The sequence below is a fragment of the Rhinichthys klamathensis genome, unplaced genomic scaffold (assembly GCF_029890125.1).
Source record: "Rhinichthys klamathensis goyatoka isolate OS25496 unplaced genomic scaffold, OSU_Roscu_1.1 h1tg000018l_1, whole genome shotgun sequence".
NCBI lineage: Eukaryota > Metazoa > Chordata > Actinopteri > Cypriniformes > Leuciscidae > Rhinichthys > Rhinichthys klamathensis.
The window spans coordinates 4,685,416-4,757,504 of record NW_026606569.1 but is presented as its reverse complement, the minus strand read 5'-3'; the positions used below and the strand labels follow the sequence as shown (position 1 = coordinate 4,757,504).

The following is a 72,089-nucleotide window of genomic DNA, read 5'->3' as shown; positions in this document are numbered from 1 at the left end:
ATATCCGTTAGTTTAATTATTCACAGCTCCAGTACTTCGGACGCAAATTAACAAAATAGCCACACTACCCGAGGCTTAACTTAACCATGGCCGCAGTCCTTTGGACCTTAAATTTCACTACACAAAACAGTTAAAAAAAAACACGTCACAGTACGTCGGACAAAACCACACTACGTCGGGTTTTATGTTATTTTCTTAAAACAGTTTACTTATCCACAGTACTTCGGGCTTAAACAATATTTATAAAATTTAAAACACTGCCACAGTACGTCGGGCAAAACCACACTGCTTCGGGTTCTTGTTTTACATTTCATAGAGCCACAGTGTTAGATTTACTAATCTACTACACTATAAAACACAATCGTTGTGAAATAATTCTGTGACCACACTGCGTCGGGTCTATTCAATTACTTTAGAATTTCCTCAGAATTATTACAACTTTCACAATCGGTTTCAAATAGGCTGCATACACTTTTGTTTCGATTACTTTAGAAACAACTGATCTAATATAATTCTGCCACCTCACTACTTCGGGTTGATTCAATTACTTTAGGATCTTAACAGAATTTATAAGAGACCAACACAAAGTTTCAGTTACTTTAGAAACTTTACACTTAAGCACTTTGTTTCAACTACTTTAGAAACAACAATTCCAATATAACTCTGCCGCCACACTGCTTCGGGCTGATTCAGTTCCGTTAGAATCTTAAACAAAATCGTACAGAATAGGCTTAACAACTCCTCCTGCTAATACTGAATAAACCAAATTCTCTTCTGTCCTTAAATTTTCCTTTTCTAGATTTTTTTAAACGAGGGGTTTCCTGACAAAAAACAGCATAAATGAAAGAAAACAGCTTTTTCTTACCTTTCCCCACTTTTTGTTGGAAACTCCTGGAAGGGTGGCTCGCCAATGTAAAGAAAAAATGATGTAGATGTCGAAGATCTCAAAAATGAAGTTTATTACAGCATAGCAGTGGCAAGGGACACGAAGCACCTTGGGTTCACTGGCGTCAGAATGAACCCCGAACTCATCCCAGCGTAAACATTTTATACCGTCTTACATTTGTCTTTCCCCTCAGCATGTAAATGAAGCTCTCTCTTAAATGTAAATTGAGAATAACAAATTCGTCTTCTCTCTCAGCGTGGAGCTAAAACTCTATCTTAAATGTAAATTGAAGAGAACTAAAAGTGGTACCTCTGTGTCCATGTCTTTGTTCTTCTTTCAAATAAGAACGGCCAAATGTTTAAGGTGATAACATCTCTTTGAAGCTCCCTAATCAAGATGGTTCTTGAATACCCGCTGTCATTCCCACGCTATAGGTAATAAACGTGACTCTGTGATACTTTTAAGATTGTAAGGAATTAATTCTATGATAAATAAGCTCTTTTAAGTGAAGGAACATTTCAATACATCTATATTGGAGTGGAAGTTGGATCGGAGCAGACTATAATTTCTTACACATTACATTTAATCATTTAGCAGACACTTATCCAAAGCATTACATTTTTGTGCAAAATGTTATTCCAACAATATAAATGAACCTCAAATAATATATATATATATATATATTAGGGATATATATTAGGGATGCACTAGGGCTGTCACTTTTGTGAAAAACTTCTGTTCGATTTGAGAGACATAAGTGTTCATTGAATCGATTGTAAAATCGATTTTCCATGTCTAAAGACGTTTTCATTTTAAACGCCAAATATGGGCAAATCCACAGACAACTAACAGGCATTAGGACGAACGTAAAGAGGGCACTTGAGACGCGCACAAGTCAGCAATATTTCTGATAATTTATTGGCGTGAAGTTTCGTGCACAATGACAAACAGGAGTGCAACATTCTCGAAAAACAATAAGCAGAGTGGACTACCATTACATCAATTTTGCCTACGTAGGCGATTGTAGCCCGAATCTGTATCTGTATGCATGAGACTGTCTGAATACAGCAGCGTGTTGTGTATTGTTTAGGGTCCTTGCCACCACGAGACAAATCGGCATTGCAAATTGAACATGTAGCTCGATTTGAATTGCGTTCTTTTGACTGAAAGTACTGCCAAACAACACTTTTTCTTGTCACGAGTTCCATTTTCACTTTCTCACAGCCCACTGCATTCGAACAGTCCACCTGTAACGAGTGGAAATAAGGTGTGGCCCCTTTAAGAGCTGCGCACTCCCTGTTGAACTGTCTGCAGTCTGTATTGTATGTGCCGTGCGCCTCGGACACCCCATGTGTGCGAGTTATTTCTGTTTGATGCACATTTTTATCTTATTTTGTTTATTAAGTAACGCTGTGGACAGTAGAATGTGTGACAGACAGTTACACGAGTTCGATTGTGGAATAAAGTGCGAGTTGTGAGATGACAATCGCCTCCGTGAGTCTGTCTGGCCTCTGCAATAACTTACTATAAAGCTGTGAGCTATCCCTATTTTTCTTCCTGACACAATGTGTTACACTACAGGCTTGTTCGACTTGAACCGGCGCTGCACAGACCGATAGGTGAATGACATCAAAGTACCGCGAGAGCGATTCAAAAGCATAAGGAGGGTCTGCTCTCTATTCGTTCTCGCGGTACTTTGATGTCATTCACCTATCGGTCTGTGCAGCGCCGCCCGGTTCAAGTCGAACAAGCCTAACGTAATCACCTTCCCGTAATCAACGGCGGCGTGACGTCGACTTAGTGCAAGCCTAGGGTTCGGTTCGGTGAAAAAAAAAAAAAAAAATCTACGGTTCGGCAGAAACCGAAGCCGTTAAAAAAAAACAATATTCCTCCGAATCCAAATCCTGGATTCGGTGCATCCCTAATATATATTTAAAAATAAAATATAAAGCCAGTTAACAGCTGATGTTGTAGTGTTATTTTTACTTACTGGTTTAATGTCAATGAAGCTGCGCTTCATTTCAGCATAAGTTGGACGGACCATTTTCCCATCTGTGCGGTATGGCGATGATGGCAGAACAGCAGAAAGGGTTTTAAAGGCAACTTCACCACGAACATCTTGAACGACAAGTTTACAGAAAGAATGCTTAGTTTTCAAAAAACCAGTGGATCAAATCAAGTCTCACCCTACTTTTTTCTTGTTTAAATAATTACAGTATTCCTGAAGAAATTTACCTTTTTTATTCAATAACATGCCAGAAAGAGTGTGCTTACCATAGATATTTAGATACTAAAGGTAATTTTGGAAATTTCATATGAAACTATAATTTGGTCAACAGATCTGAAACTACCTGTGCAGAGACTAGAAATGGTATACTTTGTGATTTTAATAGGATGTCCTACCATTTGACAGTGTTTCCATACTTTATAGAAGGACATCAGCAGCCTTGGGTTCTTTTCTTGCAATAAGTAAAATCCGGTCAGTGAAGACAGGAGCCCAAAACTCATAAAGGCGGTCTGGATTGTCAGGGAATAAAACTCCAAAGTCCTGTGATATCTAAACAAAAACATTAAATTGCTAATTTTTTGCAAGATTACAAGTAACAATAGAATGACGCATTTTACTTTTCTAAATAATGTAGGATTTCTACTACAGGCCAAGACAACCCTTCAGTAAATTCCCTAAAATGCAAATAATTATACTCACCATTCCAGGAAAATCGTAAAGTCTGGGATATTCTCGGTTTATTTCCTCAACAGTTTTTGTACCAGAGGTTTGAATCCACGCAGCACGATGAGGTGCTGTCTATTTCATTAACTCCTCGACTTGGCTGTGAGGGCTTCTGTTGTACTTTAGCCACTCAATCATTGTGTGAAGTTCAGGCAAAGATGACTCGGACTCTACAGCAGATACAACACACTAAAATTAGGGAAAACATCTGGAAAAAACTTTGAGTGATGATTAACTACCTTAGTATTTCCCAAACCTGGTTCTGGGGTACCCCTAGCACTGCAAATGCTTTCTCTCTCTGATTAAAAACCACTGATTCAAATTATCAGCTTTTTAGGCACACCAATTAAATTAATAATTAACAACAACAAAAAACAAGTCGTCATTTACTAACCTAAAAAACAGTTCTGGCCCTTGTTTATGATTGACAGAACCATGTTGGAAGTTGTTGTAAACATATAGGCAAGTAATTTAGGAAGCTAAAATTTAGAATGTAAATGACTGAATTTGCTTATTTGAGTAATCCATTCCATTCAAGCACGTGTAGCCATAAGAGCATTGCTTCAGTTCTGAGGATTGTATTAGATAATCATCAAGTGTTCTAAAATAGAAGCAAACAAACTGAGAGACTACATGTAATATAGACCTACATTTATGTAATTTTTAAGCTCTGGTCTTTGCAGATATTTAAAGATGGCCATCTTTAAGCATGACTCTTTGAATTTATATGAAATAGTAACACTTGCGCTTGAATCAACTGTCCAGCATCATCAAGCAGTTCTTATTGTTGAGCCCTGTACTGGCTACTTGTCCAGTTGCAAGTAAAAATCTCACTCACTTGCCCCTTCAAAAATGCACTTGTTTCAGACAATCATGACACATCCTTTGTTCTAACCTGGCAGTGGAAAACTTGGTCGGGAAGAGGAATTCTGTGATGGCTTTGCTGTCTCTGACTGTGTGGGGCTCTAAGACGTTTCCTCACATAGTCTTTCTTCCAGGTAACCTGTTGCAGGGTGACAATAACGACCAGGTGTATACCATGACTCCTGCAGGAAAGAAATGTAAATAAATCACTCTTATGAAAAAAAAAAGGTGGGGACTGATACTCTTTATCAGCTCTCGATTATCTTCTAATCAGAATCAGCACAACTTACATAACCATGTCCCTCATTGTTCTTCAGGCAAGTAAACTGGGCAGTTAGTGCCAAAGCCATCTCCTTTTTGATCTCAGCTGATGGGCTTTACAAATAAACAATCATTTAAATAGGCAAGTTTATTTATTTAAATGTATTGTTCAAGTGATTTTACTTGTACTCACGTTTCCCCAAAACTTTCCATCAAGTGAGAAACCAATAACCGCACCATCTGACGTCACTCCTTAAGGCTTAGGTGCCTGTCTCGGTCTAAGGATGTTATTAATGTTGATCCTCCAGATTTTATGATTATTTCTCGTATATCCTGTGAAAAGGAGAATGTATGAACTAAAACATTCCATTCAATTCATTCTTAAAAATATATATAATAAAATAATTGCCAAAAACTCAAGTTCAGGTGAAGTTCAATTAAAAGACATGTTATTACAAAGGTTGAGTTGCTTGTTGTTCTTGTCTGCCAGCTTTCCACTATTGTTTGAGTTGGTGTTATTGGGTTTATCCTTATAGGTGACTGATTGTTAACGGCTATGGCCCAGACTCGGAGACTGTTAAAACAAATAGAGGTAAATATCAGATGGTATCAGCAATTATCCACAATTTGGCTGGGCAATATGACAGTATCCTCTGAATTTAGATCAAGCCATACCTACTGTATTTAGTGTTGTCTAGAACATATCAGTGACTTGGGCAAATGTCCGAGCAAGAGGGAACCAGTTCATTACCATTAACAAACGAAAATGTAAATTATATATTATATATAAACATTCATCACTAGGCTAAATGAAAAAGATTAACTTACCTTGAAATGTTTCTATTAAATTGCAGAGGTTCCACTGTTCTAGTTTGTTTGTCCCTAACAAATGAATCCATTTATCTAAAACATAACACGTTTAGTACAATTAATACAAATTCAAAATTGTCATAGCATATACTATAATTAGATGCTATACCATTAACTTACTCCTGTAATACATTTAAGGTTAATACAACAATGCATTACTATATTAAAATTTTAAGCAGCTGTATGTACGTTTACCTTGAAACATCAGTTTCAGACTCATTCGTATGGTAAACTGACCTAACTTACCTATACAAACATGATGGTTAACTGACCAGACCCCACACACGTCTGTTAACGTTATAGCTATGCATGTTTGAGTGGTGGGGCGTTGTTACGAAAATCCGCGGAAAGTAACGTTAGCAGCTAGCAGCTACAGGATTGCTTTACATCAGCCAAATCAGCGCTTTCGTCTGGTTTTTTAAAATACTTTTATAACAGATTTCAGTGAATCAAACGTTTCTCACCGAATCTCACAGCATTGTTGTGGTGTCTGTCCGAGGTGTGAGCTTTAGCTAACTTATAGAGCTGAACTAACTTATGTGCCGGTCCGAGCTGATAAATGGTCCGTGCAGCGTAAATACTGATTAACGTTAACGTTACCTACTTTAGTTTATTGGTAGCTGCTATACATTTTCGCTAATCTTTCGGCTAAGGTTTTAATGGCATTATTAATGCTAGCGAGAAAATAGCTAACAAAATCGATCTGATTCGGAGAATAAAAAAAATACAAAAGTGAACCATAACATAAAAAACATTTCTAAGATATATTTAACTTTTCAGTACACATTATTTCATGTTATAAAAGTTATATATACATCATATTACTTAACTTACCTTTCACAATCGGCTGTCGCTGATGTCCGTTGACTGTCTGTCACTGACTTGGTCCGTTAATATTTGAACCATAGCGCGAACGTATTTAACCCAACAGTTAGGTTATAACTAAAAATAACCCAACGGCACAACCAAATAACCCAACAAATTTTAAGATAACCCAACATAATGACCCAACATGCATACACCAACGGTTGAGTTACAAAAATAACCCAACGTTTTTTACTGTGTAGTCTCTAAACACATTTGTATATTACATATATTTCACTCAGTTTTTATTAGCTTATGACACGGATTATCATGCTAAAATACTGCCTTATGCGTAATGTATTTTGTTTGCAAATAACTGCTTAGGTTATATAATGATTTAGTGAAATATATTTCAGCCTCCGGTAAAATATGTGATACTGTCTAAATACAATATATTTTTTATATATAAATGTTCAGTTTTGGTTAGCCTATGACACTACTTATGCTATAATACTGCCTTATGTGTAATGCATTTTGTTTGCGAATAACTCCTTGGGGTCCCTAAGTTCGGTATTTATGGAAAGGTCCACCAGAGGAAAATAGGGGAGGGTCATGTCTTTTTATTCTTTGTTGAGGGGAGGGTCATTCAACTTTTTTTAGTCTAGGGGGGAGGGTCACCCAACTTTTGTATTCATGAAAACAGCTAAATTTCAAAGTGGCTTGTTTGGTGCATATTTTTCCATGTAGCTACAGCTCTCTCGGTCTCGGCCCCCCGTCGCTATCAGACTGGTCTGACCCAACAAAAATCCAGTTTGGCGCTGTCTGACAGTGCGCGCGCGCTCTAGTACGCGCTCAGAAAAAGTGCATCATGTCAGAACTGAACGCCAATGAAATGTTTACCCGGCAAAGCTTTAAAGCATGCGAGCAAATAATGAACTTTTGTGATTGCGAATAACAAGGTCAGTGTCCTGTGAGTGTAACTCTACCGCTGCATTAACATGTGATGTGAATGTACGTCGAGTTTTACAGTAATGGGACTGAGGCACCAGAACTGCAGCTGATGTGCGCTGTAGCACGATACTATTTTAGTTTCCATTCTTATTGTGTTTCCATAACAATGTTTAGTGAGTAAATCTACTGAAATTGCCACCATAACAGTGGAGTGTGATGTGTAAGACGTAGGGCTACCACATTTTTAAATTACTATTAGTATTATTTGAAGTTAACATAATAAAATACGTAGACCTAAACCAAAAAACTAGTTGAGGATAAATTATTTCAAATTGGGCAATTCCAGCGTTATGGAAGTGACATTTGCAGTCAAAACCTGAAATATAAATTATCAGAAAATGCATTTAATACTGAAACGTCTGTTTATATATCCATACTCCCTTAATAAAAGACTCAAGATATTAGACAAATATCAGTCTACACATGCGTGTTATATTTAATATGAGCGAAATACACATGTGACGTGACACAAAAAATCTTTAACTTTTAGATGGCAAAATATTTTTTAGTAATTCTACGAATTACTGCGCAAAACAAAAGTAGGCTAATACCATAGACTGTAATACTAACCGGATGAAGAAGGGTCGGCTTCCACAGAACATTAAATATTCATTTTATTTTATCTTTCGTGTTCGCATTTTAACTTTTAAACAGAACATTTAAAAACGAAAGAAAGCGGATTGCTCTCTGCTTATGTAGTTATCTGTGAAATCTGCATTTCTCTCTGGCGCGTACACTACACACGGGCTGAAAACACTTGTTTATTAATAAACAATTAAAATGTCTCCTTGCTATATTTTACATATTCATAATCATTACTTTTACCGGTTCTTTGTGGCAGCTTTTAAATACTTACAGCATGAACGCGTCACCACCGCATCAGCACCGAAAACATGATTTTTTATTTATTTTTTCAAATCTAAAATAAAAAATCGTGATACGAACCGAATTGTAGGTTTGGTTTATCGATAGTTAGCATTAGTAAGATGAGAAAGCGGGAGTTTAGTCGTTTGTCGTGGTTGTAAAAAAACAATGGCTATCTGAACATCTTTGCCAAGCGCAAACCAGTAGGCTACGTAATCAATAAATTATCGGGGAGGGTCAAGCCTTTTTTCACAATCATTTTGGAGGGTCATAGAAAGATTTATTACTGGCTAAGGGAGGGTCAAGTCTTTTTTGACTACAGATCTCAAATTTCCTCCGGTGGCCCCTTAAATAAAAATCGAACAGTCCCTTAGGTTATATAATGTGATTGAGAGAAATATATTTCAGACTCTGGTAAAATATGTGATAGGCTACTGTCTAAATACAATATATTTTTTATACATGTTCAGTTTTGGTTAGTCTATGACACTACTTATCATGAGTAAATACTGCCTTATGCACAGATGTTTGTGAATACAGCTGCAAATGTTTGAAATGTAGTGATGTGTCATTCGCGAACAATCCGTTCATTGTGTATCCCTAAATGCGTGCGGTCTATATGGGCCATAAACAGATACTCGCGGTGACGCGTTTTACAGCCCATCAATATTTCTCCGTCCCATATGGCCCATCAACAGATATATAAATGTTCAGTTTTGACACTACTTCCCAGCAAACATTTGGACGTGTAATGACCGTTGAAAAGACGTCCATCCGACACGTCCCGTCATGGTTGAAAAATAGTTCCAAAATGAAAGTTGAACCGACGTCTTTGACGTCATCTGGCCGTGAATTCCACGTCTCTTCTGGCCGTGAATTCAACGTCTCTTCAGCGCGTCCCTGGACGTCTAAATGCGTCGTCATTTGTGTGTTTAAATGTGTTGCTGCATAATTTAAGTGTATATAAGCCTGCATTTAAAATAATCACACACATATTGTGTAACATCGTGAAAGGCAATCAAGTCTTGAAGTTTAGTACACATCTTGACAAAGGTTCTAAAAAGGTCCAAAATTGGTCCAGTCAGACCTGACCGTCAATAAAACGTTTTAATCACGTGTAGGCCTACATCACAAACAAGAACACATTATTTGTGGACATAAGAAAAAAAGAAGCATGTTCTGATTTAGCACATTTTATTGATCTTGAACAGCCAAAATGTCTCTTAATATTTTTTCAATGTTTAACATTTGTTAACCAAACTAAAATACCAATCACAAAATACTGAATTATTATATAAAGAGATAGTTCACCCAAAAATGAAAATTCAATGAAGAAAGGTATACAGGTTTGAAACATGAGGTTGAGTAAATGATGACAATTTTCATTTTTGGGGAAACTATCCGTTTAAAAACACATTGTTTGGCTCAGTTTTTGTATCCACCAGCTGTTCCTGGAGCATGTTTCAGGTGTTCTGCCATTGCTGCATCAATTTCAGAGTCTGTAGCATTTGGGCTCCACCTCTTCACAGCATCTAAGGGAAGAGAATATATATATATTTAAATAAATAAAATTATTATTAAATTAAAATTTGAGGTAAATGATATGCACTTATTTTCAAAATATTTTTATGGTCTACAGCTAAATAAATAAAAACATGGAACAAGATGAATGAATCATGAATGACACATTAGAAAAAGGTAATCAACATGCATTACATTTTATTTTATTGTATAAAATATGTTCTGCTTTTATTTTTAAAGCAGTTACTGAAAACATACATGTTAAAATCCAGCTAAACATTTCATTCCATTTCAGATAATTTACTTTCTGAAAGAAACTCTCAAAAGGCTACATTAATAAGTTACAGTAATGACTGTATCATCAAACAATATACTTGGTATACCGTTGTTGTTGTATACGTTCAAAGTTACTTTTAGCCTACTGGCTAATTTTAGCCAAACTCAGTAAATTTCAGTTGACAATGTTGCCATAATTTCTTTCGGTTCATTCATGTCACACAAGTAAAACTCAAGCACGTTAATCTAATACAAAATGTACTTACCCAACAGTAGATTTTTAATAATATCGACACAACTCCCTCCTCTCCTCGTGTTTGTTCAAAGTTCCAGAATCTATGGGGAGAACGCGTTAACATCTCGCGAGATAATCCCATCGCAGGATTTTGTAATATCGCGAGATCTTTTGTTACTACATCTTGGCAGCACAGTTTATGGTTTGGGCAGAGGGTTTGGGTAATTACATCCAACTCAGACATAAATGGTGACCGGGTATATTTCTGTTTTACATGTATATACATTCCATAAAAAAATAACAACGAATACATCAGGTACAACAGGTTAAAATAATGACTAAAATGCAGTGGCTTTGCAATCACTTGACTATACTGTGCATTTTGTGATTATAATTTATAAAAACAAGATAAAGTAAATATATATTAATTTGTATATAAATCGTGTATTTTATAAAGAATTATAAATCCTGATAATTTTTTTCTGTCTTGCTAGACTAGACGTGTAAAGGACGCCAGTGGACGTATAGTATTCACAGCCTCTTAAAAACTTCATGGGCAACTACATTAATTATTGCAGTATTAACCATGCGAGGATTAAGCGCAGCTTTTGCATATTTAACAAGGATTTCATAGAAGGTCATGATGGACTATAAATGCACGTGTAAAAGACGTCGCCAGGTGACGTCCTCTCACCCGATACACTAAACATAACTACACGAGCTAAAAGTTAAAATAACAATTATACATGCAACTGTAGACATGTACAAATGTATCTGAATGCATTTTTAGGAAATGTTCTGTGTTACATTTTTTACCGATTTATGACGTCCTGGCCGCAACTATTTTTGGCCAGGGACACGACGTTGCCGTCGGACCAATGTTTGCTGGGTTATGACACTACTTATCATGCTTACTGCCTTATGCACAGATGTTTGTGAATACATGTGTAAATGTTTGTAGTGATGTGTCGTTCGCGAACGATCCGTTCATTGAGTGTATCACTAAATGCGTGCGGTCTATATGGGCCATAAACAGATACTCGCGGTGACGCGGTCTACGGCCCATCAATAGATATGTCTCCGTCCCATGGCCCATCAACAGATATATACATACATTGTGCATCCATACCCATTAATTGTCCATCAGTTTACTTTGGATAATGTATGCTAACAGTTTTTTATTTTATTTTATTTTTTCAGGAATGTGTCTGCATCACGTTCTCATTCTCCAGCACCTCGCAGAGGGACACGCAGGTGTCGTTCAGTTCTCAGTGCGATCGAGAATCATACTAAGTGCACAGACGTAATATTTACAGATGAAATGTAGCCTATTTGTGTTTACATCGTCATAATGTAAAAGTGAATTTACAAAAAGCGTCTTTTTTTTAATCCATGGCCATTAGTGATTGATAATGATAATAATAACGTTTCTTTGATTGTGTTATCAGCATGCTCACACTTTTTCTTTCTTATTTTTTATAACAGATGTGACAATGAACATGTGCAAGCAGTTCCGAAGAAAGCCAAGGCAAACAAGCAGACGAGCAACAGGCAGTCACTTTGTCATGGAAAACAGAGACCGATGTTGACATGGTTCCAGCCTTCAGAAATCATTCTGATATGATGATATATATTTTTTTTAAATCAATGTTGGAAACAGTTGTGCTGCTTAATTTTTTTTAACCTGTGATAGTTTTATCAGGATTCTGTGATGATTTAAAAAAAAAAAAAAAAAAAAAGTTTGGTCTTTTTTTTCTTGTGATGTGTTAACTGATAGTAATGACTTTATGTCTTTACATTGTTAGGACATATTTCTATTTTGAATAAATGCTGTTCTTTTTATTCATCAGTGAATCATTCTTAGTTCATCATTCTTAGTTCAGGCTGCCTTCACAGCACCTTGATGGGGCATTAGCCATTGGGGGAGTGTCTTTAGTCTCCCCTGGTGTAAATCACATTAATATTCATGGCCATTAACACTCCCACGCATACAACAGTGCTGACACAAAAACTCAGTGATGTAGTGGTGCCTGGAGAAGTGGGTATACTCTTAATTTATGCCCCCAATATTTTTTTTAAGCGTCCCAGCAAAGGATGAACGCTCTTTGTTATAAACAGTGACGTAAGACTAGTCTTGCATTAGTATTGAATATGCTAGACTATAGAATATAATGAATACAATAGAACATATATAGAATCACTAGTATTCTTACATATCAGGGCCATACGTAGGGTTTTCTAAAAACCCAGGTCCCATACATGATATTGCTAGGGGGATTGGGGGGCATGCCCCTCTGAGAAAATTTAGATTTTCCTGATCTCGACATGAGCATTTTAAGGTGTTTTGATGGCCAAAAAAATGGACAACAGTAGCTTTAAAAGTATGAAGTATTTGATCAGATTCTTAAACTTGAGAATCAGTTCCAGTTTCAGCTACTTTTTCTTTCCTAAATGAATCAATGTTTTTGGACTAATCTGTTCATTTAATTAATGGTTCAATTGCTCACTCATAAAGACAGTCACTTGTCGCCACCTTCTGGCTTAATGATGCAAGTTGCGCAAACACAGACAAGCGGAGTGATACAAACAGTGAAAAGTCGAACACTTTCGATAGTTATACAAATATATTTATACAATAATAATGACAATATATTTAATAGGGTGCTTGTGTTGTTAAATTGAGCTTATAATTGTCATGTGGATGGAAGGAGAACCCAGGCGCAGACAGCAGATGACACTCAAATGATTTATTTTGGACAAAAACAGAAAACAAAACCCATGAGGGGGTAAAACAGGACTGGAGCAGAGTATAACAAGACTAAGACACGATGATAAACAAAGACTCTGACTTGACAGGAAACGAACTCACTATACTGATTAAACAGGTCTTCAGACAATATACTCACAGGGATTAACACGCAAAGTTAGACAATGTACCGACACAGGACAGCAAACACAAGGGGATTAAATAGGGAGACACTAATGACAAAGACAGGTGAAGCTGACTAGACAAAGACAGGTGAAACTGACTAGACAATAATGACGAGACGAGGATAACAAGGGGGCGGGGTAACGTAACAAGACAACACAAGCACATGGCTCAAAACACAAAACCATGTGCTTGCACACAAAACCTGATTCTGTCATGATCCTGCCTCAAGACAAGACAAAATCAAGGACACGAGGGCAGAATCATGACAGAACCACCACCTTAAGGAGCGGCTACCAGACGCTCCTCAAGGGGACATCAAACACGGGACATGACAGACTGAGACATCGACACAAACCAACAAAACATGACAAATAACAGTAACGGCAAACACGAAAACACAATAACAGGATTCGGATAAAACAATAAAAATAACAAACAAGGTAGAGGTGGCGGGGGAAAAACAGAGTTCATGGGGGAAGGTCCAGGGTGGATGGGTGTTCTGGGGGTCTTAGGTCCACGGGGAGAAGGCTTGGGACGAGGATTCCGGGCGGACTTGGGTGGAGGCACACGAGGAGACGCCTTGGGGGAAGCAGACTGGGACAGGGTGGCACGAGGAGATGCGCTGGGGAAACTTGACTGAGACAGGGCAGGAGGCGGCACAGGACAAATGACAGGAAGAGAGGTAGACGACTGAGGAACGGAGAAGGACAACAACGGGACTGGTTGCGGAGCCACCACAAAGGGATCAATGATCACTGAAGCTGAACCAGACTCAGCGCTCTTATCCACAGACTCGGAAGATGCGCTCATATCAGACTCGGAAGATGCGCTCATATCAGACTCGGAAGAGCTGTCTGCAGCGGGCTCGGCGACTGCGCTGACTGCAGCGGGCTCGGCGACTGCGCTGACTGCCTTCTTCCTCCTCTTTCTCCTTGCCCGTGGAGCAGAGGCTATGGCCAAACCGGTGGCCGGTTGGGGAAGCGCAGCAGGGACCGTGACCGGCGAAGGAAGGACAGACTCAGGCAGCGTAGACTCCGGTAAGGACGATTCCGACGGAGACTCCCACGAGGTCCGTCTCCCTCTTTTCCCGCGAAGGTCTACCGGAGCGAATGACGCCTCGGGAGTCAAAGTGGAGTGTTCCTGGTTCCCCTGCGTGACAACGGCTAAAACACGCCCCTCCGGGAGCACTGGCAGACAGGCAGATGGTGGAGACCCCGAAGAAGAAGCCAGCGGATCCTCTCGGGAGAAATGATCCCAGAGTTGGGCGTAGTTCCTCAGGATCCACTCACCCTGGGAAGGGAAAGGAAGCTCGCCCCTCTTACTGTTGGTGGGAGCCGACAACCAGCACTGTTCTCGGATCTCCGACTGTCGCTTGAGCTGTGAGGACATACTGTCTGCTGGGTTCCTTGTAGGTCGGTACATTCTGTCATGTGGATGGAAGGAGAACCCAGGCGCAGACAGCAGATGACACTCAAATGATTTATTTTGGACAAAAACAGAAAACAAAACCCACGAGGGGGTAAAACAGGACTGGAGCAGAGTATAACAAGACTAAGACACGATGATAAACAAAGACTCTGACTTGACAGGAAACGAACTCACTATACTGATTAAACAGGTCTTCAGACAATATACTCACAGGGATTAACATGCAAAGTTAGACAATGTACCGACACAGGACAGCAAACACAAGGGGATTACATAGGGAGACACTAATGACAAAGACAGGTGTAGCTGACTAGACAAAGACAGGTGAAACTGACTAGACAATAATGACGAGACGAGGATAACAAGGGGGCGGGGTAACGTAACAAGACAACACAAGCACATGGCTCAAAACACAAGACCATGTGCTTGCATACAAAACATGATTCTGTCATGATCCTGCCTCAAGACAAGACAAAATCAAGGACACGAGGGCAGAATCATGACAATAATTTCCACTCTCTTTGAGCAAACTGATTATTTCTGTCGGTCATTTAAAAATTCTATCGAAAAACAGCCATATATTTTAGCTACTTGCATCTTATTTCGCACTATATGATCGTTAACTGAAGTGAAGCGTCGCGTTGGGATTAGCGCTTGGCTCGCGCTTCTGTGAACAAAAATCCTGCATGCTTTGATTGGTCTCAAACATTTTGACATTGACGAGCGGGTGTTTGAGTGCTGAAGCAGATCAGATGAGAAGGTCAGTTATCGTCGCGATGGAAGAATCATTGCTGCACCAAATTAGAGTTAATATTAGGGGTACGATCTTGACTGGGTGTTTTTTATTCACGAGATTGGATTAGCAACTAAATGATGCGCATCAGAGGGGATTTAGAAGTGGGTATACGCAATGCCGACTGAAAAAGAAGTGGGTATACGCCGTATACCTGCGTATACCCTGCACTACACCACTGCAAAAACTGACTTACAAATTTTAAATTGTTATATTGTTATTTGTGAAAGAGTGGTCAGAATGATTTTCACATCATTTTGTAGTAAACATTCTAGCCTACAAGAATAGTAACTCAAAAGTATTGTGGACAACTATTCAGTATGTGTTAAATGGCCTTATTGCGGTGACATTTTTTTCCCCCAAAACGTACTAACCACGCATATTTTTTTTCTCCTATAAAATGCAAACATTTACATCCATTTTGCTCACATATTATTGTAGCAGAGTTTGTGCTGAATACAGCATAATTATATGTTGGCCAATGGTATGTTGTAAGTAACTGAAATAAGCACAAATGTTAGGGCATGTCAAAACATCTCAAGGGCCCCAAAAACACCTTAGACCCCAGAGGATTAAGGGATGACGCAGCATCGGATGAGAGATACGATGTCAGTGTCTCTTTAACCCGCAGCATCACCCCATTGCTGTTCTCATTTGAGCCCAAGAGGGAGTAATATACATGTACATTCTGGCTCGAAAGTCTTGACAAGAACGGCTTATTCCAAAATCTCTACACCTCAGTGTGGAGATCAGTGAAAAAGGGAATCCTGAACGGATTTATATAGGGGTGGAGCTGGCCGCTGAATGCCGAGAAAGGGCCAAAGAGGTCTAAACATCCTCAGCCAGCTCCATTTCCGATCCCCATGATTCCCGAACCACGGCCTGCTTTATCGAACAAGGCCAGGCGGGAGTGGAGCGTCCTGAGAGGCAAAAAAAAAATCACAGTTTACACAGAGCACCCTCAAGTGCTGCCTGTGCATGCTCCACTCCCAAACACATCACACCGAGCGATTGTGTGTCACCCTCACTCATATAGCGCGAGCAAGGTAAAAATGTGACAAACACCACCAAATAAGACACACAGGATACATAGAACGCTTGCTGAAGACCAGAAGCTGACACTGTCCGGCGTCCTTTTATAGCTGTAGTCAACTCCCCATCACTATACAGTATAACCAGCACAAATACAACAAGTGTGTTTAATCTAGACTGCTTCTCAACAACATCCCGTAAAACCCTGAAACTGTAATATTCCTCTGATCTCTTAGTCATGAAGACAAAGTCAAGTAAAGTCCAAATTTATTTCTATTGCACATTTAAAAGCGACAGAGTACTGTACAAAGTGCTGTACAATAAAACATTCTGCATATAAAAAGAAAGCATAAAAAATAAATGATTTTGAAAACTTGAATTAAATCAAAGAAAATAAAGCACAACACAAATGTATGGTTGAATTAACACACACACACACACACACACACACGCACACACACAGGTTTCTATTGAGAATCATTAGATCCTTAATTTACACATTAATTGATCAACAAACTGTGATTGATTCATTGTCTTGAATATGTTTCTTAATTCTTTCGAATTTAAAGGGTTAGTTCACCCAAAAATGAAAATTCTGTCAGTATTTACTCACCCTCATGTTGTTCCAACCCCGTAAGACCTTCGTTCATCTTCGGAACACGAATTAAGATATTTTTGATGAAATCTGAGAGCTGGATCACTCCTCCATACTAGTCCATAGGCTTCTTCAGGGATTGAACTTGCCGGCCTCGAAAAGTTATTAAAGACATCGTTAAAATAGTCCAAGTGACTACAGTGGCTCAATCTTAAGTTTATCAAGCGACGAGAATACTTTTTGTGCGCAAAAACAAACAAAAATAACGACTTTATTTCAACTATTCATGTCCTTCTCTTTGGGCCTCTAGTCAGTTAATGTAGTGTGATTCCGTAGAGCTACGTCACACGTAGGCTCACTATTGGCCGACGCTGGTCATGTGCGTGATGCGTGTGACGTACAACAACAGAAGCTTACGCTGTTACACTAGTGAACTGACTCGAGGCCCAAGGAGATGGACATGAATAGTTGAAACAAAGTCGTTATTTTTGTTTGTTTTTGCGCACAAAAAGTATTCTCGTCGCTTGATAAACTTAAGATTGAGCCACTGTAGTCACTTGGACTATTTTAACGATGTCTTTAATAACTTTTCGAGGCCGGCAAGTTCAATCCCTGAAGAAGCCTATGGAGGAGTGATCCAGCTCTCAGATTTCATCAAAAATATCTTAATTCGTGTTCCGAAGATGAACGAAGGTCTTACGGGGTTGGAACAACATGAGGGTGAGTAATTACTGACAGAGTTTTCATTTTTGGGTGAACTAACCCTTTAACTTTCTGTTCCTGTATTTCTTTCATTGTTGCTTCTAACTTTAGCATCTTTGTCTTTTGATATCATCTTTCAGTTCCTGTGGTTTAGTTCCTGGTTCCTGTGTTTCCATTTACATAGCACCCTTGTTTGTAACCATGATAACTTCTCATCATCACCTGTCCTTCATTTAGTCTCTTGTTATCTTGTGTATTTAAACCCCTCAGTCGTTTTATGATCATTGTCTATTTTTAACGTTTCCTGCTGGTTTTTATCCCTGTTTATAACGGTTATTAAATATGTGTTCATCGTCTTTCTGCATCAATCTTCTTATCTCGGATTATCTAGTCAAGCCAGTGTGTGACAGTATTTGATTTATCATGAAACTTAAAGCATTATGGGTAGACTCTCTCTAGAATTTGTTCTGATCAATCAACATAGTTTCACTGATGATCCAGAATAAACTCTAAACCCAGGATAGAGCATCTCAGTGAATGTGGTCTGGACTGTGTGTATGAGGCTCGTTGTGTCAGAGATGCTGTAGAAGGACAGAGTTCCTGCACTGTGATCCACATACACTCCTATTCTCCTGTAACTCACACTCTCTCCTGTTCTCCTGCTGATGGGCTTTACAGGGAGTTTAGTCTCTATGTTATTGTGCCAGAATGAGTAACTGGAGGAGAAGCAGGACAAACTCCAGGACTGATCATTAGATCCAAACCGACAATTATTATACTGTCCCTTCCTGCTGATGCTCTTATATGACACTGATATAAACACATTATTCCCACTCCACTCAATCTCCCAGTAACAGCGTCCCCACACACTCTCTCTACACAACACCTGAGGATACACATTAAATCTGTCTGGATGATCAGGATACGACTGCTCTGTGTTAGTGTTAGTAATCACTTTGTTCTTCCCAGACAGATGAAGGTGGTTATGTGCTGTGTTCCGATTCAGATTGAGCTGATGGGAATCTGATGGAGATAAAACACATCAGAATCAGGATTTATGAATCTGATCTTTTAATGTACACTGTAAAAATAATTTGTTGTGCTTGTTTAACAATTAAAATGAGTTAAAACCACACAATAACTGAACATTTTGTATTTATCTAATTTTATTGTGTAAAATCCACTTAAATATGTAAAACTGAAATTTACTTAATCCATTTGAACTATCTGAATAACTAGTGTTAAATTAAGTTAAACTGGGCAGTGGATTTTTAGTTCTCAGTATCCTTTGCATATGTCTTGATCAGGAGAGTAAATGTTGAAATTAAGTGCTATTTTATGTGTTTTTGAGGGAAATGCCTGTTAGTGTTTAATGTTCAGTTATGTTTGACATAGTTTCACCTTCTACGGGAAGAACATGAACACACTCAGTGAGTTTTTCTGCATATTTTCTTAGTGACTTACATTGTAGGAAGTCGTTCCTGGTCTTGGGAACAATGTTGGTGAAAGTGACTGTGGAAATCAACAGACATGAAAAGTGTGATTATCATGTCAAGAGAAAATGATCCCTGCATCTGTTCCTAAGACATTTCTAATATGATCTTCTACATGATATGAGATGATGGAAGATCATTTCTGAGAGCAGAATCTCCAGGACTTTACCTCTGTTAGAGATCTTATTCAGCTCCACTTTGCAGAAATACTCCAGTTTGTCTCTCAGCTGACGGACAGATTGTCTAATGCCATCAAAAGAGGAGAGAGGACTGAAGGGTTTGTCATTTACGTCTGTAGACTCAGGAGGAGCTGAGAGAGACTGGAAACTCTACAGAAAACAGAAATCAAAGCTCAACAAATTCTAGCGTTTGCCATTTACACTATATGTAAACTTTCTAGTAAATCAATTGGATGATAAAGCATCTGCTAATAACATAAATGTAAAAGATCAAGCGCATCAGTGGTGTCACATTGAGGGCTGTTTCTAGACACAGATGAAATAGTTAACATGGTAACATAATGACACTGCATATAACTGCAATAACTAAACGTTATTAGATATATTGCGATCATGAATCCAAATATTTAGTGTATATTGAAATTACCTATTAAGAAATTTAATGACAGCAACAGCAAAATACCATGTTGGGTTTGTTATAACCACATTTAAAAAAAATTGTTGTGTCATAACCTCATTTTTGAAAAAATTGTTGTGTTCTCTGCTTTACGGAGACGTGGCTCGCTGCAATCACACCGGACAACGCAGACCAAACCGAGGGGTTCTTAAGTATGTATGACCATAAATGACGGAGTATTTATAAGTATTTTGAGTATTTTGCTGCTATGTGAAAAAAATTGCCGACCCCAGAGGAATAATCTACCGCGCAGATCGAACAAGCTCATCTGGGAAAAAAAGAGGAGGAGTATGCGGTAAAACTGGAGTCATGCAATGCTGTGTCCCAGTTCACAGAATAAAAGCAGTCCTGAAGCTTTTCCTCAGCCTCTGAGGTCCAGCACTGTACCGTACGCAGCACAGGCTACTCTCGCTTTAGTTTCTGTTTGTAAATTGGGAGTAACAGAATAGGGAATGCGGTAGGGAACGATAGGCTTCTTTGTGTGAAGTGTAACAGTGGTCAAGAGTGTTTCAGCCTATAGTGGGACACAAGACTTGCTGATGATATTTTAGGTAAAAATTGCCTTGATTAAAATTCCCGGTGGTGATAAACAAACCGTTGGGGTGCCTGTTCCCATATTCGGTGATAACATGGTACAGTTTGTTTAGAGCACTGTGTGCGTTCCTTTGAGGTGGAATATACACTGCCATAATCACAGAAGAGAACTCCCTTGGCAGATAGTATGGTCGGCATTTTATCAGAAGGTATTCAATGTCCGGCATGCATTTCTGTGACCTAACTTACACATTCGTACATGTGAAAGCCTCTGAGGCAGATGTGAGACAAACTTTTAACTGTGTCAACACTCGCAAACCTGCTGATCCAGATGAAATTTCAGGACATGTTTTAAAAATGTGTAGTGGGCAACTGGCTGCTGTGTTTACGGATATTTTTAACATTTCTTTAAAGAGCTGAACTGTACCAACATCCTAGCCTGGATGCCAGCCGAACATAGCCCCGCCCACAACATTTGAGGATGGGAAGTTTGGTCTGGAGTTGATCCGTTGAGAAGCAAGTATGCCCGAACCAAAGCTGTTCGGACCAATCAGATTGTCATACGAGGGCTTTATACGATGATGGACAGATGATCAACCGTAATGGAATCATCCACGTCACCAAAGAGCGCTTGGATTGAATTTGTTTACAACAAAGAATGGCTGCCGCTGGAGAATTTAGATGTGTAGAATCTATTATTCTATTATTCTGTGAGGCTATTATTCGTGAATTATAGCTCTGCGTTTAATACGGTCATTGCAACCAAGCTGATCTACAAGCTGCTAGATCTGGGACTAAGTGCCACCTTGTGCAATTGGATCTTGGATTTTCTCACCAACAGACCCCAGTGCGTGGCAGTAAAACTTCTTCCGCACTGATCCTCAGCACTGGCACTCCACAGGGAAGCGTTTTGAGCCCGGTACTGTATTCCTTGTTCACACATGATTGTGTGGCCGTTCTCAACTCATACCATTATTAAGTTTCCTGGCGATACCACCATTGTGGGTCTGATCACCAACGATAATGAGGCAGCATATAGAGAGGAGGAGAGGCTCTTGGGGCAATGGTGTCAGAACAACAACCTTTCTCTTAATGTCAGTAAAACTAAGGAGATGGTGATCTTCTTCAGGAATCAGGATAAGGTACATGGACCCATTTATATCGGAATGGACAATGTAGAGAGAGTCAACAGCTTTAGATTTTTAGGGGTATTTCTCACTTCTAAACTCCCTTGGACTGAGCACACATCATCTATTATAAAAAAGTATTTGTATTTTGAGCACTTTTTGCGTTGTTTTTGCCTCTTCACGATGACTCGCTTGGTTTAGTCCTTAGTTGTAAGTCGCTTTGGATAAAAGCGTCTGCTAAATGACTAAATGTAAATGTAAAAAAGGCTCAGCAACGCCTTTATTTCCTTTGGTGTCTGAAGAAAGCCAGGATGTCCACTACAGTCCTCGCCACTTTTTAAAGGAGCGAAGTGGAGTCTTGTCGTTATAGGGTGTATTACATTCTGGTATGGTAGCTGCTCCACATTTGAATGGAAAGCCCTACAAAGGGTTGTAAAAACCACTCCGAAAATAATCTGCAAACAACTACTAGCAGTTGGGGACATCGACATTACACGCAGCCTCAAGAAGACAAAGCTTATCATGAACGACCACAGGCACTATTCTCTTTTCTCGCATATGTCACGGTTCATGAATTCGCTGTTTTCTTCATGTCTCGTGTAATTGTTGTTCTGTGTGTGTGAGCGTGTGTGAGTGGGCGTGACCGCTCGTTCCGTTGATCAGCGTGCCAGCTGATCTCATTCCCTGCACCAGCTTCTGCCAATCCACTCACCTATATAAACTCATCACACTCTCCTCTCTTTGTCAGATCGTTGGTTTGGTGTCCTCTGTGTTTGTTCATTGTGTGCCTGTCTGCAGTCCTGTTCTGGTTCAAATTCCTGTTCGGTGTCTTCGTGGTTTCGTCTCGTCTGGATGTTCACCTGCACTGGATTCACGATCATCACTCTTCACCAGCACGCTGACCATCTAGTCCCTGCGCCACCAGCCCACCCATGTTCCTGAACAATTTTTGTGTCTTCTGACCACTCAATAAAAGAGTTACTTGCATCTTTGCTTCCGCCTAGTATTTATGACAGCATATGCATGACACGAAAAGCGCATTTTGCCATTTTCAGTTCCTGCGACAGGGAGTCTGCGCTTTCATCTCGGTGCGTTCCTTTCGTACATACCTCGCCATGGTTTTATGCGCACTTTGCGAAACAAATAAGCCTGAAGTGGGCGCAAAAGCATTAGTACATCTGGCCCTCACAGTATGTCAGTTCCATGTACAGAACTCTTATTATTCAACTATGCCAAGTTAAATACAGTTCCCTTTCGTAGTCACTCCGAGTTACGTCGGATGACGGAGAATGGGGGTTTCGCCAGAAAGCCTATCATCTTCGAGTATTAAAAAACGAGCCTATGGCAATGAAATGTCATGGGTCTGCGGAATTTGCATAATGTATCTCCGCCCCACCGCGTGGGTATTTAAGGAGAGACACCTGCAAGAGCAGATCATGTTTTCGCTTCGGAGCCAAGAGCATCTCTTCACTCCACAATCCAAATCCTGAGTTTTCTCAGTGACTACATCTCTTCGAGACGAGCGAACTCTCTGGTGTTGGTGTGACGGCGGTATCCAGCGAGTTTCACATTGCCTGCGAGCTGAGCAGTGGTCTGCCAGTCTGTGTGTTCTCCCTGGTCGCTTCAACATCCGCGGAGTTTTTCCTCTCACTAAAGAGCTGCACGCGGCACGTCTTTTTAAAGACGCGTCTTTCTAAAGACGATCTGCCCGTGTTTTTCTGAGTGTGGTATTCTGATAGATTCAGCTGATGGGCGCGAGCGCTGTTTTGAGTGTTTGGGCTTTGATCGCGCTCAGACAACGCTCGTGGGTGTGTCACGTTCTCTCACTGGGAACGTGACCATCGCAATGTAACGGTCGAGACTCGATGAGCTCAATGAGTGAGAGTCCCCTCATCCACACCCCGATCTATTTTTCTCCACGTGAGATAATACTTCGGCTGGTGGCCAGGGTGACCTAAGACGGCAGGTTTGGAACTAAACCGACGAAAAATTCCTCGGTCCACACCCCGTCTTTCACATTGCAACCTGCGTGGTCCCAGGTGAGTTCGCCGGCCCGCCCGCGGGCACGCGGTCTCATTCGGTCCCCCGGCTGATGAAATCATGTATCACCGCATCACAAGGTGAGCTGGAGTCCTCTAGAGATGATGGCTCGTCTGTGCTGGCGTCCTCGGATGTGCTAGCATAACGAGTTTGATCCAGAGTGCACAGCTATGCTTCCCGGGCTGCCGCGAGTATCGGGCTTGTGTGGAACCTTCTGCCATGTCCCGAGCACTTAAGGCGGTTGATGGGTTTTGGGGGTGGCGAACCCAAATCCATTCTACCCGGACGTGCATGAAGAGATCATGAGATCGTGGAAGTCTCCTTGACTTTCTCGCGACTGCTCAGTGGCCTCTTCCGCCTTCTCTGCCCTTGTAGAGGCCGCGGCCTAGGGTGCACTTGGGTTCCCCCTGTGGAGTGTTCTGTGGCAACACTTATGTGTCCCCACAGTGCCTCCACCTGGCGTGGCGACTCTTAAGCACCCCTCCAATGCCTGTAGGTTCTTGTCTACTCCGGTGGCGGGGACCTATAGAGCTGCGGGGCAGGCTGCCACCTCACTGCGTGTTATTGCCATCCTCCTGGGTGTTCAATGACATGCACGAGGGTAGGGCTGATTCAGGGCTCATCCTTGAGCTGCCTGCCGTCACCGACCTTGCTCTCCGAGCGACGTAGGTGACCGCACGCTCCCTGAGTCAGGTGATGTCCACATAGGTGGTCAGACACCTCTGGCTAACCTGGTTGATGTGCGTGAGGCTGAGTGATTTCGTTTCCTCACCTTCCCCATATCCCAGGCTGGCCTCTTCGGCAGCGCGGTCGAGGACTCTCCCCAACAGTTCTCGGCCGCCCAGAAGTGGACTGTGGCTATTTTGTCTGACCCCGCGGCTTTGCTGCCTCCAGCTGCCGGCTCAGACGCCTCAGTCCGCTTGCTGCCGAATGCGCCCTCCTGCGACTTCCGCCCCCTCCCGCCCGGCCCCCAGCAGCACCGGGCCGCGCCGTGGAGGTGGTCGCAGGAAGGCGCCCCTGCCCGTACCGGCCCCGCAGCCCCGCCAAGGCCAGGCTTGCGGCGCTCCCGTTACGGGCAGCTCAGATGTGGGTTACAGTTCTTCAGGGAGTGGTTGCAGGGCCACTCCTTCCCCCGGTGGAGGGCTGGGGGAGAATCTTTTCTAAACCAAAGAGCTATATCCCATCTCTGAGCCCTCAAGAGGGCCGGACGACAGTGCGCGACGCTCCCGGGCCTTGCCGCTCTCGTCCCCCTCTGTCTCTGAGGGCGCGGATGACAGTGTGTGCCGTCTCCGGACCACACCACTCTCGTCCCCCTCTGTCGCCAGACCCCTGGCAGAGCAGACCCCCGTGGAACGCTGGTCCTTCCCTGGTCTCCTGTCAGGACGCGGAGCATGACCGTGCCCCCGCACCGGGCCGCTATGCCACCCACGCCTGGGCCGGTCACTCCGCTTCGCTGCCCCTCCGGGGGGACGTCTGTCGTTCGGATGTTTCCGCTGGTTCAGTTCTTGGGAGCTTGGTTAGAGCTTCCCTACCTGTCCCGCTGGGTCGCCCGAACTATCAGGCTCGGCTATGCGATCCAATTCGCACGGTCTCCTCCCCGCTTCAGGGGAGTCCGTTTACTTTGGTCGGTGGCAATGCCCCGATCATGAGAGCGGAGGTTGCCACCCTGCTGGCGAAGGGTGCAATCGAGACTGTCCCTCCAGCCGAAATGAGGTCAGGGTTTTACAGCCCGTAATTCATTGTCCCCCAAAAGACCGGTGGGTTACGGCCAATCCTGGATCTGCGCGTCTTGAGCCGCTCCCTTCACAGGCTGCCGTTCAGGATGCTCACGACCAAACGCATTTTCGAATACGTGCGGCCACAGGATTGGTTTGCAGCGATAGATCTGAAGGACGCCTACTTTCATGTCTCCATTTTACCTTGACACAGACCGTTTCTTCGGTTTGCTTTCGAGGGGCAGGCATACCAGTACGCAGTTCTCCCATTCGGGTTGGCTCTGTCTCCTCGCGTCTTTACGAAGGTCGTCGAGGCAGCCCTTGTTCCCCTGCGCGAACACGGGGTTCGCATCCTGAATTACCTTGACGACTGGCTAATATAAGCTCACTCTCGAGTCCAGGTTTGCGAACACAGAGACCTAGTGCTCCGGCACCTAGCCCGTCTGGGCCTTCGGGTCAACTGGGAGAAGAGCAAACTTTGCCCCGTGTAGAGGATCTCTTTTTCTCGCTATGGAGATACACTCGGTCGCCATGTCCGCGCAGCTTACAAGCGAGCGCGCACACTCACTGCTGACTTGTTCTCGACAGTTCGAGGGCAAGAGTGCGTTCCCACTGAAACTTTTTCAGAGGCTCCTGGGGCATATGGCATCCGCAGCCGCGGCAACGCCACTCGGATTGCTTCATATGAGACCGCTTCAGCTGTGGCTTCGCGATCGGGTCCCGAGGTGGGCATGGCATCGCGGTACGCTCAGAGTTCCAATAACTCCGACCTGCCGTCAGTCCTTCACTCCGTGGCGGAACCTCAGCTTTCTACGGGCTGGAGTTCCCCTAGAACGAGTTTCCAGGCATGTTGTTGTCTCCACAGATGCCTCTGCCACGGGCTGGGGCGCCATGTGCAATGGACATGCAGCCTCGGGCTCCTGGACAGGACCCCAGCGCCTCATGCATGTCAATTGCCTCGAGTCGCTGGCAGTACGCCTTGCCCTGCACCGCTTCCACGCGCTGCTCCAGGGTCAACACGTACTTGTCCGTCCGGACAATACCGCGACAGTAGCGTACATCAACCATCAGGGTGGTCTACGCTCTCGCCGTATGTCGCAACTCGCACGCCACCTCCTCTTATGGAGTCAGAAGCACCTGAGGTCCCTTCGTGCTATTTACATTCCAGGAGAGCGGAATCTTGCAGCCGACGAGCTGTCACGGCTCCGGCCAACCTCTGGCGAATGGCGACTCCATCCCCAGTCGGTCCAGCTGATATGGGACCAGTTCGGGGACGCACAGATATATCTGTTTGCCTCCCACGACTCATCCCATTGCGCCCTGTATTACTCCCTGACCGAGGGCACGCTCGGCACGGATGCACTGGCGCACAGCTGGCCGCAGGGCCTACGCAAATATGTGTTTCCCCCAGTGAGCCTTCTCGCATGGACTCTGTGCAAGATCAAGGAGGACGAGGAGCAGTCCTGCCTGGTCATATTGGTCGCCCCATACTGGCCCACCAAGACCTGCTTCTCCGAACTGATACTCCTCGCGACAGCACCTCCTTAGCCAATTCCTCTGAGGAAGGACCTCCTTTCTCAGAGACGGGGCACCCTATGGCACCCTCGTCCCGATCTTTGGAGACTCCACGTGTGGCTCCTGGACGGGACGAGGCAGGTTTGAGTACCCTACCACCTGCGGTGGTGGCTTCCATCACTTCCGCTAAAGCGTCGTCCACGAGACACGTCTACGCGTTGAAGTGGAACCTCTTCGTCAACTGGTGCTCTTCTCGGCGAGAAGACCCCAGGAGATGCTCGATTGGTGTCGTGCTTTCCTTTCTGCAAGACGGGCTGGAGTGAAGGCTGTCTCCCTCCACCCTGAAGGTGTATGTGGCCGCTATCGCCGCTTATCACGATGCAGTTGAAGGTAAGTCTCTGGGAAAGCACGACCTGATCATCAGGTTCCTGAGAGGAGCGAGGAGACTGAATCCTCCTCGCCCTCCTCTCGTACCCTCTTGGGACCTCTCAGTGGTCTTATATGCCCTGCAGAGGGCTCCCTTTGAGCCTCTGCAATCAGTGGAGATTAAGTTCCTGTCAATGAAGACAGCGCTCCTGGTTGCACTGGGCTCCATCAAGAGGTTGGGGGATCTGCACGCACTCTCCGTTGACGAAGCGTGCCTGGAATTCGGGCCGGCCTGCTCTCACGTGATCCTGAGACCCCGGCCTGGATATGTGCCCAAGGTTCCCACCACTCCCTTCTGGGACAAGGTGGTGAACCTGCAAGCGCTGCCCCTGGAGGAGGCAGACCCAGCCTTGGCACTGCTCTGTCCAGTACGCGCCCTCCGTGCTTACATAGACAGGACGCAGTGTTTCAGGACCTCAGACCAGCTCTTTGTCTGTTATGGTGGGAAGCTGAAGGGAAAGGCTCTCTCCAAGCAAAGGTTATCCCACTGGATAGTGGACGCCATTGCTTTGGCATACCAGCATAACAGACATCTGCAGAGCTGCAGGCTGGGCGACACCCAACACATTCGCCAGATTTTACAATCTCCGAGTGGAGCCAGTCTCCGCCCATGTACTGTCTTTTTCAAGCTAACATGGGAGCCGTTAGGTGTCTCGCTTGCTCGCCATTCCAATCCACGGACTGGATACGTGCGATATTTCCTCAGGTAGCCTTCCTCTCTGAAGCCCTGAGTTCCTCCAGCACTGTTGACGCTTGCGCCAGTGTCTGTTGCCTGTGCGTCGGCTAGGTGCCTCCGTGTGCATGCTTCCTCCTCTGAGTAACCCCCACATGTGTATTTCCACTGTAAGCCTCTTTGAGCATGTGTCTTTCCCTCGGCAAGCCACCTTGCCACTCCTGGAGTTGAAAGTTGCCACCCCACGGGCTGGTCACTCCAGTGTTCCTCCATATGAAGCCCCCTCGGCCATATATGTATTCTTAAGTCCTCCCTATGGGTAGGCATGCTGTGGCATATCTCCCCTGAGATATGCTTCCCAGTGTACCTTGGTATTCCTGTGTTAAGTAGGACTCCTTCGTCCGTGCCTATATCACGACAGGGAGGTCAGACTTTGCAGGGCACTGGAAGACAGCTGTGAAGGTGGCGTGATTACACGGGGACCCCCATTCTCCGTCATCTGACGTAACTCGGAGTGACTACGAAAGGGAACGTCTCGGTTACGGATGTAACCCTCGTTCCCTGAGTAGGGAACGGAGACGTTACGTCTCCCTGCCACTTCCGCTGTACCGCTGGGTATACGCCTGAGTTCAGTCTCGGCTCCTCAGCGAAGACATGATCTGCTGTTGCAGGTGTCTCTCCTTAAATACCCACGTGGTGGGGCGGAGATACATTATGCAAATTCCGCAGACCCATGTTATTTCATTGCCATAGGCTCGTTTTTTAATACTCGAAGATGATAGGCTTTCTGGCAAAACCCCCATTCTCCGTCATCCGACGTAACGTCTCCGTTCCCTACTCAGGGAACAAGGGTTACATCCGTAACCGAGACGTTTTCTATTCTATGTCACCTTTAATGCTTCAGCATATCAAGACATTTTGGACAATTTCATGCTCCCAACTTTGTAGGAACAGTTTGGGGATGGCCCCTTCCTTTTCCAACATGACTGCGCACCAGTGCACAAAGCAAGGTCCATAAAGACATGGATGAGTTTGGTGTGGAGGAACTTGACTGGTCTGCACAGAGTCCGGTTCTCAACCCGATAGAACACCTTTGGGATGAATTAGAGAGGAGACTGTGAGCCAGGCCTTCTTGTCCAACATCAGTGCCTGACCTCACAAATGGGCTTCTAGAAGAATGGTCAAAATTCCCATAAACACTCCTAAACCTTGTGAAAAGCCTTCCCAGAAGAGTTGAAGCTGTTTTAGCTGCAAAGGGTTTGCCAACTCCATTTTAAACCCTACGGATTAAGAATGGGATGTCATTAAAGTTCATGTGCATGTAAAGGCAGATGTCCCAAAACTTTTGCCCATATATTGTATCTTATTCAGGACAGTACTAAATAAAAAAATAACATTTTGTAAGATCTCTCTAATTTTGTCCAAATTATTCAAATTTTCACAAATTCTATAAGAGGATCACAAACTTTTAAGCAGCACTGTATATATGTGTTTATAATAGGCATAATAATAACAATTTTGTCATTTTTTATTAAAATTAAATATCATTATAGGCCTATCCATTTCTGTTAATTCCAGGTTGCTATGGTCACGCAGGTTGTTTACGCATTTAACTCGTGGGCATTAGAAAAAGATGTTGTTTCCTCAACATTGGATCTCGAGGCAAGAACTTTACACTTTACACGTTCCCACAAGTTAATATGATGTGGCTACAACAAAACTAAATGTACCGAACATGTCCTCACCTGATCACCATAATATACTGATCATTACTTATGTAATGTAACTTACATGTTCGGTACATTTAGTTTTGTTGTAGCCACATCATATTAACTTGTGGGAACGTGTAAAGTGTAAAGTTCTTGCCTCGAGATCCACAATGGCCACGAGTTAAATGCGTAAACAACCTGCGTGACCATAGCAACCTGGAATTAACAGAAATGGATGATACTGAAACAATGATACTGAAACAATTTTAACATAAATATTTAAATGATTTGCAAGAGATTAATATATCAACTAATAACATATTAATCATCAACTAATGGTCTGTTTGATTGTTTCATGATTTACTATTTTTTAAGATAATTAACAACATATTTATCTTTTATTACTTATTTATAGATGTATAGTCATGTTTTGAAAATGATTAGTTCATCATTAACTAATAACTTAAACAATTACTTATAATTTAATGGTATTATAAAGTATTATCCATTCTCTAAATCAAATGCATCAGTCATCATGTATTGCGTATATTGCGTAAATTGAAATTATAGAATTATAGAAAAGACAGAGGCAGATCCGGTGGGAGCAAGGAGGAACCGGAGTAAAAATGGGAGCCCTGTGGAGCCAAAGGGGTGGAGGGAAGTCTGTGGTGATTACTGGATGGAAGCTGGATGAAGCCAGCAGAAAGGGAGGACCCGAGGAGTTGAACAGAACTTGCGATGATGACGGGGCTTTGGATGACCTCCATGGTTGGAACGCAGGAGCTTGGAGGCTGAACGGGACCAGCGGACACAAAGGATTCAGGAGGCTGGGTGGGACCAGCAGAGGAAGGAGGGCCAGGGAATTATTCAGAACCAGAGAGTTCATTAGGCCTGGTGGGACCGGTGGAGAAGAAGAGACCTCAAGGGTGGGAGCATGGGTAGGAGACAATTCTAGAATATGTAGGTCAATGAGTGCTAGCTCCGGGACCACTGTATTAGGGATCCTCCTCCTCTTCACCCACTGTGCAGGGGGAACCACAGGCAGGCACGCCTCAGTCTGCTTTTTGAGTCCGACGTGATATAAGGCCCACAGGGAGTCATCTGGGTAGTGCACCATGCGATCTAGATGGAGATTTTCATGGGTGTGATCCTCAAGGGAACGGTCAAACAATTATGAAACTGCACATCCATCAGATTTGAAGATCACCTGAAGCAACTTTGCTGAACATTACTCAAAATTGGTACCATCAATTCCACCATGATGTAAGAAATCAGAAGGGAAAATTTGGTTTTAAAAAGGTTTTAAAAATATGTTCTGGAAATTTGAACTGTTCTTTGCACTAGTGGAGTTTGGCAGCTAAATATATCTCCCAGAAGAAAGAGCACAGAACATGTTTCCTAAGAGATTTCCAGAGCTGAAATGCATTCATAAGTGTAGTCTATTTTTAAAGCAATATGATCAGATGAGAATCTACCTTATTATTATATAACACAAAATTCCTGGCAACATTACGGTCAACAGCTCATTCTACTCTAATGAAATGTTTCTCTCTGAATCTCTTGCTCAAGCTCACTATGACCCTGTTCTTCTAGATCTCTGTTACCTGCAGGGAATGGATGTGATCCTGTGTGTGTGAAAGCTGCTCCAGCTCAGCGTCTCTCCTCCTCAGATCATTGATCTCCTGCTCCAGTCGGTCCAGTTGTCCTTCAGCTCGACTCACTGCAGTCTTTTCCTGATCTCTGATCCGCTGTGTCGCCTCAGAGCGGCTTCTCTCAATGGAGCGGATGAGCTCAGTGAAGATCCTCTCACTGTCCTCCACTGCTGTCTGTGCAGAGCGCTGTTAGGACACACATCACAATCACACAGTGAGCTTCAGTGAGTCCTGACTGAGACTTCTCAAACTTCTCTTCTTCTCCAGACTCACCTTATGAGACGCCACAGCCTCTCTCAGCTGCTGAAGATCTTTCTCTCTCTGCTGGATCCTCTGCTGGAACGATCTCTGCGTCTCCTTCAACTGCTTCTGCACCACAAATCAATAACAGAGATGTCAGTTTATAATGCTGTCACATATCTGTCAGGGTTCTGTCACTTTGGTCTAGTTTATTCTTGGTTTTGTGCCATAGCCCTGACACACCTGTATTGTCTTGTCTTTGTGTGAGCGTATGTTCTCTTGTCTGTGTGCCTTGTTTCAAGTTTGAGGCGTGGTGTTCGGATTCCAGCACTCATGTCTAGTTTGGTTTCGGTTCTGTGCCGGGATTCAGACATTCATGCTCCGTGTGTTTGTATTTTGTTGTAAGTGCACAAGATAAGTATTCGCTCGTGCGCTCTGTCTTTGTTATGTTATATGTTATGTTATGTGAGCATGCGGTTACGAGTTTGCTCTGGCCGTACACTCTTCTGTCTGCGTGTGGTGTTGTGTAGTCTGTGGAGCATGCGATTTGTGTTTCCATCGGCCGCATCCTTTCATGTTATGCTATGTTAAGATTCACACTGAGCGTGTTTCTGCTGCATAACAGTATTTCTGTTGATGATTGGGAATCAGTCATTCTAATTTACATGAAGACGGGCATCCCATTTCCATCAAAAATTGATTTTGAAAAAAGAACAGAAGTCAAAGCCTGAAGTGAAGCTATAAACGACTGAGTTCATATGGACTGAGGCAGATTTACTGAAAAGAAAGGTTTTTTTGTCTGTCGCTGCATTTAACTTGTGTTATTCTTGACAGAGATATATTTTTTCAAACAATCTGTGAATATTTTCTATTATTTTATGTTGCTTCATCAAATCCTGTTTTACAAAAGTTTGTGGTGGTAAATATGTTTACGGTTCATTTTCACCATATTTTCTGTTAAAGGTGCAATGTGTAATAATTTTGAGTATCTATTAACAGAAATGCAATATGACATCCATAACTATGTTTTCAGTGGTGTATAAAGAACTTAGGGGAGACCGGGGATGGTTGTAACAATTTTGACCTTTCTGTCTATATCTTGTAGTACTTTGAAATCAGTGTGTTCAAAATGTGATCCAAACTTGTTACAAGTGTCTGCTATTAAATGACATAGCTATTATCTTTGCAACACAAACAGAAAATGCATGGTTTCGTTTCAAACACGAGGAGTGAAATGTTACAATTCACCCCATAGTCTGGGTTAGTTGTAACATACCCTGGGGTGAGATGTAACATTATGATATCCACCGGGGTGATATGTAACATAATGAAATAAGGATTTTGACAAAAAAATTATTTTGAAAGGTTTTTATTCAACACTGACTTTTCAATATAACTGATGTGTGTGTGTCACTCTTAGTCTCAGTGTGTTTGTCACTCTCAGTCATAGTAATTGACCATTATAAATTGAACTTGAACACAAACATTGTTTGTAAGCATGTTTGTTACTGCCAGTGTTAGTATTGGCCATAATAAAATTGAACACTTGAACATTCTGTGTTTGTGTTCGTGTGTGTGTGTGTGTGTGTGTGTGTGTGTGTGTGTGTGTGTGTGTGTGCGTGTGTGTGTGTGTGACTCTGTTGTTACTCTGTCATAGTAATTGACCATAATAAATTGAACTTGAACATTCTATTTGTGTAAGCACGGTTGTTACTGTCAGTCCATAGTATTGGCCATAATAAAATTTTAATTCATTGTTGTTACAACTAACCCAGAGTCTTGTTGTTACAACTAACCCAGAGTCATGTAGCCATGAACTAGCTCACCTTACAGCTAACAGACAAAAAATTAGCACTAACAACTTGCATGGGAAATATCTACACAGACACACAATAAACATAATAAAAGTTTGATGAGTTTAACTACAAAGCAGAAATTCCCATAACAAAAACAAAAAAAGTAAAAAAAGTTACTTTCTTACCTCAAAATTGTTTTTTCCACTTTAACATGTGCTGTGTCTGCCACAGGGCTCTACTTTATCACATGTGGAATAAGAACTAAACTAAGCATGTGTGAAGTGAATCAGGTGATTTGTAACTAGTTCCTGATTGGACAGATTGGAATTGTTACAACTGACCCCCCTGTTACAACCATCCCCGGTCTCTACTTAATAAACCGTAATGTTTTTATTACCTTAGAATGAGACATTTATATCTACATAACCGCGGGCACCCCCTTCTATGAAGGTCGACATATTGTGACGTCATGTTTCTACAGTAGCCGACAGCGAACACACAGCGCTACAGAGCGCGTTTCGTCACTACCTTGAAAGAGAAGCAGCAGAAACCTAGAAGCTAGACATAGACACCGTGAGTAGTGACTTTTCCCTTGTCAGTGGTGTAAAATATGTAGTTGGATTGTTTCATGTTACTTAGTTCTTCCTCGCTGTGTTATGGCTTTGCTATGTGGGGATAAATGTGCTGGTTACGTTCGTGAGACAGCTGATTAGTACTCTTGTCATTGACCGTAAAACAATATGTTACAGGAATCACCAACCCGTCGATCGTGGTCGACAAGTCGATCTTTGAAGCATTTTAAGTCGATCGCGAAGAGTTTTCAAAATCAGAGAAAAAAAGCCTAGTGTGTGTAGTAAATGGTGTCTAGGGGATGCGGAGGCGCGCGCGCTGTTACAACCCATACGGAAATGTAATATATGTACATATATGAAATATGCATATATTAAATATATGCACATAGACAGTGAAAACATATATGTACATATATATCTTCCCATATATAAAACATATTCGAAAATGGAACAATTTCATATATTGACATATAAAATTAGCCCATATATTTTATGTATGTATAATAGTGTCTATATATATATGTCACATATATAATTATCAATATACATGACATATATTTCTTTATATGTATGTCCAATATACAAACTACACATATATGCATAGCATATTGCTTACATATATGTGACATATATATGCCCCTCATATGTTTTTATATAGTCTTAGTATATATTTTTCATATAATTTGAAATATATATATATAATATATTTTTGATACATGTATGTGGAATATATAAATGGCATATATAAAAACATTGTGTGAGCACATATATTTTGAATATATGTTATGTTCTTATATTATGTATATTAATTGCAAAATATTTTAATGCATGATGTAAACTAAACAAATGTAAAAAAAAATTGCTTTCATTAACTTCATACATCTTTTTAAATATAGGTTATGGACGTGTACTTGTACTTACACACTTGTAATGAACATGACATGCCTAGCCTTAAATGTTAAATGGTGCAGTTAGCAAAAAATAAGTAACACAGTAAAACAGCTCAAACATTACAATTTTATTTAAAAACAGTTTTAATTTAAAAATAAAAATTAAGCTGTGCAAAATTTGAAAACTTCTGAACACTCAACACACAACTTTATCAATATTACTCCAAAACATAAAACAAGACAAGAACAAGAATATCCACCAACAGGTACGATACAGACTGTTATTTTTTTAAGTTTGGGTCTTCTTGGATGTCCGCAGCTCAGTGACCTTCTGATTGATAGCCACCCCTAGTTGGCCCCTGGTGGTTCCAGGAAATTTCTGGATCACTGCATCTGTATAAAAGACAATGAAAAGCATTTTAGTTTTATAACATTTATCTAAAGACAGGCAAATAAAATCACCTCAAACACTAAATTAACACAGGACATACAGGTGAAACTCGAAAAAAATTTATATCGTGCAAAACTTAATGTATTTCAGTAATTCAAATTAAAAGGTGAAACTAATATATTTAGTATATATAACTATATACATATGCATGATTATATCTTCAGAAGGCCGACATTTTTTCTGTATTTAAAATCTTTTTTTTTATTGATTTCATGTAATATTCTAATTTTCAGAGATTTTGAATTTGGGGTTTTCATAAACTGTAAGCCATAATCATCAAAATTATAACTTTTGCACAATATTTTAATTTTTATAAGTTTCATCTGTACATTGTTTGGTAGATAACAAACTTAATGTTCCTGAAATTTAAGCATTATTCAGAACCCAGTATAAGTGTCATCACACTGAAACACCAAGCTGAAACTGATCAATTCTGATGGTTATACTGACACATTTGGTTTTACACAATTCAAGCCCAATTAACCAAGTAATATACATACTCATTATTGCATCAATTTTGATTCTGTCCAATGGCTCTTTTGTTTCCCCAGGGCTTGCATTTTTGGACTTGCCACCTAAGAAAGAGCAACATAATAGAGATTAGAACGAAATATGAATTAACTCCACTCCTATCTAACTACTCAACAATACATTACATTTTTCATTCTGCTTCAGTAAAATGGGGATAATGTAAATAGTCCAATTTATATTTATAAAGCATCATATTTCAATGTAAACGTGAATGAGTGTACATATGTCTGTAAATATGCAAGAATTACTATAATAGAGCAGTTTTTTTTGGTTTACTTTAACCCCTTACCCAACGACTTCAGATATGATGTTCAATCTACATAGTTATCAAAAAATTATAATAATTATACAGACACTTGAAGACACTATGTCCCATTAACTACCTCTGAGATTGCTCTTAAGAAGTGTATCAATATCAAAAATTCCAAGGAGAAGCATCCGTGCCATGGTAGTGGGGCTGTTTGCATGGCTAGCTGACCACAATACATTTTTTGGTACATAAACTCCTGAGCCCGGGTGAATTTCAATCTGTGGGGAGAGGACAAACATGCATTAATATTAGTGTTATATTACAAAATAAAACATTGCTTTAACAAAAAGTTTTTAGGGGGCCTGATTAAATGTAGCTTTGCATCACATACTTTCTATAAGTGGTGTAACAATGCATTGATGCAACGTGCAAAAAATATATATTTATAGATTTAATAAGACATCTTAAAGGAGAACTCTGGCACAAAATGAACCTGGGGTGTAACACATTGGTACCGAGTCGACTGTTCTCTGAGATTTGTTTTCATGATTATCGAGTGTAAACAGTTTTATCTCGAAAAACGGTTAGCTTATAACGCTAGTATATGGGGGCATATAATAAGTCAAAGTAAATCGCTAGTTAATACCACTAACAAGGCTCTAAATAGCCCCACACTAACACAGTAGTATAATGAGGCTGGTCGAGACTGGTTGAGGCTGTTTCCCAAAGATGGCTCCACGATGGTACTGTCTTTATAAAGTATATTATTATTAAACTGTCTGTACACTTACAAAGTTCTCAGTGCTTCGGTTTGTATGCAGGGACCCTCATTATGCTGCTGTGTTAGTGTGGGGCTATTTAGAGCCTTGTTAGTGGTATTAACTAGTGATTTACTTTTACTTATTATATGCCTCCATATACTAGCGTTATAAGCTAAACAGTTTTTAGAGATAAAACTCTTTACATTTGATTATCATGAAAACAAATCCCAGAGAACAGTCGACTCGGTACCAATGTGTTATTACACCCCAGGTTCATTTTGTGCCGGAGTTCTCCTTTAACATATTTGTTTTCACATTTTCGTGCAACCTCAGTTTATGCATTATCGTCAAAGCGTGCATTCGTTTAAACTACCCTTTAAAAAGGAAACCAACAGTTTGAAGGTCCAAATCAATGCAGTTTCAAAGGCTCTACACAATCCCAGCCGAGGAATAAGGGTCTTATATCTAGGCAAACCATCGGCCATTTTATGAAAAAATAAATAAAATGTATATACTTTTTAACCACAAATGCTCAACTTCAGTGGTCTGCTTCTGCACAACATATTACGCCATCACGTTGCTTGTGACCCTTGTGCTGACCCAGTGCCGAAAAACTCCAAACTGCATTTTCTCCTCCAACTTAAAAATTTGTCCGACATCGATGTTTTACATTTATTTTTGTAAAGAGCGTTTGATTTAGTCTTTCCACGTTAGTTTTAACACTGGGTCGGTACTTTTCCAATGTGATAACGTAATACGTTGTGCGGAAGCAGAACCCTAAAGTCAAGCATTTGTGGTTAAAAAGTATATAAATGTTTTTATTTTAGAAAATGAGATGGTTTGACCCTTATGCCTCGGTTGGGATCGTGTAGAGCCTTTGAAGCCATATGAAACTGCATTGATTTGGACCTTCAACCAATTGGTTGCAATTGAAGTCCATTATATAGAGACATCAACGTGATTTATTTTCGTTTGAAGAAAGAAACGCATGAACATCTTGAAAGACATGGGGATGAATCAATGATCAGGAAATTTTAATTCTGAAGTGAACTAATCCTTTAAGCACTAATTTGACAGATTCGCCAACAGCCAATTACTGATCATTATGATAAAACTTGTCCTTCGATAAAATTCTGGCAGTGTCCGAAGTTTTGAGCCACTGTCCTGCAGTGTAACGACTTGTAAGACGATTATCAAATCAAGAACCAATAGGAGCACAGAACTAGATGACACAATTACAGCAACGATGACAACAGACCAACACAGGGAACCTGTTGGAGAGCGAGGTGATCCAGACACGCGCCCTTGTTTTTTTTCTATCATTATTTTCAGACAACCCATTATCAAAACAACGGCTTCAGAATGTTGTTTTGTGCTAGCCGCCATTTTGTGCATGTATGTGGTTTTTTTATTTTTTTTATTTGTATTTGAATTGGGTTTTAATAAGTCTTTACTGCCGTACCTTGCAGTTATAGCTGTTACTACAATAGTAGTTTTAAAATCAGCATACTCACAGGTTCCTGTATGCTGGTAGGTGATACCAGTTGTTGATGTGGGCTCTGCTCCTTCGCGTCAAGCCATTTCTCCAGCTTGCCCATCGTGCTGAGGAGGTTTGGCATTTCTAGGAAGCAAAACAGTAAAGAAAAAACTGATTTTCAGTAGGGCAAACTTGTATGGATTTCAAAATGATAATATTTATCAAAAAACTAGTTTATAAAATATTTTAATTTTTCTTATATTTTTGGTTGGTTGTTAACACTTACGACTGACAACATTTGTTTTTAGGTTCTCTAATTCCATTTTGAGGGCTTCATTTTCTGCCTTTAATTGTGCAATGATGTCTGGTAAAGGAGGATCAGGAGAAGGTGAGGTAGGTGAAGCAGGCGATGATGAGGCATGTGAAGGTGAAGCTGAGGGTGGTGCAGGTGGACAGTAAGGAACCGGTGGTGCAGAAGAAGGCGAGGCAGAAGATGGTGAGGTAGGTGAAGATGGAGCAACTGATGTTGTAGCAGAAGGGAATCGAGGTCCATGGCGTAATTTTATTTTCTCCAAAATCTCCCTGTCCAAATTTCCATCACTAGTTTGCCTCTTTATAAAACATGACAAAAATATTAGTACAAAACATTAAAGACAAATAGCTGAAAAAATAAAATGATGATATCACACTCTCTCTTAATTGATCTGCCACTATTACCAAGATAGATCAGCTGCTCTTCACAACCAAGAACAAGAATAGGAAGCTACATAATAAGATGCCTCTACAGACAAAACATGTGACATCACTCCTCGAGCCTCCTTTCCAAATTAAAGGAGAACTCCGGCACAAAATGAACCTGGGGTGTAACACATTGGTACCGAGTCGACTGTTCTCTGGGATTTGTTTTCATGATTATCGAGTGTACAGAGTTTTATCTCGAAAAACGGTTAGCTTATAACGCTAGTATATGGGGGCTTATAATAAGTCAAAGTAAATCGCTAGTTAATACCACTAACAAGGCTCTAAATAGCCCCACACTAACACAGTAGTATAATGAGGCTGGTCGAGACTGGTCGAGGCTGTTTCCCAAAGATGGCTCCACGATGGTACTGTCTTTATAAAGTATATTATTATTAAACTGTCTGTACACTTACAAAGTTCTCAGTGCTTCGGTTTGTATGCAGGGACCCTCATTATGTTACTGTGTTAGTGTGGGGCTATTTAGAGCCTTGTTAGTGGTATTAACTAGTGATTTACTTTTACTTATTATATGCCTCCATATACTAGCGTTATAAGCTAAACAGTTTTTAGAGATAAAACTCTTTACATTTGATTATCATGAAAACAAATCCCAGAGAACAGTCGACTCGGTACCAATGTGTTATTACACCCCAGGTTCATTTTGTGCCGGAGTTCTCCTTTAACAAGGGCAGAGTACGTACTACAGTTCGGGGCAATGTCAAGCTGTATAATTATTCAAAATCATTATTACTTATAACTTTGCAAATTAATAACTACATTTAGAAATTAAATACTAGTATTAATGCTGTACAAATACAGAAAGGCTATTTTATATAAGTATGTAAGCTTTACCATAAATAAAAACAGGCAGAGCAACATAAACAACTCTGACAGACTGCTTGTACTTACTTGGCTGTGAAAAATGACTAATCCTGTCAAGATCTAGGGAACATTTGAGTATTAGGTACTCCTAACTTTGAATGATTCATTTTCAGTAATTAATTTCTAAATGTAGTAATTCATTTGCAAAGTTATAAGTAGGGCTGGGCAAAAAAATCGATTTTTCGATTAATCGTTTTTTAAAATGTGGTCGATCCAAAATCGATTCTCAACGGCCATGAATCGTTTTTTTCCATATTCAGGGCTCGCGGTGCTGCATCTTCTCTCTCTGCACAATGGAGCGCTGCAGGCGTCGAAACACACTCGCGTTTAGGAGTCGGGACATGACGGAATATTCACTTGCACAATTGGGCCAGCATTGCATCGTAACTAACATTTATCATTTTCACGTCTTTTTAAGCTTTACCAGTTTAAACATTCAATCAATGTTAAACTATCCCCTGCTCGCGCCCTCTCAGAGATGTTTTTCACTGCGTGCACATAATACAGTAGATGGTACATAGTACTACAGCCTAAATCCGCCTCACAAACAGCTCGCCAGTAACAGAAGTTCTTTTTGGTGGATGATATCGCTTTAACAGTTAAAAACACGCAAAATGATGTCAAAACTCTGGTCTTGGTGAGTAACCTCGTAAAGATTATCGTAAAGATACCGTCGGTTATGTCTTAAATAAACATAAAACGCGTGTGACAGACAGTATAATGAAACAGTAATGGATTTGCGCACTAGTTCTTAAAGTGAATGCAGCCATTTGTGTCTGTCATTAATTTTGTTGTCATAACAACATAATATAGCATAAATAGTACGCAATCATAATTAATAGCCTATGTATTAAATTCAGTAAGGACTAAAAGACTATCCTGGGTTATTTTACATTGGATTACTTTATTCAGTTTCTGTAGTATTTCTGACCTACCCAAAAAACTTTTTTATTTTTATGTCTATTTATTTGTGTCTTTATTCTATTGTATTTATTTGTAATATTTTCAATGTAATTCAAAGATTGAAATCAAGCGTCCATGTGCATAAACTCTTAACAAAAAAAATACCTCATTGTAAAAACAAACATTTAGGTGAGATCAATATAATAGAAAATTGTTTAATTTTCAGCATCAATTTTGCATCTTGTATCAAAATCCAGTCTATTTATTGTATGCATTTAGTGTATACCGGTAGTGTACCTAAAATAAAAAGAGTTTTATATACAGGTTTGTGGCTCCTAATTTCTTTGTATTAATTAACCATTAGTAAACTTATGTCCACTGTTCTTTTTTTTTATAAATATAGGATTTGTATTTGCCTACATCTATATTCATTATAGTCAAATCGAGAATCAAATCAGGAATCGAGAATCGAAATCGAAAATCGAATCGAATTGAGAGCTTGCGAATCGAAATTGAACATCTGAATCGATACCCAGCCCTAGTTATAAGTACAACTTTACAGTGGGCAGACATTTTTTTTTTACATTTGCAATGCAGATGCTATTTTGGGTCTCAGTAAAAAAAAATATATATATATATATATCATATCTTGTTACCTTTTTGGGGCTAGATGGTCCATCTTTACTGGTTTCCTCTTGAAGAAACTTAGGGTTTGGCTTAAATTTTCGTTTTTTCAGAGGTTTTGAAGTGGACTGGTGTTGTGTCCTCTGGTGTTGTACTTTTTCTAAGGTGGACTGTCTCTCTGTGGGGAAAAAGGGGGAATACAAATTGTAGAATCTAAAACAAAAGATACAAGGGCTATGACAATAACAACAACATAGGCTGACCACATGTATAAACCCACAATGTTGTCATAATGGGACAGTGTTAAAAATATTAGCACACATTCTGACAGGGATTTAATATCCTGCAAGTTTATATTGGCATCCATTTGAAATATATTTAACTTTACTTAATTATTATTGTGTTAGTTCTAGACTCTAAAGACAAATATTGTATTTTTTCCCCACTAAATGTGTCTGACAGCTGAAATCTTACTTTTTTAAGATATTATTCTCACATAACAAACATTTAAAGATATTAAAATGATACACTGTAATATTCTGGGCCTAAGTTAACGTTACTACGTTAAGTTAGCTCTTAACGTTAAACATGAACATTAAAATGCACGCTCACAAAGCAGTAGGCTATTAATAGTAACGTACATGATGTAAGTTAGTAAAAAATAAATAACTTACTACTAATAAAAAAACCTACATTTAAACACGGTGAATCTGCTCAATTATGTACTAGCTTCGAAGTTCGATCTGTAACTTAGCTTATAGCTCATGAAGTTCAGCGGTCACTTAAATTATGTATTATCTGTGCAATAGCAATGTGTGCATTATAATAAAAGGTCAGAAATTAACTTACCTGCAACTTTATGCACTGTTGCCTCGTACAAAGGCCATCCGCATTTAGGTTTTTTTTTCAGTCCACCTCTCCACTCAATTAAATATACAGAACTTTCATCAAGTCCGTCTAAGAAATCGTTTAAGTTGAATTTTTGTATATGTGACGTTGGAACAATGCTCCAACTTTCCGTTTCTGTTTCATCTTTCCATTCAACAAGGGCGAACATTCTTCAGCCGTTGGTCTATATCCTCCTGATTCCTGAATACGCTTTGGCGGTCTTTTGACTGCGTTTGAATTTTGGCGCGGGTAATATAGGGCATTAGGCAATGACGTAACGTATTGGGGTGAAACGTATGCTAAATGCATGTCCTGAAATACATGCTGAAAGTGTTTCTACTATTCGTTTTTTTTTTTTGTTTTTTTTAAATCAGCTAAGCATATTCATTATGTAAGTCTTGGTTTAGGTCACAGTAATGTAAAATAACAAAACTAAAACTAAAAAATATTTGAACCCCACAACATTATGCAATAAGTAATTTGATGAAAATGATTTAAAGTTAGGTTAGGTCTTTTTTCATTGCATATGTTTACACAGTGAAATTATGTGTAAGCAATCCAATGTGAAGCACATAACAAATACTTTACAATGCATTACAATAGATTACAAATCATTATTGCACAGAATGTTATTACATAAACCCTGTGTTTACAGCATTATCTACATACATGTAATATATTATTATGTTTGTGTTTCTGCAAGGTGAATGTGATTTCACCAAGTAGCTACCACCCGGGTAAGGTAGGCCTACTTAACATCAGTTTTATTTATCATTACCCTCTGATTTTAGGGAAAAGTTATGGGGTTAGGTTTAGGGTAAGGGATTGGGTAAAGACTACATTTTGGGACAGGGATGCTGACATGTCTTACTTGGCAAAATCACAGTGACCGTTTGGGCATACGTGTCTGTATGTGTGTACATGTGTATGAGGTAAACTGGATTGATGTAGCTATGGCTTCTGCAGCCTCCACAGCTCTGAGGGAAAAGCTGTTCCGTAACCTATTAGTCTGTGTTTCTGGGGTCTACCTGAGCAGAGGGTGTAAAGGGGTTTCCAGGATGTGAGTGCTGGATGTTTGTGGCCCATGTAAGAAGACGTCTGAATAGATGTCACACAGATTTGACAGGGGTGCCGTCAATACTTTCATCTTCACACCCCTCTATTTTGTCTGCAGCAGTGCAGCCAGAATACCAGACAGCAATAAGTTATGACGTTTTTTGTATTGTGCAGCGGAATAGAAGCTGATCAGCAGTCTGGGGTTGTGTCTGGATAGCAATTGTAGACATTTTAAAAGTACTGTATTACAAAATAGAAAGTGATTTGTAAAGGTCCACTGCATAGTTTTGCTTCCAGATATTATGGGGTTGTAAACCATAAACCTCTATATGACTCAAAATATTATTTACATGTCAAGTTAGAAGTAGCCTATGTCATGCGGTAGAGAGAGAGAGAGAGAGAGAGAGAGAGAGAGAGAGAGATGCAATATTATCTAAAAGCCAAACAAACAATGTAATGCAATGTAAACATGTATTAAGCTGTAAACCTGAGGTTTGAGGTTAATGTTTTCCCCAAAATTAAAAGGTTGCAAATATAATCATACCAATACAATGCTTTTCCTAATAATGTAATTTCAACACAATGCTCCTTGTACTGTAGTTATGTATTTGTACTTATATGTAGCCTACTTAAGTATTTGTATATGCTGAAATGTATTATTGTATTGTCTTATTTTATTTCTTTGACGGTATAAAATCTTGAAAAAAAAAAAATCTAGTCTGGATGGGCGTCAAAGATTAATGCTAATTTAAAAGAAACAACAAAACACTTCTGGCGTAAGGGTTGTTATTCCAGGGGCTGGTTGCATAAACATAGCCCTTATGTTGACTTGAAACAGTTATGCACAGTCTTAAAGAAAAAAATGTGATGACTTAAGTTGTAATTAAGTGAATTAGAACTTCGAGTCAAGTTCGAGTTCTCGCGTTGTTACGCAAACCCAGAGCCGCGCAAACCAATCGACTTGTGACAAGTATCACGAGAGTCAGTCTGCAATCGCGGTACTTTGATTCCCGCAGCGCTTGAGCGTTACAGGTCAAACACGTGTGTTGTTCTGCCATGATTGCTCGATGAATTTGACCATCTACGTCGGTTCGCGCAGTCACCTTTTGCTACAGTGATATGAGATGAAGTACAAGAAGTATCTCTCGGAGAACAAATGCGTTCCACGAACAACACAGCATCGCTGGAGAAGGTATGTAATGTTAAATTGTATCAAGATTATTACCCAATGCCGATAGCGGAGGGACTTGGGCCTGTGGAAAATGGCTATAGCCTAATATTATTTTATTTATAATCTACATAATTTTTAAGAAATGTATCACAATGGAATCATATTGCAAAGTAATATTAATACAAAGTAATATAAACACAAAAATGAACAGTTCGAATAATTAGAACAGTGTTAGGCTAAAGCTATGGGGTTTTCTTTCTCTGTAGTTTAATAGTAACGTTATGGTCATCAGATCAGGAATTTGGGAAAATCACACCTTATTAATTTGTGATTTAAATCATTTGAGTGTCAAAATTATTAAGCTTTAAAAGCATCATACATGTAACCAATACAACACTTTTATTATATATATATATATATATATATATGTGTATATTTTTTTTATGTTCAAACATTTTTCTTCTATAACTCTTGATTTTTGCTTTGTAGACGAACCCGTGGACCTCAAAATGCTGTTGATGTGTTACAGGTAAGGATAAAGACCACAGGTAACGTTGAGGATCAGATTGTTAGACTGTGCTGCATTCTGGCACACATTATTTTGGCACCATCTTGTTTTTCAAGACCGCTTTTGAAGTTGGCTTAAAGGAGTAGTACACTTTTTAAAAAACTTTAAATTTACTCACCCCCATGTTATCCAAGATGTCCATGTCTTTCTTTCTTCAGTCGAAAAGAAATTACGTTTTTTGATGAAATCATTCCAGGATTTTCTCCATATAATGCACTTCAATGGGGTCCAAACGGTTCAAGGTCCAAATGACAGTTTCAGTGCAGCTTTAAACGACACCAGACGATGACTAATCTAGTGAAACCATCGGTCATTTAAAAAATAAATAAAGTTTAAGTTTTATAAGCACAAATGCTCGCCTTGCTCTTTTCTGTGAAGCACGTTCGTGACGTCATGTAATACGCAATAACGCACATTACAGAACATAGCAAGCCGAGCATTTGTGCTTATAAAACTTAAACTCTATTTATTTATCTTTTAAATGACCGATAGTTTCGCTAGATAAGACCCTTATTCATCGTCTGGTGTCGTTTACCTATTGAAGGTACCCATTGAAGTCCATTATGTTATATAATAGGCTATATTGGGAATATTCAATTTAATTTAATCAATCAATAATTCTATTGATCAGCATTGCCAAAAGTGGACGTCGTTATTATTTAATACTGTGAAGCTGCTTTGATACAATCTGTATTGTGAAAAGCGCTATACAAATATACTTGACTTGACTTTATGGAGTCTATTTTTTTCTATTTTGAATTCTATTTCCAAACTTTAGATTCTTTTTGAATGCTCTATTGCCACAATAAGCTTTTTAACATTTAAACGTCAATTACTCTGATGGTTGTCCAAATTTAGATTTTTCTCTTTGGAATTTATGGTAAATCATTTTTGTTGTATGTCTTGGGTATTACTTTAGTCACAATGTTATTTTTATTTGCCTTTCAGCAAGACCCAGCTTTGTTCAACATGCGTATCAAGCACATGAGCGATACTTCGCAGGTATGGAGAATTTTAATTACAGATTAGTCTCTTATGTGTTGTAGGTTATACTTCTGTTGTTAGTCATAAATGTTACAAAGTATTGCTTGAAGTAAAGTGATTATTTATCCCCCTAAAAAATTGCAATACATTTTCAATAAAACAAAATATGTATATTGCAACACCGCAGAATCAGACTTCAGAAGACCAGAATCCAGTTGTGACCATCAGCCCTGTACAGACATCCAGTCAGGTGAGGAAAAATAATGAAAACAATTGTTACAAAAAAAATTGTCCAATGAGCTTGATCCTGGATTAAGTGCTTTCTACTGTTGGCATTTTGGGTAATTACATTAAAGATATTTGAGTTTGATTTATAAAGCAGTAAGCCTAGTGAAGTCATGGTTTACAGTGAAAATATAACAGCTAAGATGTGTTAGGCATGATGCGAAGAAGAGTAAAACACCCTTAGCTGTTATAAAATTACTGTAAACTTGCTTAAAGGGATAGTTCACTTTGAAATTAATGTTTTATATGTTTTAGCTTACCTCAAGGGCATCCAAGATGCAGGTGTCTTTGTTTCCACAGTATTTTCAATTTTGATATTTTTAGGTCAAACCGTTCTTGTCTGTCAGTCATATAATGCAGGTCTATGGTAACTTCCTCAAAGAGCATGCACAGAGAAGTCCAAATTAAACATGATTTAATGACTCGTAAATGTAAGTACACATTGATGGCCTAAGACACGAAACTTCGGTCTGCGCATGCGCCGGAAGTGATCACTTGCGTGTGTATGTCACTCATTGTTTACACAGATTTCGGAAGTTTTACCTTTCACTAAACATATTTAGATATACAGGAAAGACGATTTTGATATTTAATATACATAGCAAGATTTCATGAAATGAAACACAAATAAAATGAAAGGAATGATATTATTAAAAAATATTAGTGCTTTGCCAAACAAAGTAGTTCCTCAGAAACAACAAAGTGGTTGCCAAGCAACTCAGAAACATGCAGTAGAGCAGTGATGCTTGTGTAATGCAGTCAGTAGTGGGCTACAGGGCGTTTTATTACTGCTTAGAACATGCCTCAACCAATCTAAATCAAGAACCAGAACTGGCCATTTTATAAACAGATTTTTACACAGGCAACATACAAATGTGTTACAAATTAACCTTTAAAGCTTGTTTCCAGAACCTACTATTCTCATTAAATTACACTAAAGGTGACCGGAGTACAAACATAACTGTACAACTTACCCCGTGGGTGGGATTAATTGTAAAAGACAAAATATACAGACATTTACTGAAGATGGTTATTGAGCATCTGTCTATAATAGATATATTAGATACCCACACATTTATCCATCCATCCCTATCTCATCTACATGTCACCATCCTTCTAGTGTGGTTCGATACATGTACAGAGAAAGTGCTGCACAGTTATGACAAAAAAAATCATAATTGTCAAATAGTTCCCTTGATATTGTACTTAACTTATTTTGATTAATGGAATTTCTATGGTTTTAGTTTGTTATACACTTGAAGGCTTGGTTGTAACACGGTTACTGTAACTAACTCAGCTGGTGGAAAATGTTTTTCAAGCCCAAATAACAGGAGTTTCTGATGTTTCAAAGTGATGCTATGTTTTAGACAACAAATCAATGATTAAGATAATATAAGGTTGGTTTTGGTGACTTAAACAACTCAGAATTCATTTAAAAAACTTTAATTTCCCAAAAGACCCATTGTCCACTATCTCCTCAAATGCAAGAAACTTTCCATACATTTAGAGACAGTCTACTGACATTGAGCTAAAAATAACCCCCTTCCCACAGCTACATAATATCTTTACAACCTGTAAATTATATGTAACATTTTTTTTATTCTTTTAAATATTTTTTTTTCCAGGTTTTAGCAGATGTTGATGAAAAACAAGATGATCTGGATGCACCTGATGAGTCCTTGCAGGCAAGGAAAATGCATATACATGCACTGTCAGAACAAATGATCAACATATGGACCCTTTAGTCACAGGGGCAAAAAGTGCATATTAGTGCCCCATTATCAACACTGTTATAGACAACACATTTAATGTTACTTTAAACTCAACTTGTGTTGCCCTATTATTAATTTGAATGCACAATTAACACAAAGTGTCACACAATGTGTTAAAATGGCGTAAAACAAAAAATGTGTTAATTAACATATACTTTTTGAGAATGTTGATGCTGCACTGTGAAGGAAGTTGATCTAGCCTGTCAATGTGAAGTGATGTGTTCTTTGCCAAAAAGCACAAATCATCAGTTATATTATCAAAACAATTATATGAACTGTAGTATTTTTTCATTTTTACAGCACTCCAGTTTTTTTTTTTCTCACAATATAACCCTCTTCCCACAGCTACATAATATCTTATCTTAAATTTTCTTATAACCTGATCTGTTAAGGTTTATTCATTCTTATAGAATAAATCTAAAAGAAAATATTTTTCTTTTCAGGTTTTTACAGAAGTTGATGCCAGACAAGATGATCTGGATGCACCTGATGGATCCTTGAATGTAAGGAGAATTTGTACAGAATATACATGCAGTACATGTTTGTGTATGCATGAGTATACATAAAAAAAAGTTAATTTTCAAATTAACTTATGTCAGGGGTCCAGACTGCGACCAAATGATCGCATTTTGCCACCATTCCTGCTGATGCGACCAAGTTTTTGATAAGGTTGCGCTAGCATGACCACAGCTTTTCCCACTATCAACAAACGAAATTAAAGCGGATCGAAACTGCGTTAGTCATTTGTGCTTCATGGACAAATTATCTATTCCGACCAATAATAGACTGTGCAGCGTCGCAAGCTACTTGAGTCGTGAGCCGGTTTCAATCACGCGACACCGTTACAACACAGTGCTATGAGATTCAGTGAAGAAATACATTGAATTCGACACAGAATTAATAATATCGCTGCTAGTAAGGAGCATTCAGATTTGGTGCAGAGTTCTCTGTTATAAAATGTACATATCAAATCAAACAGCTCTGACGTGCAGCAGGAGAAATGTGTACCATGAATGAAGAAGCTATAAAAGGATTTAAGCAAAACATTATTTGTTCATCCTTCAAGGATAGCCCCCATTTATAAAACTAAAAGTTTCAAGATGTAGGAAAACTAACTCACTTAAAAATAAAAAAACAGTAAATTACAGTAACAGTGGTCTACAGAGGAGCGCTTTAGTATTTCCACTCCCTAATTTACATTTTCAATCGTTTTGATTTGAATTAATATTAAGACATTATGAATGATAATAAAGTTAATAGTATTTCCACTCCCTAATTTACATTTTCAATCGTTTTGATTTGAATTAATATTAAGACATTATGAATGATAATAAAGTTAATTGTATCTACAACTCAAGCTCGGTACTTTATCGTCAGCCCCCAGTGCTACCAAATACTTTCTGTAAAACTGAGTGGCTCTGGTGCTGCTGCCCTCAAGTGTTAGTCTGGAGCCCTGGGAACTTAAAATATAACTGCGCATTGTAATGTATGTTAAAGGAGTAGTTCACTTTTAAAAACTTTTGCTGATAATTTACTCACCCCCCATGTCATCCAAGATATCCATGTCTTTCTTTCTTCAGTCGAAAAGAAATTAAGGTTTTTGATGAAAACATTCCAGGATTTTCTCCATATAATGGACTTCAGTGGGAACCAAACGGTTCAAGGTCCAAAAGACAGTTTCAGTGCAAACTGCAAACTGTTCAAAGGGCTTTAAACGATTCCAGACGATGAATAATGGTCTTATCAAGCGAAACGATCGCTCATTTAAAAACAAAATAACAAAGTTTAAGTTTTATAGGCTCAAATGCTCGCCTTGCTCTGTTAGGATTAGGGTTAGGGTGTGATGCGCGTTCGTTCGAATAGCGAGTCTCTCCTATTGGAACTCGTTCATCAAAATGAACAAATCTTTTCCCGAGTCAACTCGTTCGTTGAATGAACCAAATGACACGAAAAAAGATTCGTTCATTTTGATAAACGAGTTCGAACAGGAGAGTCACGAATGCGCATCACAGAACAGAGCAAGGCTTTTTTTTTAAATGAGCGATCGTTTCGCTTGATAAGACCCTTATTCATCGTCTGAAATCGTTTAAAGCCCTTTGAACAGTTTGCAATTTGCACTGAAACTGTCTTTTGGACCTCGAACCGTTTGGTTCCCATTGTCCATTATATGGAGAAAATCCTGGAATGTTTTCATCAAAAACCTTAATTTCTTTTCGACTGAAGAAAGAATGACATGGATATCTTGGATGACATGGGGGTGAGTAAACTATCAGCAGAAGTTTTTTTTTTTTTAAAGTGAACTACTCCTTTAAGTATATTTATTTAATATTTAAACATGAAAAACTGTGTTGCTGGTTGATTTAAGGTGTGCCCCTAAATTTTCTGCTCGTGTTCCTAAACATTTTTAGTAAGGGCTACAGTGCTCTTAATAAGTCTGGAGCCAGGGGCGGAGTGGGACCCAAAAATCTACCGGGAAATTTCGTAGACCACCAGCCCTCGTCGCCGGCAGGAATTTAATATAGCATTTACAGTTATACTGATTTAAAAGGAACTTTGTTGTACTTTGCTGGAGTAAAGTTCATAAATGGTCGTTCTTTCCAATAGAAATTTGTAAAACTATGTTGGGTGGACTCTGTGCCTCTAGGAGGGTTCGGGGGCATGCTCCCCCGCAAGAAAATGTTGTACATTTTAAGGTTAAATGCATCAATCTCGTGCTCTCTGAGAGATCAAAATTAAGAGCTTCAACCCATGAACTGCTCGTTGAACAAAGAAAAAGCATTGATTTGTACCAGGACAATAAAGAGGGCTCAAACTTCTTTTTTAGTTATGAGAGTCTCAGTCTGCATTACATTATCAATGGTTTTTTCGGATGCCAAACAATTATTATAATAATGTAATAATGATTTATATAATTATTCCTATGACGTAAAATCCATTTAGCCTATAAATATACTATATAAATGAAAATGAGTATTTCAAAAGTATATTTTAGCCTACATTACACTATAATATAGGAAAATTAAAATACTTTTGTCCTAATTTCTTCACTTGCAAGAAATAAACCCTTGAGCTTTTATTTAGGAGAAAACACCAGATAACCATGCTGATCGCGTGAGCAAAGTAATCACGCAGCACAAACAGGATGCTATTCTTAAAGTCTTGTGTCTTGTGTTTTATAAAGGCACAAAGCCATATCATGGTTTCAATTTTAGTTTGTTGGCAAAATATAACGCTAGAGACCTTAATATTAGGTTATACATTTTACATCTTTACATATGTGTTGGGAAAAGGGAAAAGAGAGAGTTCGGCAAAAGGCGGATTCGAACTCGCGTCGAGCACATCAAATGCTGCTTTCAAGTACCTCAAACCCTACGACCTACGCCACTGTAGCTATTGAGTAATGGGCGTCTTTTTGGGCACTTAGTGCAAATATGTGCTATATGTGCAAATACTCTCCCGATTGCCACTCCGCTACTGTCTGGAGCCCTGCCTTATGTGTAGTATCATGGCCTGACGACTTGTATTTTATGTTTGAGAATTGATTTGTTGACTTTAACTTTCAGCAACAAGTTGCAAAAGAGTCAACTACCCCTCATGGTTCAAGCATCCTACACAATAAAGTGGAAGGAAATAATGTGCAGGTAAGGATACGGTGCCATACAAACATTTAATTTTCTGTTATGCTTTCAGTTTTTAACTGATGTTTTTAAATGAATCCCTTTTGTATAGGTACTCTTCCATGAGAAACAGAAAATGGCTGACTACCAAGAAGAATCAAGTGATGGCAGTGATGACATTCAACATGAAGACATTACAAAGAATGAAATTATGAAGAAAACACCTAGCAATGAAAGCCATGTATCTCCTTTATGGACAGTGTCAGAATACAGTGAGAAAGCACTACATGAACAAAAAAGAAAAGAGCATGAGTTGCTCCTCCTAGCTCTAAAATTAAAACATGGTTTGACTGATGAAGCACTAGAAGACACGCTTCAAGTCATAAATGCTATCACCGGTAAACACTCAGTGTCAACTACTAAACATCTCTTCTACAAAAACATAACTGATTATAAGGACTATATTATTATCAAGCATTTCTGTTCAGATTGTATGGTCTTAATGGAAACAAAAGATGAAAAAGTAGGTTGCAGAATTTGCGGCAAACAAGTTGATGCAAAGGAGCATGTGAAATCAGGAAACTTTTTTATTGTTCTCCCTCTAGAAACACAACTACGAAATATTATTGAACAACACAAGTTTTCGCAGTTGACCGTCAATAACAAGGATGACGTAAATGGTCACTTGGTTGATGTATGTGATGGTCTGCTCTATAAAAAGACCTTTAAAACCTTCACACCTCTAAAAGATTGCCCTAGCTTTTCAATCACCTTTAGTTGTGATGGTGTACCTTTATTCAAATCCTCTTCACAGTCCATATGGCCCCTGTTGTGCACTTTAAATGAACTACCTCCCGATCTGAGATCTGACCATATTATGTTAACAGCATTGTGGTTTGGAGCTAAAAAGCCCCCGATGAACATCTATCTCGACCCATTTGTGAATGAGTGCACTGATCTACATGAGCGTGGCTTTGATTGGGTTACATCTGATGGTGTACGTGGTACCAGCAAAGTATATGCTTTAATACTTGTAAGCGATTCTGTTGCCCGTCCACTCCTACAGAACTTTAAGCAGTTCAATGGGGAGTTTGGATGTTCTTTTTGTCTTCAGAAGGGAACACTTGTCGAACGTGGTCGGGGAAGGGCCAGGGTTTACCCATTTGAGGAAAACATAGAACTTAGATGTCAAGGTCAGACTTTGGAGCTAGTAACGAGAGCTGTTGAGACAGGCACACCTTCAGCCGGTGTAAAAGGACCTTCGGTGTTGTCCCTTTTACCTGGATTTGATATAATTGAGGGATGCGTCCCTGATTACATGCACAGTGTCCTCCTAGGAGTTACAAGATCTATCACTTCGCTATGGTGTAACTCTGAAAACCACCAATCTCCTTGGTACTTAGGCAGGTCCATACCACAAATTGACAAACTACTGTTAAAAATAAAGCCCCCAAGTAATGTCTCCAGAACACCTCGATCCATAAAAGAAAGACATTACTGGAAAGCCCATGAATGGCTGATGTGGCTACTTTACTACAGTATCTCCATTCTTAAGGGAATTCTACCTGAGAGATACCTTAATCATTGGCTGAAATTTGCGAGTGGCATAGCTTTGCTGCTAAACACATCGATTTCACCTCAGCAGCTTTTAGAAGCACAGGACCTTCTTCATCAGTTTGTATCTGAGATGGAGCCCCTTTATGGTATAGGCAATGTCAGCTACAATGTTCACCTCTGCCTTCATCTTTCTAGAAGTGTCCAGAATTGGGGGCCATTATGGACCCATTCTGCCTTTCAATTTGAGGCCTATAACATGGAGTTGATCGAAATGGTGAAAAGCACCCAGTCTGTGCCCATCCAAATATGTAAACTTTTCTGGATGAAAAAAGCACTTCCACTGTATGCCAGTCAAACACTGAAAAATCCTTCCTCAGAGTGTAGTGCTGTTCTTGGTCAGTTATTGAGGGGAAAACAAGAGCGAAAGCATGCAGTGAGGTGTTTGGGAGTTACAGCTTTTGGACCACCCAAGAAAAAAATGATGGCACATGATGACTACATTGCTTTGCATAGTGTTGGTGATCGGGTAGAGAAGCAGGTTGTAGAATATTATAATCGAGTGTTTGTCGATGGTGCGATTGTTCATTCCCAGGCATACCACCGTTCAAAGAAGAGGAATTCAAGTGTAGTTCGTTTAAAAACTGACAACACATTCTTCTCGGTTAAAACGTTCATAGTGACAGATGTAGGAAATGGCAGAACTTGTTATGCTATTGGTCGCTTTTTTGAGGAGGGGAAGCACAGCTTTTCTGCTTGTGTTCAAAATCCTCTACACTTTCATCCTGTCAAGAAGGTGCTGTCTCACCTAACTGCTGTACATGCCTCAGCAATTGAACACAAATGTGTGTACATGCCTTTAGAACAGCACAGATGTGATTACATTATGACTTTTCTGAACTATTATGAAGTAACAGTTTAATTTTTTTCTTTTTTTTAATGTCTGGCATCAGTGACATCACTTTTTGCAGCTCTGCCAAGCTTTGTTGAAAGCACCAAAAGTTTATTTTCTTTGAATGCTAGTGGAGAACCCAGGTTTACATAGCTGCATAAATTAGAGAAATTAAATTAGGGACCCTAGATTATTTGAAGACAAAACACAACTGTACATTATTCTGTATGCATCTGCATATGTAGTGCATGTATGTACTTTCTTACATATATATTTATGTATGGCTATTGATGAAAAACAAATAAAATGTATTTTTTCAAATAGAATTTGTGTAGTATCCGTTTTGTTTTTATCAGCCGATTAAGAAGAGGTAAAATAAATACATTTTATTTATAAAAGATTCAAAAATGGGTAAGAAATTGAAATGAAATGTTGATGTGAAGACTTGATAAAAGTGTAGACTTGATAAAAGTTCAAACTTTTCAAATAAGGAAAACAAGGAATGAATAAGAAAACCATAGGCATGTAAAATGTATGTATGTTTAAATAGTTTGGCATATATAAATTAAACATATTGGTGACATATATGGTCAAAACATACAGTATTATATAAATAATAATCATATACATAATAATAATATATGTCAATATACTCATTTAATATGGCACATTTATATATGTTATAGACCTATATCGACATATATCTAGAGATAGGTATATATGTGATAGCAATATATTGTCATATATTTAGCATATATGACAGCGTCACTTGCGATATAGGGACATATATGTCATATATTACATTTCCGTATGGGAATCATGTCATCTTTTGCCGCGCGCACCTTTGCGCTCATGCGGACGCGTCGAGTTTAAACAAGGCGCTTTAACCAGCTCAGCCACAGTAACAGCTCATATTTAGCCAGCTAAACTTTTACTACCCTGTTAGAAAAAATATATAGTTGCATAGTTTCATGTGGTTCTTCTCCCTCGCTGTATTATGGGTTTGTTATGTGAGAAATGTGCTGGTTACGTTTGTGAGACAATCAACTGATTACTATTATTATATAATATATTAAGACCCTTGATCCTCACCTGACTATGACTTTGTAAACTTTATCCATGATGTGGTTTTGGACTGTGGTACAGAAACAGTGACAATGTTACACACTCTTGGCTTACTCTGGCTATTCTCTGCTGTCTCAGATATGTTTGTCCCGTTTTAGCCACCGTAGCTTCTTTGAAAGGGCGGGGTGATCAGTGGGCTGAGCCCTTAGTGCAACTCGCAACCAAACCGCTAGATGCCGCTAAAAATCACACACTGCACCTTTAAGTTCAGTGTGGAGCACAAATACACTCAGCAGTGAAAGTCCGCCGCTTCTGTTCACTTCTGGTGAAGTCAACAGTGTGAATGATGTTACCTGATCATATGAGTGCCAATATAAATAGTGTCAACATTATTTCATCAGTGTCTAGTTTAAAGTTCATACCTGATTCTCTGTCCTCTGCGCTGCAGCTGATACAGTGTCGTGGTTTTTATGTTCATCCATCGTACACAGGAGACATATAAACTTCTGATCAGTGCGGCAGAAAACCTCAAGGAGTTTATCATGTGTTTGGCAGATCATCTCCTGCAGACGTCCAGTGGCATCAGTCAGATTGTGTCTCTTTCTTTTAAAGAAACTCTCATGTTGTTCAAGGTGACTCTGACAGTAAGAGTTTAGACACCCCAGACAGGACTTGATGGCTTTGCGTTTTCTTCCATCACAGACGTCACACTGCACATCTCCAGCTCCAGCGTAACAGTCATCAGGAAGTTTAGTCTTCAGTTTCTCCATCACTTCAGCCAGCATGGTGTTTTTAATTAAAACAGGTCTTGGACTGAAGGTCTGTCTGCACTGAGGGCAGCTGTAGACTCTCATCTGATCCTCCTGATCCCAGCGTCCTGTAATACAGATCTTACAGAAACTGTGTCCACAGGAAGTGGTCACTGGATCCTTCAGGAGATCCAGACACACTGAACACTTGAACTCATCCTGAGAAATTCTGGCTTCTGCCATTTTACTGCTTGAATACAGAGACACAAACACACAACAGCTCAACTGCACTTCAGTTTCAGTTTCTCTGAACTGAAGAGTTTCCTGTTTCCTGGTTCTGTGTTTGAGTGATGTGTGAAAAACATGTGTCTGCAAATCTGTAAAACAGGTTCCTCCCTCCAAGTGTAGTGGGTTTCCGTCTGCGTTGTTTTCTTCTTAATAAAAGAGATCCCACACGATGATGCAGTTGTGATGTGATTTACTCTCGGCTTCTCTCAGTTTCTGTATCAAAATATAACAGACCCCATCAGACACTTATAACAAGGAGAATCTCTGGTCCGTGCCTCTCATCGCCATGACATCCTGCGAAAGAGAGAGGGCGCCCGGAAATTACATCAGCTTTACCCTCACGCTTACACAGCGTTACTTACGTAATGGTGCTTCCTTAACATTTTATACAGAATAACACATTTATAAAAAGGGTAAAACAAAGACAATAACACGGAAATACAATATATATATATATATATATATATATATATATATATATATATATATAATGAAATAAAATAACAACATATTTTGCTTATGGTCACATGACCATAGATTACTTGATTGTACATAAACAAATTATTTTTAAAAAATGCGCTTAAATTAATACCATTAGTTAACAATTCTTCCAATAATCTAGTGTAATAACAACATACACTCGTCACATCCACCCCCACTGTTTTACATTAAATTGTCGGACAGACCAACATCTTGACATATCAGTGATGCCATTTCATATAAACCCCCTTAGGTTATACAGCTTTAAAGCCATCTTGTTAAAGATTCAGATAAATCAAGGGTAGCTAATCCCCAATCTGTCAACGAGATCAGATAAATGGAGGACTCAATTGCGGTGACAAACGTGAGTAAAGTTAATTAGAAAACTTTGGGAACAATAGAAACAGTTCATGTGACACAGTGCAAATTAGTTGCTTCTCTGTGTGGTGGTTCACGTGCGCTCCGCACACACACCAGCGGACACACAGACAGAAGACAGTGCTACAAGGCAGCGCTGATTGCTCAAATCACAAGCTGCAGAAAATGACAGGACCATAACAAACAGAGAACTGGTGACACACCCAGACCCATGACACAATCTACCATTTGAAAAACAATGCCATTTACAGTCCCAATTATGACATACACTAACAAGCACTCTCTATGCTTATTTTCTTAAGCAAACTCATGCATTATAGACCATAAAAGATCATTCCACCCATGACCAGATTTTCTTGCAACATAAGAAAGAATCTGCTGTATGCTCCGATGAACTCACAGGTATCTCCTGCAATATAATCTAAATCAGCAATCCATTGAGACGTTTTGTTCTGCAATATCACTCTTCTGACAGTCAGTGTGTGATGTTCCACAGAACACGGGCAACAGACTTTGCAGTTTGATTCAGTCAAACATACACATATGGAAGTTTTGTGAAGTGGTCGGTTATTACCAACACATCAACAGACATATTATTGACAACCTCAGCCGACCAGAAATCGATACAAACCAACTCTAGCGGTGCTGTTGTGGTTATAGACACAAGTAGTGCCCCAAAAAGTGCAACTTTTACTTACAATTGAATCTTCCTCATCATTTCATTACAGATAGACACAAGTAGTGCCCTGGCCTCAGGCTCAGGAGTCTTACTTAACACACATCTCTTACATTGCATCACGTACAATTTGTTGTCTATCTGTAATGAAATGATGAGGAAGATTCAATTGTAAGTAAAAGTAAAATTTATTAGGAGAGTGGGTCAGAGATGGTGAGAGTGGTGGTGGAAATAGTGTCCAGAGATGAATAGCATTTGGCAGCACAGGGACGCTGAGGTCAGCCCAGTCCTTCAGTGAAGATCCGATAGTGATGATGATGATGAAGGTGAAGATGATGATGATGGAAGCAGTCCAGGATGATGGTGAGGTAGACCGGAGCGGAAACCAGGAAGTAGATATCACGGGTGACTGAAGTGCAGAATAACGACGAACACACGGTGACGGGCGGGAACACACAGAAACTGGAAACAGGCTGGAACAGGCAGGAAGACATGGAACAACCAACAACGCTCTGATAAAGATAAGGAGAAAACAGAGAGACTAAATGGAGAGCGCTGATCAACTGCAGCTGGCGCGCTGATCAGCCACGGCTGTGTGTGCTGATTAGCAGCAGTGATCAGCGGCTCCGGCCACACGCACAATTACACACACAACAAGACGAGAGAGAGGAGACAGCGAATTCATAAACCGTGACAGTACCCCTCCCCTAGGAGCACCTCCTGGCTCTCCCAGAAGAACCTACCTGTTGATTGTAATCATCAATATGGGAGTGATCCAGAATGTCCCTAGCAGGAACCCAACTTCTCTCCTCCGGACCGTAACCCTCCCAGTCCACCAGGTACTGGAATCCGCGTCCCCTCCGTCTCGAGTCCAGAATACGATTGACCAAATACGTAGGTTCCCCGTCTACGAGTCGCGGCGGTGGGGGAACCGGGGCCGGCGTATTAAGGTGAGAACGAAAAACAGGTTTCAATTTGGAGACATGAAAGGCGGGGTGAATTCTCCTGTACGCCAGAGGAAGTTTTAGGCGGACTTTCACCGGACCAATGTTCTTGGTGATAGTGAACAGGCCGATGAATTTGGGAGCTAGTTTGTTAGATACGGAGAGGAGCGGAATGTTCTTGGTAGAAAGCCACACTTTTTGACCCACGACGTATACGACGACCGGTGACAATCGGCCTTAGCCTTAGCCTCACGGACGAAGGTGTGAGCGGAAGGGACCGCGACTTCGGAATCTAGACTCGGAAAAACTGGTGGCTGGTACCCTAGACTACACTCAAACGGAGAGAGGCCCGTGGATGACACTGGTAACGATTTATGTGCGTAGTCAACCATAGAAAGTTGTTGTCTCCAGGATGAAGGATTCTTGGACACCAAACATCGAAACACTCTCTCCAAATCTTGGTTGGCTCGCTCGGTCTGACCATTGCTCTGGGGATGGTAACCCGAAGACAGACTGACCGTAGCTCCTAGTAATCTACAGAACTCTTGCCAGAATTTGGACACGAATTGGGGCCCCCTGTCAGAAACCACGTCCATCGAGAGGCCATGTAAACGAAAGACGTGATCTACAACAGTCACCACTGTCTCATTGGCTGAAGGTAATTTGGGCAAGGGAATGAAATGTGCCGCCTTCGAAAAACGCACAAGGATGCATCTTGTCGTCTGAGGAAGAAGGTTGGGATAGAATTGCACCTACCCCCGCCTATGACGCGTCGACCTCCACCACGAACTGACGTGAGGGATCAGGGGCGACTAAGATGGGAGCCGAAACTAAGCAACTTTTGAGGTTGGAAAATACAGCCTCGGCTGTATCGGACCACCTGAACGTCGTTCTGGGGGAGGTCAAGGCAGTCAGAGGTGCGGCTAGTTGGCTGAAGTTGCGAATGAAACGCTGATAGAAGTTGGCGAACCCCAGAAAACTCTGTAGGGCCTTACGGGAATCTGGACTTGGCCAATCTACCACAGCCTTAACCTTATCAGGATCCATAAGCACTCCCTCAGAAGAGACGACGTAACCTAGGAAAGAAACAGACTGTGCATGGAAAGCGCATTTCTCCGCCTTGACAAAAAGCCCATTCTCTAGCTACCTCTGAAGCACTCATCTGATGTGTTGAACGTGTTCCTGGAGAGACGAAGAAAAAATCAATATTTTTTGAGAATATTTTTATTTTTAGACATATATGAACTGATCTACCATGTCTCTCAACACTTCATTGACGAGTGCTTGGAAAACCGCTGGGGAGTTGGATAGACCGAACGGCATAACCAAATATTCAAAATGCCCCCTGGGGGTGTTGAACCCGGTTTTCCATTCACCCCCTTCCTGATGCTAACCAAATGATAAGCGTTACGTAAATCCAATTTTGTGAAAATGGATGCTCCCTGCAACCTCTCGAAAGCTGAAGACATCAACGGCATCAAAGGGTAAGTATTCTTTACCATGATGTTGTTCAGCTCTCGGTCGTCAATACAAGGTCACAGAGAACCATCCTTCTTCCCAACAAAAAAGAACCCCACCCCCACTGGAGAAGAGGAAGGGCGGATGAACCCGAAAGCTAGAGAATCAGAAATATATTTCTCCATGGCCTCCCTTTCTGGAACAGAAAGTGAGAAAAGTTTGCCCTTAGGCCGAGACTTACCTGGGAGTAAATCTATAGCACAGTCACAGGGACGATGCGGAGGGAGAGAAGCAGCGCGGGACTTACTGAACACTTCCTTCAGGTCGAGGTACTCTGAGGGCACGTTAGACAAATTCACCGCCTCCTTCTGAAAAACAGGACAGGACACAGACGAACAGGCCGACACCAGACAAGATTCATAACATTTAGTGCTCCAGGATGAAACGGAATTGTGTCCCCAGTCAACCCTCGGGCTGGACCAGCCAGGGGTGACCGAGGACGATGGGAGCCAGGGGTGAGTCCAGGAGGAGAATATCTTGGGCGCAGAGATATCACGCAACACCTGAAATAAAGCTTGCCACAAAGAACCGGCGAAAGTAATGATTAAGCATGAAACATTTGAATTGTTGATAAAGTTGATAAATTGATAAAGTTGACGATGCAGAGAAATGCACACTTCATATGAAGTGTGCACGCACCGGCGCCTCCGGGGCCTGATTATATTGTCCACTATATTTGCTTCTTATTTATTAAGCAAATTTGTTGATGAAACATTGATTAAAATGAAGATACAATTTATACAAAATGAAATAAACTTTAAAGAAAGGCTTTCTACAAAACAAAACTTAAGTGGTCAAAATCATGTCTGACCCATTCCAAATGTTTTCCGATATATTGGTCATCTTATGATCCTATCTTAATCATCTCATGCGGTTCCCTTTTCATATAATCAACATAGATGAAATAAAAAAAAAAACATTATATTATTTAACCCTCTGGGGTCGGCGGTCTCGCCGGCGATACCAGCTCACTTTTTTCCTTATCAGTGCAAAAGAGACTCAAATTACTCTGTTGATTTTGATCTTACATATAAGTGTTGTACATCATTCGATCCTGTTAAGTTTGTATTTTTTTTGTGGAACCTCATAATAAAAACAAAGTGTTGTGCTTTTCGCCTAATAAAGAAAAATAAACATGATGCGCGTTCTGCGTTCTCTCTGTCAGTGAAGTCCATTCTGAAACGCGTCCGAAAAATGAACTGTAAGTCTGCAAATACTCAGTCAAACAGTTATACAGGCACACAGGCATGAAGCCTGAATTATCTTCTTTTAAATGAAGTAATTTATATAAAAAACTAATTTTCTCATTTTATGTAATCTGTACGAAAAGAGAGAGATGATAGTCGTTCTCGTCTCAGCTCATTAAAGTTAATTTGACCACGCCCACGGAGCGCGCGCTCTATTCAAACACAAATGCTCTGAGGCGATCCACGCCCACATCAGCTGGATAACCCACCGAAAGAGACTCAGATTTACGACGCTGTGAGGAATAATACTATCTTAATAATAATCCTGGAAAAAATTACCTCAGAATTACAGGTAGTTTCATTTGGAGGAGCAACGGATCCAGCCGAGGAATAGGTACATTCTTTATTTTCAAGTGCTTTGTGCTAATCGATATGAAATAGTGTCTGTAAACAAAAAGACTGTTTGAATCGCGTTTTTGTGTGTGAATGAATGAACAGCTTTTACCTAACTATATTCCAATACTGAGATGAGTAAAAATCGACTGAAATATGTTGAAATAAAATATTTTTGTATAAGCAACGTATTAAACTGCAAATTAACATTTATATGTCCTAATCATAAAAACGATATGTTACATATGAAAGACAAGATGTCGCTTTTACTGTAAAATACTGCCACATCAAATAAGCTTGTTTGCTAAGATGTTATTATAGTGTTTGTTCGATGGTAGGCTATATTCAAACTAATTAATTCGCAACTGTGAAATATGTATGATAAAATGTATACTTTAGTATACATTTTGGGGTGAACTAACCCTTTAACGTGCAGTTGCCAAAGTTGTTTTTATAATGTTACAGTATGTGAGCATGTTCTTTTCTCAGTTAACATTTTGAAAATGTTTTAGATCCATGACTCTCAAACTGGGATCCCTTTGTGAATCACTGTTTTAGATAAAGAACTTTTGTTTTCTATACTACAAAGTGTAATAAATGCTCATTACTATTTGATTAATTTGATTTATTTACTTCACACTTGAAAACAATTAAGCTTTGAGTGACAGATTCAGAAATATTGTGTTCAGACAGGCAGCAGTGTTTCACCACTACAAAAAAAAAAAAATTCATAGCTGAGCCATTTCTTTTAGTTTCATTTACAGTTCTGATGCAGACTTCCAGTTCTCCGGCTTCTGTATCTGATTATGTTCCATGGCAAAGTCCAAGTACTCCTGCATGTTTGGGTCCCCACAAGGAGTCATTGACAGGCTGGGCTTAGGAAGGGCATCCAGTTCAGCCTGTTCCACTTGAAATCCGCAGTCTCTGGAGCCAGACCTATGTTAAATAGAAAACATAATTGCATTTCTTTTTATTTAAGTTAAAACATTATATTAATACTTTGATCTGTTTATCACCAATGTATCACCTGTGTGGTAAGTAGTAGAGTTCATTGGGCACTCCTCCTGGACATGCTGCTGTTCTGGAAGGGCGAATCCTGTGACTGTTCCACAGTCTCACACACTCATCCAAGTCCTTCTGAATAACATCACCAAAGCAATATCTCAATAGGCACTGATGCTCATGACTCCCGTTGAAGTATCCAGCATCTCTAAGGTCTGCAAATAACTCCATCCAGAACTGAGACCTATAGAAATGGATCAAAATGTTTAGTTATACTTTCAAGTATATACACATATGTTTGAATAATAAAATCAAAGGTTAGTTGTAAAGAAATGTATGGTCTGTGAATCTTTTGGTCATTCGATTTTCTTTTCAGGAACAACTACTTCATTAGGCCTAACGTTACTCGTTCCTGAGAAGAAAACCGAATGACCAAAGATGCAATGACCCTATATGAAGACAACTCACCTTCCCTTTCTAAATATAGACCATCAGGACTCAATACGCTGGTTATTTATTGATGAGCCGTACATGTGGCTGGACGCTCCAGAGTAGTAGTCACTGTGATGGTGGCGCAGGGTACATTGAATTGCAGCCATTATGCCGTTCTCAGTGCCGCAATCAGTCCTCAGTCTCATGGGGATGACACCGAGGTTTCGCACACATGACATGAAATAGTGAGCAATCACTGTTGGGTTATCATTTGTTGGTCCACATTCAAGCCACAATACTTTACGTGAAAATCCATCTATACATCCCGAAATGGCCAAACCGAATGGCTTAAGTTTGTCGTAACCATCTGCGTGCCACATATAGTTAGGTCCCATTGAGTGATAGGTTCTTCTTGTAAACCTTCTGCGTGCTCTGCTCTCACACCCTCGGGGATTAAGCTCCCGGAGGAAATTCATCACATCACCTCTCTTCACTCGAAGATTGTACTTTTGTTTAAGTACCTGGCACATCGTGCGGTAGCCAAATAGTTGTCCAGGTCCACGAAGTTCAGATCTGATGGCGTTACTCACGGCGTTTGGAGAGGAATAATCCTTTCTGCGGTACATTCCGGCTTCGTTCAGTATACTTTTAAGAGTCCTCAAGCTGATGTTTACACCGTGTAGACTTGACATCATGTCCACGATTACAGTGTACGAGTGGCCCTCGTTAAAATATTGAATGTGTAGCGGGGCTCTCTCTCTTCTAGAGAAGGAGCCAAGATAGTGCTACTACCTCTAGCTTAAACATGACTACGCCACCCTGTTTACAGGGAAACATTAATATTGTGAATCTAAGATTTTACACAGGACACACAGGAACGTGATTTGTCAAGAAGGGTTAGAGACGTGGATACCAATAATACAAAATTTTTATTTAAATGCTCACAATAATTTCAAGATATAAAACTGGGTCATTCTCATTCACCATACAAAAGAGACCACACGATAAAGGAGACCGAGGCTTAACGGCAGATGCACGAACTCAGTAAGCACAAGGCTTCTATATCACTTTCAGCACCCCGTGTACAAGTATCAGCACACACACTGCAATAAAGTCAAGAAATAACCACACAGCACTCTGTGACGAGCCCTCCACCACCGCGTAAGGGCCTACTAGTGGCCTACCATGAAGCCTCGGCTCCTGCAATGAGAGCAAAACATATTACAGGTCTCAAATAAAATCACAATCACACTCACTCCAGACAAGCAAAAATAATAAACATTTGAACTAGTAAACTAGAAAACAATATTACAAAAAAATGAAAGAAATGAAAGTCAAGAAGGTTCTAGTACTAGTGCTGGTATACCCTCACTGACCTTCTACCAGCACCTTTAAAAGTAAATCACAAAATACAACACTGTAAAACACTCAACGTAAACCAATCAGGACAGTCAGTAGCACACACAATGGTACATGAATATACTGGAAAAATAAATAAACACGAAACACAAACACTTGGGAAGTGGAAGACACCCGGCAATCACGGTGGCACGTACTGGAGAGCGAGCAAGCCTCACGCAAGACGCCTAGGCTGTGCACGCACACACACGTGTGTGGGGAAGAGAGTTTGTTATCGAGATAGTCTTTATGTAGACAAAGCAGCAGCATCAAATCAGCGTTGCCCACCAGGCGTCACATCTATTCCTCCTAAAAATACAAACATGAGCATACTTGCAATATATAAAAGAATGATCGCTGTAAAAAATTGGAGGTTTCACGTACCTTTAATTCATAAACCCGTCGCCCATCCATGCCACGCATAAACATGACACGGGAGAGAGACATGTAACGTGAAAGCCGGAGCCGCGAACAGCCGCGAACTATCCCGATGCTATGAACAATACAATCGTTTACACAAAATCCCACATCTGTGTTCACTACCCAGCTCAAACAGACCTACCTCAAAGCGGAAGCACTACAGGGACAAAGGGCGATCCCACGGGCAATGACGCGACACTCAATCAGCAAGCACACGCATAATGTGACTACATGTTCTCTTTTTTTTTATATCATCCCACCCTGTTTGTGATTGGACCCACACTACCCCAAGCACATTAACTTGATTGCCGGGCAACAATACGTCCCACTACAAACGCAATGATGCAGTATGTCTGGTGTTTCCGTCTGGTCCGCGTCCTTTAAAAGCTCCAAACACCGACCACACGTAAAGCAAAACCGCGTTAAGCTGTTCATGTGTTTGCCACAAAACGGGCAAAACATCCCTCGGTCGCAGACCATGTTCGGTCACCATAAACTTAATTCACGCCATATACTCCACATTAACAACACGTATTGAGCGCACTCACCAACAACACCTATCACCCGCGTTCACTCGTCACTTCCGGTATGTGGTACATTCCCTTTCCGTGAGGAATCGATCGTTTGTAAATTTGTTTCGGGACTGGTAAAAGTGTTTGCGTCTTGTTAATTTGTTTTCTAAAATGTTAATTTGCTTTCTAAAATGTTAATTTGTTTTGTCCTTGGTAAAAGTGTTTTACCCATGTAATTGTGTTTTATGGTAGGTAAAAATGTTTTCCAAAACATGTCTCGAGCTTTGTAAAAATGTTTCAGTCTTTGTAATGTTGCTTTGCACTTCTCGGCCACCGTACTAAGGCCCTGTCCACACGGACACGGGTATTTTTATAACCGTGACTTTTTTTACGCGGTTCAGCCGTTCGTCCACACGGAAACGCACTGAAACCGAACATTTTTTAAAACCCCTCCCAGGGTGAGGATTTTCAGAAACGCCGGTTACAGTGTTGTCGTGTAGACAGTGAAATCGGGGTTTTTGCCTTGTGATGTCAGAGTGTGCGCCGTTATCCGCTGTGTTTGACGTCAGATTTGCGCTTCTGATTGGCCAATGTGGCTTTACGGTTAAGGGTTATATCGCCGCCTGCTGGCGTGGCATGCTCTTGAACGCGCTTGATAGCGTGTTGATGCATTTTCATGTAGACGGAGACTGAGCATGTGTGGACGGGATTTTTTTTTAAACGCTGTAGGAAAATCTCCGGTTATAAAAATACCCGTGTCCATGTGGACAAGGCCTAATGTGCAGGGTTAGGGTTAGGCTGTCTTCTGCAGGATTGTATCTCCGGTCTTAAGCGGTGTTTTTCTATGTTCTATTAGTCTGTCTGACTCTTTTTGAAATCTCTGTCCTGCCTGTTTTAAAGTCCCTGTAAAGGCAATTCTAAAAAAAAATTCTAAACCCATTATAAATGTTAGAAATGTATTGCTAAAACATATTACAAAGACTGTGAACTGTGAATTACTGAATTGTGGAGTTAGACCGTTAAACAGTTTTTCACCATTGCTATTTTCCGGATTTTTTGGGCGGGGCTAAAACGGGGCTCGATGACGCACTGGAGCCCCTGAGCTCCTGGACACGCCCCTACTTGATGACGCACTGAGGCCACTCAATCGCGACTTACTGTCAGTATTACTAGTTAGTACTACAGCCTACAGTTTGCTAGCTAGTTATGCCTTCGACACGGAAATGCGTAGGCTACTAACTGGATGCGATCATGTACAAAACAGATCGGTGTCTTTATTTAAATTTCCTAAAAACGATCACATCAAGTCAAGAAGAGGTGGATTAATTTTGTGAAGAGCCAACCTTGATGGAGAGCTGAGGATCACCGCCAACACCCGCCTCTGTAGCAATCATTTTACACGGGATAGTTTTATAAACTTTCGTCGGAGACAACTGGGATTCACTGATAATCCGCTGTTACTGGTGAATGGGGCCGAACCGACTATCTCCCGCCTCGGCCTTCATCTCCCCGTCCCGAAAGCAGTATCACAAATATCACCGTCGGCTGCTTTCCCGCGAGTGGGCATGGTTTCAGCGCAGCCAGCGGACACGCCCCCAGCGTTTGAGAGCAGAGAATACTGCTAATTTTTTCAAGATTTTGATAGCTTATTTTATGTACTTGCCGGCTTTTTTTATCATTCAAATGTGTCTGGGTGGCTAATAACACATTTTTCTGTGGTGTGACAAACTCAGAACACATACTTAATTTTTACTTTACAGGGACTTTAAAGGGTTAGTTCACCCAAAAATGAAAATTATGTCATTAACCCCCTGGGGTCGGATACCAGCTTGCTTTTTTCTTATCAGTGCAAAATAGACTCAAAATACTCTGTTGATTTTGATCTTACATATAAGTGTTATATATCATTCAAAACTGTTAAATGTCTTCTCTTATTTGTGTACACTCATAATAAAAACAAAATGTTGTGTTTTTCGTAAAATTAAGAAAATTAACATGATGCGCGTTCTGCCGTCTCTCTCAATGTGAAGTTCATTCTGAAACGCAACAGAAGATGATCTGTAACTCAACGAATCACACAGACTTGAAATGTATGTCTTTACAACGCTTGGGGCCTATACCATGAAGCCGGTTTAGGTGGCTAGCCAGCTATGTTTCAGCTTAGTTTCTGCCAACCCTGGGTTTTAGGTACTATGAAAGTAGCTAGGCTTTAATCAGTGTTCGTTGCCATGGTACCTTACGCTGCACGGCTAACCTGCTCCGGGGCAGGTTAAGTTCTGGATTCAAGATCTCAGACTGAAGTTTGACCAATCAGCTGTGAGCAAAGAAACATATAGGTGACGTAACTAATTCCCAGTGATTGTTGCAATGGCTTTACATTTTCTTTCAAATCCTGTGGACATCTCAGCGCAAATTGTTAGACGAGCACATCGTAGAGAAAGAGTTTTTAGCCGGACAAAATCCCCTTGCCTTTTCTGATAGTGTATGAAAGATACAGATTTTCTGCGGAAGGAATATCTTATCTTTGCGAACTTCTTGAGCCGCACATAAATAATTTAACACATCGAATTCATGCACTTACTGTACCCTAAATGGTATTGCGTTGCGTTTTTTTGCAAGTGGTAGCCTACATACTTGCACGATCGGTGATGCACAGAATCTAGGGGAAAACACGGTTTGTCGAACCATTCACAAGGTGGTCCTCGCTCTGCAGGAGTACATTAATAGTTTAATAGTGTTCCCCAGACATTTATTGACCATGTCCATAAGAGAGGGTTTTTATCAAATTGCCGGTAAAATATATTGATAGGGTGACATCACGTTTTTTTTTTTTCTTTCAAAAAGCAAATTTCACAAATGTACTATATAATACAGTACATGTTAAGCATTATTTTAATCTCATGATAGGATTCCCTATAGAGTCATTGGAGCAATAGCCTGCACACATGTTGCAATCTCCACTTCTCTAGGAGAACATGAGGCAGATTATGTTAATATAAAGTCTTTTCACAGCCTTAATGTTCAGGTAGAGATTATGTGAACATGTGAAATTATTATTTTCTGTGAGATAAATCTTTAAATTAATAGTAAAATTAACAGATAACAATCTACTTTCCGCGAGTATGTTGTGTCAGCGCTTTGAGGAAAGCTAGTTAGAAAGAAAGCAATAGAAAGTTGCATTAATAAATATTCATACTAAAGTGTTACTTGGTTAAATAAGTTCACATGCTGAGATCAGTTTAATCTAGCTATTGCATTTATTTTTTAAATGTGGAGCCTCCTCAGCTCACAGTCAGGCTCCTTTAGTGTGCAGTCTAGCTCTATAGGCTCCTTTAGTGTGCAGTCTAGCTCCATAGGCTCCTTTTGTAAAGGGCCCTGACTGAGTCTGTTTCCACCTGAAACATAATTCCACCACAAACATGATCATTACAAGTTTTTGGGAGGCTAATCTATGGAAATAAAATAATGTCAAATGTTTTTGAAATAAAAAGCCTGTTGAATTGCACTACTTGGGAAAAAAAAATAGGCATTGCATTAACCATGCTTGCATTTCATACTAAAGTGTTACTTGGTTAAATAAGTTCACATGCTGAGATCAGTTTAATCTAGCTATTGCATTTATTTTTTAAATGTGGAGCCTCCTCAGCTCACAGTCAGGCTCCTTTAGTGTGCAGTCTAGCTCTATAGGCTCCTTTAGTGTGCAGTCTAGCTCTATAGGCTCCTTTAGTGTGCAGTCTAGCTCTATAGGCTCCTTTAGTGTGCAGTCTAGCTCCATAGGCTCCTTTAGTGTGCAGTCTAGCTCCATAGGCTCCTTTAGTGTGCAGTCTAGCTCTATAGGCTCCTTTAGTGTGCAGTCTAGCTCTATAGGCTCCTTTAGTGTGCAGTCTAGCTCCATAGGCTCCTTTAGTGTGCAGTCTAGTTCTATAGGCTCCTTTAGTGTGCAGTCTAGCTCCATAGGCTCCTTTAGTGTGCAGTCTAGTTCTATAGGCTCCTTTAGTGTGCAGTCTAGCTCCATAGGCTCCTTTAGTGTGCAGTCTAGTTCTATAGGCTCCTTTAGTGTGCAGTCTAGCTCCATAGGCTCCTTTAGTGTGCAGTCTAGCTCTATAGGCTCCTTTAGTGTGCAGTCTAGCTCTATAGGCTCCTTTAGTGTGCAGTCTAGCTCTATAGGCTCCTTTAGTGTGCAGTCTAGCTCTATAGGCTCCTTTAGTGTGCAGTCTAGCTCTATAGGCTCCTTTAGTGTGCAGTCTAGCTCTATAGGCTCATTTAGTGTGCAGTCTAGCTCTATAGGCTCCTTTAGTGTGCAGTCTAGCTCCATAGGCTCCTTTAGTGTGCAGTCTAGCTCCATAGGCTCCTTTAGTGTGCAGTCTAGCTCTATAGGCTCCTTTAGTGTGCAGTCTAGCTCCATAGGCTCCTTTTGTAAAGGGCCCTGACTGAGTCTGTTTCCACCTGAAACATAATTCCACCACAAACATGATCATTACAAGTTTTTGGGAGGCTAATCTATGGAAGTAAAATAATGTCAAATGTTTTTGAAATAAAAAGCCTGTTGAATTGCACTACTTGAAAAAAAATAGGCATTGCATTAACCATACTTGCATTTTAATGCATTGCATTTTTAGGGCTTGCATTTTTATGGGCTGAAATTCAACATGGTTGAATATTTAAGCTGTGAATATTTCAATTAAAAACATTTCAAACACATTTTCATTATTAAAAATTCAATAATCCATATTCACAATTCATATTTCATTTCCAAAATATTCAAACTGTTTAAAAATACAACCAATAATATTCAACAGGCAATTTTCGGTCCATTTTATTTCGCTTTGCAAATTCGCTTCCACAAATTCAGTGGTTCAAATTCGACAGTAAATTCAACATTGACGTCCAGGAACTGCAGGAAAAGCAGAAGATTGCCGAGCATACTCTCCATCTGCTGTTAGTCGACCTCACCATCAGGGGGTGCAAAAGCGCGTGTTGTTGACGAAGACCAGCAAAATTAGAGCAAGTCATTCATTCATAAAACTCATTTACACCAATGTAAGTTTATTTGTGTGATTATGACGGCTGTTTTGGTTAAATTTGGTGTCACGGTTACTTTTCCTGTGTAGTCTACATGCATATTTCATCTCTACCGTGAACGAGATCATAATTTTATTCCCCGATGCGGATATACAGATCCAATGTTACATTTTTGAGGTTGACATATATTTCTCTTGGTTGTTTAGTTGCCTTAACTTTATATTGTGGCGATGTGCTGCATGCAGGCTATAGGGTTTCCCTCAATACTTCAGGATTCCCCTGCTGGACATACGCTTAACGTAGCTTAATGGACTAGTGATGTAAAAGTCCAAACTCACAGGCAAACAGAAGGACTCAGAATAACGCGCACAGCTAAGCGTTTCCCAGTGATAGACTGGCATTAAGTTGGCTTGATGTTGGACATTCGCACTTTTAGGGACCGTCTCTAAAGTGTATACGACTTTGGTATACACGTTTCTAACTTCAATAGCATTTGAATAGAACGACTTACAGTCATAAAACCAACTGTAAGTGTTCATGTAGTGTCAGGCATAATGCGCACCCTTTGGATTTTTGATATTTATTCAAATAAATGTAAGTTTGCTATTGAAATTAGACACGTACATGCCAATGTTGTATGCAACTTTAGAGACGGTCCCTAAATGTGCGAATGTCCAATGTCAAGCCAATTTTACATTTAGTCATTTAGCAGACGCTTTTATCCAAAGCGATTTACAGTTAAACTAACAATAGGAGGACAACAATATGCAAGTGCTATGATCCCAGTTTAAGCTAATGCAATACACGTAGGCTTTTTAGGACTTTAGGACTTTATATATATATATATATATATATATATATATATATATATATATATAGAGAGAGAGAGAGAGAGAGAGAGAGAGAGAGAGAGAGAGAGAGAATAGAATAGAAAGTGTTAGTATTAATTGATCAAGTGTTGATTTTATGCCAGTATATCACGAAACGTTCAACATGAAACTTTGTGCGTAAAGTTTATTATCTGAGTCCATCTTCTTGCCTGTAGCCTATATAGTAGCCTACAGCCTACATCCCCAATAAGGTGCAAGATTGGTCTTTCATATCACTGTATGTGTTAAGCGTTTTGTCCCAACGGAAAGGGAATCCTTGAGTATGAGGTAAACAATAAAGTAACAATGAAGTTATTGAATGAAACAAACACAGCTTTTGTGTGTTTATCATCTTTTCCGCATATACTGTCACAGATAATCATTTCCATTTTATGAATGAATGTCTTCGTCAACAACAAGCGCTTTTGCACCATCTGATGGTGAGGTCGACTAACAGCAGATGGAGAGTATGCTTGGCAATCTACTGCTTTTCCTGCAGTTCCTGGACGTCAATGTTGAATTTACT

At 40.1% G+C, this 72,089-nt stretch overlaps 1 protein-coding gene across 1 annotated transcript; it reads right to left on the bottom strand.

Moving 5' to 3' along the window:
• Nucleotides 1-18,087: 18,087 nt before the first annotated feature.
• LOC130070048 (tripartite motif-containing protein 16-like) lies at nucleotides 18,088-56,472 on the bottom strand. Its single transcript, XM_056234328.1, has 6 exons — nucleotides 55,718-56,472; nucleotides 31,599-31,694; nucleotides 31,278-31,511; nucleotides 19,468-19,627; nucleotides 19,270-19,317; nucleotides 18,088-18,828 (listed from the first exon to the last, which is right to left on the bottom strand). The coding sequence occupies exons 1-6, from the start codon at nucleotides 56,285-56,287 to the stop codon at nucleotides 18,281-18,283; spliced, it is 1,656 nt and encodes a 551-aa protein (XP_056090303.1). The 5' UTR covers nucleotides 56,288-56,472; the 3' UTR covers nucleotides 18,088-18,280.
• Nucleotides 56,473-72,089: the final 15,617 nt, after the last annotated feature.

What these genes read in the sequence shown, in the direction of transcription:
- LOC130070048 (XM_056234328.1), bottom strand. Translation starts at nt 56,287, where the DNA reads ATGGCAGAAGCCAGAATTTCTCAGGATGAGTTCAAGTGTTCAGTGTGT. An exon ending in CGCAGAGGACAGAGAATCAG is followed by an intron (nt 31,695 to 55,717) that starts GTATGAACTTTA and finishes TTTGTGGTGCAG; the next exon opens with AAGCAGTTGAAGGAGACGCA. An exon ending in GAATAAGATCTCTAACAGAG is followed by an intron (nt 19,318 to 19,467) that starts GTAAAGTCCTGG and finishes TGATTTCCACAG; the next exon opens with TCACTTTCACCAACATTGTT.